The sequence below is a fragment of the Protopterus annectens genome, chromosome 8.part0 (genome assembly GCF_019279795.1).
Source record: "Protopterus annectens isolate FY-2018-M chromosome 8.part0, PAN1.0, whole genome shotgun sequence".
NCBI classification, from domain to species: domain Eukaryota; kingdom Metazoa; phylum Chordata; order Ceratodontiformes; family Protopteridae; genus Protopterus; species Protopterus annectens.
Window position 1 is genome coordinate 632,210,815 of NC_056741.1, and position 72,089 is coordinate 632,282,903.

Below are 72,089 nucleotides of genomic sequence, written 5' to 3' on the forward strand. Positions count from 1 at the left end.
GCTTCTCTATTATCACAGTTCAGTCTGCCAAATTTGCATTAGAGCAATAGTCATTATTTAATGTTGTTTGTCTTTTCAGCTTTTCCCGGTTAGGGGTCGCCACAGTGGAACTCCTGTCCGCTAATGATTGGCAGTAGATTTTTATGGTGCTGAGTTGCCAGCCCAACGTCCAACCTTCAGCGAAGGCATGCCCATTCACGCATGTCTTTCAGAGGCCACTCGACCATGGGGAGGACATGCAGACTCCACACAGAAGGCACTCCAGCCGAGAAATCGAACAGGAGAACCTCTTGCTGTGAGGCAAAAATAGTCATTATTTAATAATACCCATTTATTAACCAGGTAGACCAACAGGACACATTCTCTTTTAATGAGTGACCTGATCTCAATGTCTGGTTAAGTGACTTGCTCAGTGTCACACAGTAGGTACATGAGGGCTGAGGAAATCAAACCCTGTACTACAGGAACTACAGCAAACAACCTTAACCCTCTGTGCTAACTACCAAACTAAATTTAAAAATTAGTAGAAATACTGATCAAATATAGTCGCTTCAATTTTTCTTAATATACAAGTCTGAAATTTCTGGCTAAACCTCTGGATTAGATAAAAAGTTCTAACACAACAGCTTAAAGTCCCTGCAACAAAATATGAAGCAATATAACTGAAAAAAAAAAACAGGACAGGAGTGAACAAACTGAAAAGAAAAAGCAGTTAAAACAAACCAAGAAAGCGATCTATGCAAGTTGTGCCAAATACATTAAAGAATAAAATCCATCCCTGAGAAGAAGAGTGAGGAAATATGATGAATTACTGGGATGCACAAGAAAATACAGTTGCAATACAGAGCAATAAGTTATAATCCTTCTGCAGAGATAGATGAAAAAATCTCATCTGGACTAATGCACATAGTGCTGAAAACCTAATCTTTGAAGAGACATGGAACAGAAGTGTTCCAGTGGATGTCAAAAAATGAACCAAATACCGTGTAAAATGCTCATACAGAAAAATTACAGATGTAAAGATAGTGAAAGATAGAGAGAGACTAAGAGATCTTAATAGATCAATAGAGTATTAAAGAAATGGAACAGCAAGAGAATAACAAAAAAACTTTTATGTACTTCACATTCCCAGCACAATGCAGAGTCTAAGTGGTACCATTTTTCACAAAAGAGATACCCGAGAGCAACACTGTCTGAAGGCACAAGGAGAATGGCTCCGTTGTTATAGAAGGAACTGTTATTTCACAGAAAGTGTGGCAAATTATTAGAACAGCCTTTCTGAAGAGATAATAATGTAACAGACTGTGAATGAATTCAAGAAGGCATACATCAAGCAGTTGCTATGAAGAGTGGGAAACTAATGCATTTCTTTAGTAGGGCCTATTACTTACCCAGAATGTAGACAGATATGTAGGCTAAAGCAGCCTTGGTACACCAGTACTATCTGTGTATTTGTTGCCTATTTGCTGCTTTCTGGCATACCTTTAACAAAATGAGTTACTTATCGTGCCAGGCCCCACATAGCTGCACTTTGTCTTCTCCTAATTGGTTTACAGTCATATCCTCATGCCCTTTGACAGCTTTCTTCAGTCAGTGACTGTTCCCTGAAACTTAATCTTTATTTACTCATTAGACTTTAGTAGGTACAACTACACAGTCATTCTTCAAACCCCATCTCACTTTATTGCACTATTCAGTTTAGTTGTGTCATTACTTTCTCATTGTTCATCTCAGTGCACTCACTCATTGTACTACTTTCGAAAAGTCTTTGCAATTACATCGCTAGCTAGGATACCACATTCACCCTCATATTACCATTGCTAAATTACTTTTTTATTTTGCCAGGGTTCTTTGGTGGCATATCTCTCAACCTCTTAGAGAAAGAAATCTGGGCAAAGCCATAAATAAAAGCGTGACAACGGCCCAAAAATAGGGACAATTTTTAATTATTGGTCTTACAAACTTAGAAAGTTGATAGAATAACAGGTTTTGCATTAGCATAAATTTTCTGAAGGATATGAAGTCTGAAACTCAAATGTCTGTCATTATTTTCTAACTTCAATCTTTAACAACTTGCTACTAATTTGCCAGAAAACCACAAGTTTATGAAAAACAGACCAAAAATATGATGCACAAATCTGGACGTTCTGTGAAAATCTTTACAGTTGAGAGGTATGATTGGTAGTTGTCCATTTATTCAATCTGAAATGTTACTGGGTCATTTCATCCCCGCTGTGCTCTTAGATGCTTTTTATCTCTATTACTTCCTGATTGTTCTATTGCTCCCTACCCATCAATCCAACTATCCATGTAGCCATCCATCTTCCTATCCGTAGATTGTATAACACACTGTAGCATCTTCATTTTCTTGATGGAGCAAACATCATTACAAATGCTTATTTCCCCTTTCAAAACCATTCCATTGACATGTATTTTATATATTACACACAAACACATACACACATATATAATATAGATATATTATATTTATATATTACATATTACATTTATATATATATTGGATTTACTTTGCAATCTCAAAAGACTGAAATTGCAAATTTTAGTATCCAGAGATAAAAGTGTCAAAAGTACAATAGATCGAAACCTCAAAAAACTGAACATCACAATACTGAAACTTCATAATATCGAATTTTCAGTATGTAACACTCTGTGTTTAAACGGGTCTACTTTAATTTACCAAAAACGCAGTTGACCGACACGTGGAAGAGGGAGATGAAATGACCGACAGGTACGTTTACCGACAAGGTGATGTGCCAAAATCGCAGTTGACCGACACGCGGAAGGGGGAGACGAAATGACCGACAGGTAAGTTTACCGGAAAGGTGATGTGCCAACAGCGGATAGAGTGACTAGGGTAACGTGTGAGCGCGTCTCGGTAAGTGTGCGATTGTGACGGAGTTAGGAGCGGTAAGGTAAGTGTGCGTTGTTGTGGGATTTTGGGTTAGGGTGTGGGATAGGTGAGTGTGTTTTAGTGTCGGAGGTAGGGAGGTAGGGTTCAGGTAAGGTAAGTGTGTGATAGTGACAGAGTTTAGTTTAGGGTGGGTTAAGTGAGTTAGGGTTAGGGTGCAGGTAGGGTGAGTTTGCGATAGTGTCTGGGTTAAGTGAGTTAGGGTTAGGGTGCAGGTAGGGTAAGTGTGCGGTAGTGTCGGACCTTAGGGTTAGGGGTGGGTAAGTGAGTTAGGGTTAGGGTGCAGGTAGGGTAAGTGTGCGGTAGTGTCGGACCTTAGGGTTAGGGGTGGGTAAGTGAGTTAGGGTTAGGGTGCAGGTAGGGTGAGTGTGCGGTAGTGTCGGACCTTAGGGTTAGGGTTTGGGTTAGGGCTAGTGGCTATGTGATGTAGTGTAATGTGTTGTTTACGTTTTGTGTGTCGGTGTAATGGTGTTCGGTGTTTTGTGTTGTCGGTTTTGTGTGTTGTCGGTTATCTGGTGTCGGTGGTTTGTGTGTCGGTGAACTGGCGTGTCGGTGTTCTAAAGTAGACCCGTTTAAACACACCCTCCACCATACAAACAAATACACATACAACACCTTCCTCCCCACACTACAACAAACCAACACAACACACACACACACACACACACACACACACACACACACACACACAAACCAAATCCACCTAATCTATGTATAAGAAGGGGGGGCAAGCCCCACTGCACCCCCACTACTTATATATATACAAAATCTGAGCTTATACTAAAAGGAATAAGACATCAAAGCCACTGCTACGCACTCTACACTTCCATTGCACAAACACACATTATATATGTACAAACATCACCACTTTCAACACTTACATACTCACACTCTTACCTACCTACCCAAAACTACACCTAAAACTTCCCAACACACTCATATAATACCAAATCCCTACCCAAAACCCTTAAACAAAAAACAATTACCTGAATCTCCAAGTATACCACACATCAGCAGCCATCTCTATATCCTATATCACACTGCACCTTAAAGATGCAGTAAACCACAACTAAAATAATGCACCACCACAACCATGGATTCGACAATTTCATATTCGATCAAAGAGAGTTTCGAATAACTGTACTTTTGACACTTTCATCTCGAGATACTGAAATTTGCGATTTCAGTATTTCGAGATTGTAAAGTGAACTTAAATACATATATATATATATATATATATATATATATATATATATATATATATATATATATATCATGTATTTATATAGTCTGTATTATATATTTGTGTGTGCATGTTTATCAGAAATGCATCCATAGGAAGCTGATGCAATACCTAATCTCAAATAATATAACATGGATTTAGGCCCCAGCACAGCACCACTATTGCTCTAGTACATTTTACCAATACAATAAAGTAACATAGAAACAATGGTCTGCTTGAGTCCATCATGTTTTTGGACTTGTCAAAGGCATTTGATACTGTCTCACACCAGCAACTGCTCATTCAACTCTCCTCAAAAGGGCAGTCACAAACCTCCTTGTCATGGTTACTTAGTTACCTATCTGGAAGGCAGGAAGCTGCTAAATGGCAACACATCTTTCCTCAGGGCCCTATCCTGTGTCCTTGCCTATTTAATATATTTATTAATGACCTCCACACCTCCACTCACCATGCTAGTTAGTTCAGTATGCAGATGATTCAATATTAATATGTGCGGCCTCAACAATAAATAAGATCAAATACATTACTCAAAAATCTTTCTCCTCTGTAGAAACCTCACTCAAAGAAACAAACCTCCTACTCATCTCCAAGAAAACTAAGTTAATGCTTTGTACATCAAAACATTGTCAAAATCAAAAGCAATCTTAAGCAATCTTAAGTCAGCAAATAATACTGCCATTGAAACTATAACTCACAGTAAACTTTTAGATGTTTTAATAGATGATAATCTCAAATATTACTGGCATATACTACACACCATTAAATCTACACACCAGAAACTAGGATCCCTTTATAGGATCAATGGATTCCTTACAGATACTTCAAGAAAAACTGTAGCCACCACCTTTTTATTGCCCGACTCTCTTATATGCTGCTGCTATCCTAACAAGCTTAAATAATATTAAAAGAAACAAATCTGATCCAATAAGATAGCTAAATTCGCTAACATTCTCCCTCATACTTCCAACTTTTGTCATATCTTAAAGCAATTAAACTGGCTTACACTACATAATCACCTAACATATTCACAACTAACTACAGCACTCAAACTTATTTATCATCCAGAAAAATGCCTGCACTGCAACACTTATTACTGCCCTACTGTCTAGCAAGTGACCTTCGCTCTAGTTACACATTCTTATTACTGACAAATAAGAAAAATAATGTTGCAGGAGACTTGCTCTACTCCCAATACATTGCTAAATTCTGGAATAGTGTCATAACACAAATAAAACTCTCAGACAAACTAACATCTTAAGTAATCCTGGTCCTGCACATGCTCATCACAAGGTTAAGACTTTTGTGTTCACTGTATGATACTCTCCAAATACTCTCCTTAAACAGAATACTCTCAACCACTCACTGAAATGACAAAAGCGTTTTTATATATAACTGCTGCCTGTACAATCCACTGAGTTGTACATGGGCTTTCTCTTTAGTAACACCTCTGTAAAATCTTAGAATGTATAAATGTAGCTACTATACTGTTTGTGTATATATGTAAATAGAAATGTAACTATTCGGTGTTTAACTGGAACTTAGTACAATGCAATGTAAGCAAATGGAGCTTTTCTCCACGGTGTTCCACTAAAAATGAGTATTACCCAGTTGGACTTTCCCGGTAAACAAAGACAAATTAAATAAATAAATAAAAATAATGTTTTAGTCTTCTCTAACAGAGCTGTAGCCATATATTCCCCAGATTTAGGATGTCACTCCATTTTAAGAGCTTTAATATTAAAGCATTTTCTGGTGAGTATTGTTCATTTAAACATTGACTATGAACATGCATGGGTGGTGATGGAAGATGAACTATGACCTGTAAAGTCCAGCCAAATTTTCTGGTTATTTACGTGCAACTTGCCCTTCACTTCTCCATTGTTTCTGCCATTTGTTTCAGGCATTTTAGATTTCACTGCCAATTAGTCCTCTCCTGTACCACGTGTAATGCATTCCAGTGTCCTAGTACCTTTTAGTGAAATAATAGTTATAATACTGCTCTCACATCCCCTGCACTTATCATATATTACCCTGCTTCTGTCTTAATTTCTATTTACTTCTATGCCACCTTTTAACCACCGTTAACATGACAGTTACATAACATAACTTCATTTTCCTTCTTTTCAAATATTTGCTGTAACCTTTGTCTCATATTCCAATCCGCTCAGTGTCCTTCCCATTTGAAATTTCTCCATTTCACATCATTTTACCATGAGACTCACATTGCTGTACCCACTTTCCCTCTGCATGCATTCTCATCATTACACATATATCAGCAGTATTTATTTTTTACTGATACCAGTAATACAAAGCAGGTTTATGACAAATTAATAAGACCTAATTAAATAAGATGAAAAAAATGTTTCAGAATTATTTTCTACATACAACAGTGGCTTCAGATCTTCAGGTCATATAAATGAATCCTACATAAGAGTGAAACATTGTACAGTTTCAAAAATTATAACTGTTAACATATCTTAACTTTCTGGATTTGTAACAACAAATGATAACACTGCTGTAAACCTGAACACTGTTTACTGTCCTGATCTAAAAGGTATTTCAGTGCTTAAATAAAAAGAAGCAGATTTTCTTTATCTGCACTTTAATGCTAGTTTTGGAAATACCACAAGGTAAACAATTCTGTTTTAACGGTTCCATGTCTTTAAGCACAGGGGCCTGAAAGTGATTTATTGCACGAATATGCATACTAAAAAGTAAAAGATGATCTCTTAACCCTGCTCACAGAGTAAGTCTGTGCCCTCACATACAGTCCAACAGCTAAACTTACCTGTTGTTTTCTAGAAATGAAACATACATTTGATAACAAAGCCTCTACAGCTGTACCTCCAAATAGTCCAAATAAATCCTTTTTCCAGAGAAACAATACCTTAAGCTTGCAAGTGTTCAGTCAGAATCCTTCCAAATACCTGTGTGGTATTTATTTTGGTTTACTGTCTCCCCACTGCATGCCTTTAATTGTACAAAAGAAGAATTCTGAGTCTCTGAGACCCATGCTTCAATTTAGTCTGATAGCTTTGATTACTGTATGGATCTAAGTATGGGTTACACACATGTAATCATAGATCCAAGACTGACAGGTAGTTAATAGCCACTCTCCAGCAGTCCTGTTGGAAAAGCTCAGTATATCAGGCATTTCTAAAGAATAGTTCTAAACTGCAACATACAGAGCTCACTGTTTAGCAGAGAAAACACTTTTCTACATTTTATGATGATCACAAGACAACATATTTTTCTTCACTTTTATGTTCTCTATTAAGCTTTACAGGACGTGTTGACTTGCCGACTGTATATATTCAGAAGTATGCCTCTTAGCTGCAGCCTTGCAGTTCGCATCTGATTACATCATTAGGCTCACCATAGCACTTGATTGTATAATGATACTAAGAGCAGACACATGATTGTAGTGTGTGTGTGTGTGTGTGTGTGTGTGTGTGTGTGTGTGTGTGTGTGTGTGTGTGTGTGTGTGTGTGTGTGTGTGTATAAGGGAGGGTTGCACACACATTGAGTGATTCAGTGAAAATCGTTGCATTACTTACAGTACTCTGCAAACAGCAGCAGGGAAACATCATATTGAAATAGGCATGACCTATTTTACATTTAGAATGGCTAATGACCATGTGGCTAACCCACTTTAACTATGGTAAATAAAATATTCAAACTGACAGTGGAGCATATCACAAATAGGAATCCTTGAGAAACAATGCACATCACACAATAAGCAAAGCTTTCTTTTGGCCACAAAATTAAAATTATCTTGAATATCTACAAATACGTGAAATAGATTCTGTTCCTGTGTCTGCCCCTTTCTTACTGTAGATACAGATTAGAAATGTTTAACATTGTTTTTCATAATGAAACCCAGCTACCCTTCTATACCTAATCCAGCAAGCTATGCTGTCAGAAATTGTCTCTTCCATCCATGACCACTGTCCTGATGTACTGAACACAGGTAGTTTAGTACTTGCCCTCCTTAACCGGTAGCTAAAACGTCTCTGTACTATTACATGATGAATCTCTTCATCCTGGCCTCTCTGCTCTTCATGTTGTCATTTTTGATTGGTTGAAGTTTGTAAATTTTAATTTCTTATACTCTATCATAGCTTTCTAGTGGTAAGCATTCCACAAACTGAATGTTAGGTGAAAAGACAGAAAAAAAGAAAGGCTGGCATATTTAACATTATGATTGACTCACACATGACACTTGGAGCATGGCCAGAGAATAAGGACAGCTTTTACTGATGACATTACATCAGGACAGTGGTCATGGATGGAAGAGACAATTTCTGACAGCATAGCTTGTTGGATTAGGTATAGAAGGGTAGCTGGGTTTCATCATGAAAAACAGCAGGTTTCTGAGGGCTTGATTTATACATTATAAGGAGTATTACTAGACAGACAGAGGTAAAAAAAAAGATTTCACCAATTATGATTGCCCTCAAATTTTCTGCCATGTTACATATGCATTTGTACAGTCCACATATTACTGCAAGAAGGCAAAGTATTTCCTCATGAATTATTCCACATCACATGGGATAAATTCACAAGCTGTCAACACAACTGAGTATTTGAAACAGGACTGCAGCTGAAAGAGCAGTGTAAAGGTAGCCAGTAATAGCAAGAAAAAACATATGTATAAAAGGGTTAAAACTGAGCTGGCAAAATATATAACCAGACCATATCCTTTTTAGCAGTGTCTATAACTGCAAGAGCCTGAGAAATGAATTCCTCATCCATGTTTTCTAAAGGAAGATGACACAGTGACAGTTTCAATATGCTACTTAACAGGTTTGCAGATTAACAAGCCTGCTGAAGATAACCAGGATCAGTCAACTAAACTCAAGCTAAAGCAGTCAACTAGGTTGGAAAACTTGTTCAGTTTTGTTAAGGTCAATCAATCTTTTGTAAACTAGTGAACTAATTTGACATGGACACTTTTCAACCAGGACAGTAGCCACAATACAAGGTTAAATGTAATAAATATGAATGATTTCAAATAACATATAAACTAATTGTTTTGGGGAGGTGGAAGGAAGCTGCAGTACCCAAAAAAGACAAGATGGCCACAGGGAAAACATTCAAACTCCTCAAATATTGAAACAACAGATTAGATTTGAATGTGGGGGAAACCCTAACTACTGAGTTATCGGGGCATTATAATGTGTCATCACTTCCACTTGTTCCCATGTTATGACCAGTATCAGGTGTGTATGTGTGTGTGTTTCTATGTCTGGTAACCAGGAAGCTGCAGACACTAATAATATCTATTGCATTCAGAAGAGAGATTGAGAAAATATTTTTTTAGCTAAGTGTGAATTCTTTGAAAATATTAAGATAGTGTTGACTATTATATCAGAAAACTAACAATCTGTCACAGACAAGGATATTGTTGGATATTAGAATGTTGGTGTTCTGTTAATGAACAGAAAGAAAAGTAGAAACAGCAGCCCTGATCCTTGTAGGACAAGAATAGGTCGAGTAATGCTGATGATACGGTAGGTTTGTGGAATACATAAATAGTCCTGCTGTACATGTATTGTTGGAACTACTGCACTGTTCAGTCTGAAGCACGGAAGAATTTGGATGGGATTGTTGTGTGATATGGTATCAAATGCTTAAATCTATATTATTGTACAACCAATGGGTGAATATGAGAATGCCAGAGGTGGTGCTATGGCCTTTCTAGTTTTTTTACTGGTGCAAAGTGAGTTTCTTATTAATTGTGAGGTCATTACTATTTCATGTATTTCTATCAGAGTGGATATAGTATAGAAATAGGCCTGTAATCATCAGTGGAAGAAGGGTTAGGATTTTTGCTGAAGGTGTAGTGGTAGCAGATTTGCAAAGGCCAAAGAAGGTGTCTTTGTGAAAAAGAGTTGTTAAAACTGTGGTTTCTTTGGCAAAGTTATAAAAGTATTGCAGGTATTTTTTTTTTGGTAAATAAGTCATCCAAATGAGTTCTGCCTTCTGAGGAAATTGTTTTCACTCATTTTTTTTTAATAAGAGAAAGTTGAATTAGACAGCTGTAAGAGGGAATTATAGTTTCAACATTTTAGAAGTGCTGCAGTTTAAGCTGCTGACTTTAGGGTGTCTGTAATTTTATTTCAGTGGACGCAAAGTGTGCTGCTGTGTTGAGGACAGAGTTATGTTTTTGCGCTATGATTGGCTTATGCCACCTTCCACACAAAGTGAACAATGGTGGATCCAAGTCCTGTAATGTGCGCCACTGCAAGACTGTGGATCAAGACATTTGTAGTCGCTGGGTCACTGTGAATTGCCACCCCTCCCTCAGCTCATGGGAATGACTACCAACTGCACCAGCTGAACAAAAGGAAAAAAAGTCCTGTATACTACATGCCACTGTACGAACACACCTATGCAACTGTTGAAACTGGGTCACAGTCATCTCTTTTCTGTCTTACTCATAGGAAAGACCATCTTCTACATATTTTTAACACATAAAAAATAAAATCCTGCATTGCAAACCATGGAATAATGCACCTCAGTACAAATCTTGTTGTTGTATCACTGGCCACTGTCAACCTCCGTGCCAGGATCTTAGGAATGATCACCCTCTGCATGAGCTGAACAAAGGAAAAAAAACAAGTTCTGCATTGTACAGCACAGCAATAACACATCTTCATACAACTGAAGGTGTGGGATCACTGTCAAAACCTCCTCTGCATGATTTACATAAACAAGTTCTGCATTGTACAGCACAGCAATAACACATCTTCATACAACTGAAGGTGTGGGATCACTGTCAAAACCTGCTCTGCATGATGTAAATAAACAAGTTCTGCATTGTACAGCACAGCAATAACACATCTTCATACAACTGAAGGTGTGGGATCACTGTCAAAACCTCCTCTGCATGATGTACATAAACAAGCTCTGCATTGTACAGCACAGCAATAACACATCTTCATACAACTGAAGGTGTGGGATCACTGTCAAAACCTCCTCTGCATGATGTACATAAACAAGTTCTGCATTGTACAGCGCAGCAATAACACATCTTCATACAACTGAAGGTGTGGGATCACTGTCAAAACCTGCTCTGCATGATGTACATAAACAAGTTCTGCATTGTACAGCACAGCAATAACACATCTTCATACAACTGAAGGTGTGGGATCACTGTCAAAACCTGCTCTGCATGATGTAATAAACAAGTTCTGCATTGTACAGCACAGCAATAACACATCTTCATACAACTGAAGGTGTGGGATCACTGTCAAAACCTCCTCTGCATGATTTACATAAACAAGTTCTGCATTGTACAGCACAGCAATAACACATCTTCATACAACTGAAGGTGTGGGATCACTGTCAAAACCTGCTCTGCATGATGTACATAAAAAAGTTCTGCATTGTACAGCACAGCAATAACACATCTTCATACAACTGAAGGTGTGGGATCACTGTCAAAACCTCCTCTGCATGATGTACATAAACAAGGTCTGCATTGTACAGCACAGCAATAACACATCTTCATACAACTGAAGGTGTGGGATCACTGTCAAAACCTCCTCTGCATGATGTACATAAACAAGTTCTGCATTGTACGGTACAGCAATAACACATCTTCATACAACTGAAGGTGTGGGATCACTGTCAAAACCTGCTCTGCATGATGTACATAAACAAGTTCTGCATTGTACAGCACAACAATAACACATCTTCATACAACTGAAGGTGTGGGATCACTGTCAAAACCTGCTCTGCATGATGTACATAAACAAGTTCTGCATTGTACAGCACAGCAATAACAGATCTTCATACAACTGAAGGTGTGGGATCACTGTCAATACCTGCTCTGCATGATGTACATAAACAAGGTCTGCATTGTACAGCACAGCAATAACACATCTTCATACAACTGAAGGTGTGGGATCACTGTCAAAACCTGCTCTGCATGATGTACATAAACAAGTTCTGCATTGTACAGCACAGCAATAACACATCTTCATACAACTGAAGGTGTGGGATCACTGTCAAAACCTCCTCTGCATGATGTACATAAACAAGTTCTGCATTGTACAGCACAGCAATAACACATCTTCATACAACTGAAGGTGTGGGATCACTGTCAAAACTGCTCTGCATGATGTACATAAACAAGTTCTGCATTGTACAGCACAGCAATAACACATCTTCATACAACTGAAGGTGTGGGATCACTGTCAAAACCTGCTCTGCATGATGTACATAAACAAGGTCTGCATTGTACGGTACAGCAATAACACATCTTCATACAACTGAAGGTGTGGGATCACTGTCAAAACTGCTCTGCATGATGTACATAAACAAGATCTGCATTGTACAGCACAGCAATAACACATCTTCATACAACTGAAGGTGTGGGATCACTGTCAAAACTGCTCTGCATGATGTACATAAACAAGTTCTGCATTGTACAGCACAGCAATAACACATCTTCATACAACTGAAGGTGTGGGATCACTGTCAAAACCTGCTCTGCATGATGTACATAAACAAGTTCTGCATTGTACAGCACAGCAATAACACATCTTCATACAACTGAAGGTGTGGGATCACTGTCAAAACCTGCTCTGCATGATGTACATAAACAAGTTCTGCATTGTACAGCACAACAATAACACATCTTCATACAACTGAAGGTGTGGGATCACTGTCAAAACCTGCTCTGCATGATGTACATAAACAAGTTCTGCATTGTACAGCACAGCAATAACACATCTTCATACAACTGAAGGTGTGGGATCACTGTCAAAACCTGCTCTGCATGATGTACATAAACAAGTTCTGCATTGTACAGCACAGCAATAACACATCTTCATACAACTGAAGGTGTGGGATCACTGTCAAAACCTCCTCTGCATGATGTACATAAACAAGCTCTGCATTGTACAGCACAGCAATAACACATCTTCATACAACTGAAGGTGTGAGATCACTGTCAAAACCTCCTCTGCATGATGTACATAAACAAGCTCTGCATTGTACAGCACAGCAATAACACATCTTCATACAACTGAAGGTGTGGGATCACTGTCAAAACCTCCTCTGCATGATGTACATAAACAAGTTCTGCATTGTACAGCACAGCAATAACACATCTTCATACAACTGAAGGTGTGGGATCACTGTCAAAACTGCTCTGCATGATGTACATAAACAAGTTCTGCATTGTACAGCACAGCAATAACACATCTTCATACAACTGAAGGTGTGGGATCACTCTCAAAACCTCCTCTGCATGATGTACATAAACAAGTTCTGCATTGTACAGCGCAGCAATAACACATCTTCATACAACTGAAGGTGTGGGATCACTGTCAAAACCTGCTCTACATGATGTACATAAACAAGTTCTGCATTGTACAGCACAGCAATAACACATCTTCATACAACTGAAGGTGTGGGATCACTGTCAAAACCTCCTCTGCATGATTTACATAAACAAGTTCTGCATTGTACAGCACAGCAATAACACATCTTCATACAACTGAAGGTGTGGGATCACTGTCAAAACCTCCTCTGCATGATGTACATAAACAAGTTCTGCATTGTACAGCACAGCAATAACACATCTTCATACAACTGAAGGTGTGGGATCACTGTCAAAACCTGCTCTGCATGATGTACATAAACAAGTTCTGCATTGTACAGCACAGCAATAACACATCTTCATACAACTGAAGGTGTGGGATCACTGTCAAAACCTCCTCTGCATGATGTACATAAACAAGTTCTGCATTGTACGGTACAGCAATAACACATCTTCATACAACTGAAGGTGTGGGATCACTGTCAAAACCTGCTCTGCATGATGTACATAAACAAGTTCTGCATTGTACAGCACAGCAATAACACATCTTCATACAACTGAAGGTGTGGGATCACTCTCAAAACCTCCTCTGCATGATGTACATAAACAAGTTCTGCATTGTACAGCACAGCAATAACACATCTTCATACAACTGAAGGTGTGGGATCACTGTCAAAACCTGCTCTGCATGATGTACATAAACAAGTTCTGCATTGTACAGCACAGCAATAACACATCTTCATACAACTGAAGGTGTGGGATCACTGTCAAAACCTCCTCTGCATGATGTACATAAACAAGTTCTGCATTGTACAGCACAGCAATAACACATCTTCATACAACTGAAGGTGTGGGATCACTGTCAATACCTGCTCTGCATGATGTACATAAACAAGTTCTGCATTGTACGGTACAGCAATAACACATCTTCATACAACTGAAGGTGTGGGATCACTGTCAAAACCTCCTCTGCATGATGTACATAAACAAGTTCTGCATTGTACAGCACAGCAATAACACATCTTCATACAACTGAAGGTGTGGGATCACTGTCAAAACTGCTCTGCATGATGTACATAAACAAGTTCTGCATTGTACAGCACAGCAATAACACATCTTCATACAACTGAAGGTGTGGGATCACTGTCAAAACCTCCTCTGCATGATGTACATAAACAAGTTCTGCATTGTACAGCACAGCAATAACACATCTTCATACAACTGAAGGTGTGGGATCACTGTCAAAACCTGCTCTGCATGATGTACATAAACAAGTTCTGCATTGTACAGCACAGCAATAACACATCTTCATACAACTGAAGGTGTGGGATCACTGTCAATACCTGCTCTGCATGATGTACATAAACAAGTTCTGCATTGTACAGCACAGCAATAACACATCTTCATACAACTGAAGGTGTGGGATCACTGTCAAAACCTGCTCTGCATGATGTACATAAACAAGTTCTGCATTGTACAGCACAGCAATAACACATCTTCATACAACTGAAGGTGTGGGATCTCTGTCAATACCTGCTCTGCATGATGTACATAAACAAGTTCTGCATTGTACAGCACAGCAATAACACATCTTCATACAACTGAAGGTGTGGGATCACTGTCAAAACCTGCTCTGCATGATGTACATAAACAAGTTCTGCATTGTACAGCACAGCAATAACACATCTTCATACAACTGAAGGTGTGGGATCAGTGTCAAAACCTCCTCTGCATGATGTACATAAACAAGCTCTGCATTGTACAGCACAGCAATAACACATCTTCATACAACTGAAGGTGTGGGATCACTGTCAATACCTGCTCTGCATGATGTACATAAACAAGTTCTGCATTGTACAGCACAGCAATAACACATCTTCATACAACTGAAGGTGTGGGATCACTGTCAAAACCTGCTCTGCATGATGTACATAAACAAGTTCTGCATTGTACAGCACAGCAATAACACATCTTCATACAACTGAAGGTGTGGGATCACTGTCAAAACCTCCTCTGCATGATGTACATAAACAAGCTCTGCATTGTACAGCACAGCAATAACACATCTTCATACAACTGAAGGTGTGGGATCACTGTCAAAACCTCCTCTGCATGATGTACATAAACAAGTTCTGCATTGTACAGCGCAGCAATAACACATCTTCATACAACTGAAGGTGTGGGATCACTGTCAAAACCTGCTCTGCATGATGTACATAAACAAGTTCTGCATTGTACAGCACAGCAATAACACATCTTCATACAACTGAAGGTGTGGGATCACTGTCAAAACCTGCTCTGCATGATGTACATAAACAAGTTCTGCATTGTACAGCACAGCAATAACACATCTTCATACAACTGAAGGTGTGGGATCACTCTCAAAACCTCCTCTGCATGATTTACATAAACAAGTTCTGCATTGTACAGCACAGCAATAACACATCTTCATACAACTGAAGGTGTGGGATCACTGTCAAAACTGCTCTGCATGATGTACATAAACAAGTTCTGCATTGTACAGCACAGCAATAACACATCTTCATACAACTGAAGGTGTGGGATCACTGTCAAAACCTGCTCTGCATGATGTACATAAACAAGTTCTGCATTGTACAGCACAGCAATAACACATCTTCATACAACTGAAGGTGTGGGATCACTGTCAATACCTGCTCTGCATGATGTACATAAACAAGTTCTGCATTGTACGGTACAGCAATAACACATCTTCATACAACTGAAGGTGTGGGATCACTGTCAAAACCTCCTCTGCATGATGTACATAAGTTCTGCATTGTACAGCACAGCAATAACACATCTTCATACAACTGAAGGTGTGGGATCACTGTCAAAACCTGCTCTGCATGATGTACATAAACAAGTTCTGCATTGTACAGCACAGCAATAACACATCTTCATACAACTGAAGGTGTGGGATCACTGTCAAAACCTCCTCTGCATGATGTACATAAACAAGTTCTGCATTGTACAGCACAGCAATAACACATCTTCATACAACTGAAGGTGTGGGATCACTGTCAAAACCTGCTCTGCATGATGTACATAAACAAGTTCTGCATTGTACAGCACAGCAATAACACATCTTCATACAACTGAAGGTGTGGGATCACTGTCAAAACCTGCTCTGCATGATGTACATAAACAAGCTCTGCATTGTACAGCACAGCAATAACACATCTTCATACAACTGAAGGTGTGGGATCACTGTCAATACCTGCTCTGCATGATGTACATAAACAAGTTCTGCATTGTACAGCACAGCAATAACACATCTTCATACAACTGAAGGTGTGGGATCACTGTCAAAACCTCCTCTGCATGATGTACATAAACAAGTTCTGCATTGTACAGCACAGCAATAACACATCTTCATACAACTGAAGGTGTGGGATCACTGTCAAAACCTGCTCTGCATGATGTACATAATCACATTCTTTAAGAGTCAAACAAAGAAAATGAAAATGGTATTCCCTGCACACTGCTGCAGTAACACACCTTAATATAATCGTAATTGTTTGGGGACTGTCACACCGTGCTTTCAAGACTGCAAGAAGAACTATCCTTTCCTAAGCTGAGCAAAGAAAAAATGCAGATCTGTCACTGCATGCTGCTGCAGTAGCATGCCTCAGTGTAAGACACCCTGTCATGCTAAAACAGACTAGAGCTTCATAAAGTGTGCTGTCTGAATGCACACAGAAGACTGTTTGCCTTCATTTTTGTTTCGCACCTTCGTGTGTTACATTAGTATCTCCCCAAGTTTGACTGAGGGGTATCAGAATCGTGGACTGCTACTCACTACACTGTATTCACCTGTCTCATTTAGCAATATAGAACAAAACTACAGCAAAGCAAAGGCTACAGTACAAACCCGCATTTTTCTTATTTTGGGCACGGAATTCTGCTGAAAGCAATGGATTGCTTTTGATTATCCTTAACTGCATTGCTGTTATAGAGGCTCATGTTTAGTTTGTTGGTCCCTTTGGATGTGACTCATAGTACCTGCTGGGTTATTGTTAAATCTAAATCCTCATCAAGGACCTTACTTTTCCACTGCGTCCCTTTCACGATGTAGATGAGTTTTTACTGGGTAGGAATTACTTTTTAACCCTCGTGGAGTTTTTTCCTCTATTGTTTTTCGTTATATTCTATGCTAAGCACCTTGACTATATGCAGGAACGAATCTTCTGCCACGATTACTTCTGGTACATCCATGTAAATTTCACTTTTTTTCCCAATGTTAAATGCTGCTGAATGTTTTAGTTAGACCATATACCATAGAAATTGTTAGCATCCACAGCATTTCAACATCATACTTCTAAGTTGCCAGTGCAGACTGTGTATTTTATTTAGGTGGTGTAACTGCTGTTTCAAGACAAGCACACTTGCTTGTCATCCCGGGAATGCCATACTACATGCTTTACCAAATGCTGTTTTGTTTACTTTACGAATCTATTTTAGGCATTCACATCTATTGCAGTGGTTTGGTTAAGCTGTTACTCTTTTGTCCAGGCCTGAAAGCACTGTATTACAATTAATGTTCATAGAATCCCTCTCTATTATTTGTATATGGAATTTTTAGATTGCAAAATCAACCATCAAAATAAAATACACATCCCAGTTACAGCAATATAGCTGAGTGAAGCTCTTCTTTAACCCAGGAAGAGATTGTCTTGAATGCTGTTGCCTTCTTCACACTATTACACATTGTCTTTACAGTAGCACCATCTCAGTCTCTTCTACTTAATCTGTTCAAAACATTGTGTTTTTCCCAAATCAGTTGGCAAATGTGCCTACTTCATAAATAAACAGCCCATCCTCTGCATATGCCTTGCTCTGTGTTCTGGATCACCCATAGTCACCTCTTTCTCCTGTTCATATTTGGTTTTACTTTAACCGATCTGGCTTGTCATATTTACTATGCCAAAAACACCCTGCAGCCTGGTAACATCCATTGTCTGCATCCAGACCAATGACTCTTCTGCCACTTTTATTTTTTCCACTTTGTGTACTCTTTTACTTGCCGACCATGGCTGACCTGTGAGAGTTCTAGCAAGTGGACCTACCATTAACTAAACCATCTTCACCTATATGGCTTGGCTATATAATACAAAGCTACAGTAAAGTGATAACAGCAGTGCAAGTCGCCATTGCTGTTGTCTGACACATAGGTTTCAGCGAGAAAGCATCTGGTTGTTTTTGATTGAACCTGACTATGTTGTTGCTGTAATGGTCCCATTCTGTGATGATACATTTTGCTCTTCATATCTGTCTTCTCAACATAGATTCCAGAATTCAAGTCTCGAGCTTTGCTCACCAGGTGAATATTTTGGCATCCATGTCTCAAACACATACTAATATGATTACAATCAGAGACCTGATCATAATCCTCTATAGGATCATAGAAATTACTAGGCTAATGGCCCGAGGGCCCTTACAATCCTAGCCAAGTTCTACCCTTATTTCCATGATCAGCACCAAATACTCGTGTCCAAGAGAGACACAGGTGGAACTCCCAGGATGAATTTACAGTTACCCACCCAATCATCCAGATTGTTTTTAAAGATTGCCAATGAGGTGCTTTGTTTGACATGAAGTGGGAGTCTGTTCCAAAGGTGTGGCAACCTCTGGGAGACAAATCTGTCCCTCCATCAGGTTCTATTAATGTCACATACCAGGCTAAGGTCTTTAGAACAAGCAGCCCATGTACCATTTGAATCGCAGATATGTATCATTTCCAGTAAAACAGGTTCAGAGATTGCCTTATATGCAAGGAGAGATTGATCGCCTCTGAATAGTCTGTATGAAATATTATAAAGTGACAGTGATTTCAGATGATCCACATAGGACAGATGCTGAAGACCTTGACTTTTCCTTGTGAGGAACCTTTGTGGTTTCTCAAATTACTGTACATACTTGGAAAGGTACATACCATAAGGGGCATTGTGCTCAATTATTGGCCTGATGAGGGAACAGGGAGGTTATAACTTCTTTTTTTCTGGAGGCAATGCCCTTAATTATGAGATAAGCAATATAGAATTCCCTTCTTACCACTGTGGAGACATGGTAATCTAAGGTAAGATTGCTGTCAACCTGTGTGCCCATGTATCCCACCACTGAGTGCATACATAGGCTATTGCTATTGATGTGGTAGTTAGCAGCAACATCGCTCTTACTGAAAGGGGTGATAATACTTTTTTTTGCATTGAGTTTAAGGCCATGACTTTGGCACCAGTCATTTGTTTGTGTAAGACCCTCTTGTAGAATGTTGACATAATTTGGAGATTCTATGACTGCTCCCACTTTGCAGTCATCAGCAAACTTTTTCAGCCACAGACCTTTATTTTTTGCTTGTACTTCCTAGAAATATATTCCAAACAGTAGGGGTCACAGGGCTGATCCCTGTGGACCTCCACAGGTTACAGGTCTGATGTTGGAGGTGGATTCCCCTATTTTGACTATATGTGTTCTATCAGTGAGCCAGTTAGCAACCCATCCATTGATATAAGGGTTGATACCTAGCTGGCTGAGTTTGTCAATGATGCCTGAGTGGAGGATAGTGTCAAAAGCCTTGGCTAAGTCTAGATAGGCTGTGTGCATAGATTTCCCCTTGTCCAGGACCTTTGTGACTGTCTCAAAAAAGTCCACCAAATTTAACAGGCATGATCTCCCTTTGACAAATCCAAACTGATTAGGGTCAAGTGTTTGGAGATTACCTACATCTTTGTTGATAAGGTCCATGATTTTTCGACCCATGACCTTGCAGATAAGGCTAGTCATTCTAAAAGGTCTATAGTTCCTGGGGTCAGTGGAAGCACCACCTTTGTGCAAGGGAATAATGGTGGCCATTTTCCACTCAGCTGGGATGAAGCCAGTGCTTAGACTATTTCTGAAAATAGTACCCAATAGTGTTGCTAATTCTTGTTGGAGCCCATGTAGGATGCAGCCTGGAATGTTATCAGGTCCCATAGATGCTTTGCTTTTGGCCTTAGAGAGGACGTTTACAACCTACTCTTTAGAGATACAAGGTAGGGTACAGGTGGTAGGGATGTTATGGGGTACGTGTGGGAGGGACAGGGGTGTGAAGTTTTCACAGAACCTATTGGCCAACCGGTTAGCTATGTCCACAGGCTCAGTATATGTGGTATCATTAACTGCCAGTTTCGCACAAATCTGGGCCTTTCCTTTTAGGTTACGGATGTAACTAAAGAACAACTTATGGGTGTCCTTAGTTGAGGAAGCTAATTTGGATTTGTAGTTTGCTTTGGAGGACTTCACAAGAAGTCTTATTTTTTTGTTTAAACTGAGGAGGGAGTGTTTCCAGTTTAGGACTCGCTCTCTCTTACTCTTAGACAGCAATTTCTTCCTCTTATTGTAAAGGCTGTTAATGGCAGTTGTCCACCAGGCAGGTTTGCTCTTCCTTGGGGGGGCTTGTTTTGGTCCTATCAGGTACATCCACATTAATGAAGTTATACAGGTGTTTGTATAAAGCACTGGTGTAGAATTCGGCATATTCCATATTGGGGGGGGTGCAGTGAAGCTACTTATACCATCCCATAACAGGTTATAATCTGCTTTGGAGAAGTTTTTTAGTTTAGTAGCTGTTGGGGGGGGGGGGTCAGGGGTGATAGTTACTTCGAATGAGACTGATTTGTTGTCAGATCTGATCAGGGAAGACCTCAAAGTGGGGGTGCTACAGTGGTCCTCCATATTGATAAGCACAAAATCCAGGATGTTGGCATCCCTTGTGGGGGTGTCAACCAGCTGGTCCAGTGCATTGGAGTTAACAAAATCAAGGAACCTTTGGGCAAGTGAGTTTGAGAACAAGTAATTTACCCAGTCATGGATGGGTAACTAAAGTCACCCAAACCCATGGGGATTGGATGTATCTTGACAGACTCAAGTGAGTTTGAGAACAAGTAATTTACCCAGTCATGGATGGGTAACTAAAGTCACCCAAACCCATGGTGATTGGATGTATCTTGACAGACTCAAGTGAGTTTGAGAACAAGTAATTTACCCAGTCATGGATGGGTAACTAAAGTCACCCAAACCCATGGGGATTGGATGTATCTTGACAGACTCAAGTGAGTTTGAGAACAAGTAATTTACCCAGTCATGGATGGGTAACTAAAGTCACCCAAACCCATGGGGATTGGATGTATCTTGACAGACTCAGGTTGATCGAAATAGGCAGGCTGGGTGTCCTGATTCATGCAGAGGGACCTGCAGCTGGCAATGACTTGAATAGGTGTCCTACCAACAGTTAATTGCACCTGAAGTATCTCCAGGGAATCATACTGTTTAACCAATTTGGAGGTGTATTTATCTTTAATGAATATTTATACACTGCCTCTTTTAGTTTTCAAGGAATCAGTGGTTTTGTTTTGTGTATGAGGAGCGTTGTATAGTACACCTAAGTGTGACTGCCTAAGTGGCATGTACAAATAGCTAAAATGGGGTCTCTGGCTATAAGGTTTGGTGATGATTCAAATAAAATAAAGGAAATGGTGTTTTCCATGAGTAATAATATTCATTACCAATATTTCTCTGGGGTGGTATGTGATGGGATGAGTTTGAAACATGCTTTAGAATTACCTACTATATTTTATTTTTATTTAATTTTATTTTATATTATTTTACCAGGATAGTGCATTGATCACAACTGACCATTTGCAGGTACTGCCCAGGTGAAATAACTCACAAAGTGAAAAAGTAGAACAGAAAGAGAGCAAGCTAAACAGAACAGAAAATATCTATTTATCTATGTATATATCTATCTACCTATCTGGCCACCTATCTATCTATCTATATATATATATATATATATATATATATATATATATATATATATATATATATATATATATTTGGGTGATTCTCGGCTGGGGTGCCTTCTGTGTGGAGTTTGCATGTTCTCCCTGTGTTTGCGTGGGTTTCCTCCAGGTACTCCGGTTTCCTCCCACATTCCAAAGACATGCATCTGGACCATTTCTCCCCGGGCCTCCGCTGAAAACAGGCTCTGTGGAACCTAGTTGGACTTTCCCGGTCAACAAATAATAAATAAGTAAATAAAATGTATATATATATATATATATATATATATATATATATATATATAAACAAAAAAACAGTACAGTAACAATTAATAGATGAAGCAGCAATTATGTGAGAATTGCATATTTTTGTGATTAAGTATATTTCAGGAGTACATCATGGCGGACATGCTGTGGGGTATACCTCTCAACTGTCCAGATTTTTGCCTCATATTTATGCTATGTTCCTCATACAATTTGTCATTTTCTGGTAAATTAGTGAGGACTAAAGTTACTAAATAATTGCATACATCTGAATTTCCTTCAGAAATGCATGTTAATGTATATCCTGTTATTCTATCACTGTTCTAAGTTTATAACAGTAATATTTAAAATGTGTCCATATTTTTAGGTCACTGTCCCTGCATTAGTTTAGGCTTTGTCCAGATTTCTTATGCAAGTGGTTGAGAGGTATGTTGTATGGTAATGAGAGTCAGAGCAGAGGAATGTGTGGGAGGTGAAATTTAGAGATGTTAATAGTTGACAGAGAGTAGGGCTATAGAGGATGAGTGGCTAGGTGATGTAGCCTGCTGTGTGACCAGTACAGTTTGATTTGGTGTAGAAGAATTTTTTAAGTTCAGCTCTGGAGGTGGGAAAGGAGTATTGTAGATTATTTTTGGGTTGGGGGATTCACACAAATTAGGTGCAAGAATGGACAAAAAGTAATTGGTTCAGAGTAGTCTGGTTTGTGGAAGATGTAGTGTAGAAGTGTTTGGGAGAGATGTTTGGGGTTGTATTGCATTTGGTTGGTATAAAGTTTAGCAGCTATTATTAGGAATGAGTTACCTTACAGAAGTCTACAGAAGAGAGAGTCTAGTAGCAGGTCTTATCTGTGCTGCAGTGGAAGCCGTTTGGCTTTTTTGAATTTGAGGCAGTGGTGCTCATTAGAAGAAGTTAGTGATTCATAGGTTCATATGTTCACAGGTATATACTAAGCTAACAACCACTAGGGCCTTATAAGCCTAGCCATGCAACTCAAATGTGACCCACAAATTTGAATATATAGTGGGATGATTTACTGACTGTATTAAACTAAATATGTCTCAATATTTAAGTCTGTGGTGACAATGGAATTCTGAGTCCCAAATAAAATAAATGGGTGCTGAAGCAATGAATTTTGTTTTGAATAGTCTGCAGTGAGAAAAGTTTTTTTTCTTAGAAGCTGTGGCTATTATGGGTAGCCTATATTCGAGTTAGGCCAGAAGAACTCCTTTGCCTATAGCTGAACTGGCTACATAGGATAGGTAGAGTGAGATGTTCCTAGCACAAAAGTAAGGTGGGTGAACCGTTGCCCTTGATTTTTCAATATAGGTATAGAATTTTAGGTACTGATGTAGCCAGAAACTAAGGTATTTGGAGGAAGTGATTGTTTGTATTAGTGAGCCACAAAGGTTAGTAATATCGAGTGACTTTATTGATTTTTTTAAGTTTTTTTTGGGGGGGGGGCACTCAAAAGCATGCTTTTTGTTTTTGTGGGGTTAAGCATTAGCTAGTTGTTAATGAGCCTGGAACTGAGGGAGTTATGGTCTTTTTGCAGTTTTTTTTTCATTGTAGAATGGTTGTGGCTGGGCCTAAGGAGTACCATGTCATCAGTGTACAGGATAAGTTGTGATTAGGCTGATGTAATGTTATCCAGGTTCTAAGAGGTGACATTTATTAAGTAAGATCTCACTATTTCCATAGAGAATAAGAAATTCACCTATGGGTCAAGGGACAGTAGCCACATAATTACGATCAAGCATAATTTGTGAATTGTCCCTGACTAAAACATTAACCTTGCTGACTAGTCACAAACGTCAACATTTTGTCATGGTGAGCATAAACTGTCAGTCTTCCCTCACTCTATAAATGCATATCAGTGTTTGGTCATTGGATCACATGCTTAAGAAAAATTCTGGTCAGTAAGCTAAGCTGTTATCTGACCTTTCTATACCATTTCCTTACTTTTAAAAAAAAAATTGTGGTGAAGGCTAATTGGGAGAGGCAAACCATTAGACACTTCAGAAATTACACTTTTCCACCCTTTTCTTTTATGAGGAACTTATAATTCCATTCTCACCACAGACTTCTACTGAGACACATTCAGTTTAACATTAGGACACCTACAACAAGCACATTTTAACTTTTAAACTAATGGCATTTGCATAGTGGCCAAATTAACTAAATGGTATAAATAGACTCTTCTAAACAGATGATATTTTGATGAAATTCTAAAAGAAGCTTCTGAGTCAAATGCTCATGAATGAATTAAATGCCTAGATTGGGAAAGGTGGCTGATTCCAAAACTAGACGGTGCATGGATCACTGTCCCCAGGGACAGCAATGGAATAAGATTGTCAGTCCCAGCAGTATTTTTCAGATGGAAATCTTCTTCTTCTTCTTTTGGCTGCTCCCGTTAGGGGTCGCCACAGCAGATCAACTGTTTCCATTTCTTCCTGTCCTTTGCATCTTGCTCTGGCACACCAACCACCTGCATGTCCTCTCTCACCACATCCATAAACCTTATCTTAGGCTGTCCTCTTTTCCTGTTACCTGGCAGCTTCATCCTTAGCATCTTTTTCCCAATATACTCTGCACCCCTCCTCAGCACATGTCAAAATCAACATAATCCTGTCTCTCTGGCTTTGTCTCCAAACCTTCCAACCTGGGCTGACCCTCTAATATACATATTCCTAATTCTGTCCATCCTTGTCACACCCAGTGCAAACCTTAACATCTTCAACTCTGCCACATCAAGCTCTGACTCCTGCCTTTTTGTCAATGCCACTGTCTCCAACCTGTATAACATAGCTGGTCTCACTACCCTCTTGTAGACCTTCCCTTTCACTCTTACTGGTACTCGTCTGTCACAAATAACTCCTGACACTCTTCTCCACCCAGTCCATCCTGCCTGTACTCTTTTCTTCACCTCTCTTCCACACTCACCACTACTCTGAACTGTTGATCCCAAGTACTTAAACTCATTCACCACCTCTACTCCCTGCATCCTCACCATTCCTCTGTCCTCCCTCTTATTCACACACATATATTCTGTCTTAGTCCTGCTGACCTTCATTCCTCTTCTCTCTAGAGCATATCTCCACCTCCCCAGGGTCTCCTCCACCTGTTGGCTACTCTCTCTACAGATCACAATGTCATCTGCAAACATCATAGTCCACGGGGACTCCTGTCTGATCTCGTCTGTGAACCTGTCCATCACCATTGCAAATAAGAAAGGGCTCAGAGCTGATCCTTGATGTAATCCCTCCTCCACCTTAAATGCATCCGTCACTCCCACCGCAGACCTCACCGCTGTCACACTACCCTCGTACATATCCTGTAGCACTCTTACATACTTCTATGACACTCCTAACTTCCTCATACAATACCACAACTCCTCTCTAGGCACACTGTCATATGCTTTCTCTAAATCCACAAAGACACAATGCAACTCCTTCTGACCTTCTCTGTACTTCTCCATCAACACTCTCAGAGCAAACATTGCATCTGATGGAAATATGATGTCTTAATGATAATTAGCATCTAGTCTCTAAGTGTCAAACTGTCATCAAGTATCACACTAGGCTATAAACATTTAAAACAAATGCCAATCTATTCCTCTTTGTATAAAGTAAAAGCAAAAGGTAAAGAAGGTCTGGCAGAGGCACAGTGGCACGACCAGGATTTCTTCAGTCTTAGCCAGCTTAAGCCTCAGTTAACTATTCATTATCTACTGAAGGATAAACTTCAAGCAGTGTTCAAGATTGTTAACATCAGACACATACTCCTTAGGAAAGATAGGTAAAACTGTATGTCATCTATATATGATAGATTTATCAATGATCCACAACTGGGTTTATGTAATGCTGGATTTTTTCATGGTTGAAGAAGGTGCAACAATTCCTAACAAAGGGAATTAAAAGTCTTCAAGACTTTTTTACAGTAAAAAACTACAACAGTTTCTCTTCTTTGTATATTGTTTATTGGTTCCAAGAGGTCTCTGAGGCATTCAGTAGTCGTGATGGTGTCTTGAATGTTTAAACTACTGTTAACAGTTTATTCAATGAAGCCCCAGTGGTGTGGTGTGGTGAGTGTGGGGTACACCAAGGGCAGACAAAGCAAAGTGGCACCAGTATACATTTGGAGATGGGTTTGGACTGCAAAGGAAGAGCAGATGGGGGGTAAAAAAGGAAGAGCCATACATAACAGAGGTGGATATTGGTATGGGAATTTTGGGGCCACATTGGATGCTCACAATATCCAAACTACTGGATGCTACAGAAGATGGTGAACAATGACTAGGGAGCATGACTGCAAAGTGGGAAAGGGAAAGAAAACAGGGTTAAAGGTTAAAGTAGAACCAAAATATGATAGGTGTAGATCCTCAGCTTCATGTTGAGGAGACAGGGTGTCACTGAAAACACTGAAGGACACTTGGTTAGAACAAAAAACTAAGAGATGCGCCAAGAAATGCAGCATATTGTATGTGGTTCTGGCAAATTCTGACAGAGTGGTCTGAGATCTGCTATGAGCAATAACCATGTTGCAGAATGGTTCTACATCTGGGGTGATACAAATATGCAGACGGTCACAAACTACCTGGTTTGAGGCAGTGGTACCAAATGGGGCAAACAGTTTGCAGCATGATGTGAAAGGGCTATCAATCTGGTCACAAAGGTACCATCTGAGCTGCAATGTAAAAAGTGGACATAATGCTTTTGTGGAGCAGAAGCAGTGTCAGTACCACCTGAGGCAGGGGAGAGGCCACTACAGTACATCAAAGGAGGAAGGAGACCCAGGAGTCACTAATCAAGCCAAGACTTAATCAAGTTAAGCAGATTGTAGAAACAGTACTGTTCATACACATAATGTTGTTTAAATCACCAAGAGAATAAAGGAAGGGAAGAAAATTTCATCAATCCTTTGTACAGAGCTGTGGCTGACTAGGCCACATTTGCACTACTGTGTTACTTCCTGGACAATTTAAATGGACAGAGAGCTTGGGAAGGTGGAAAGGTTTAATGAATTGCTGGAATGATCAAGGAGACAGAGTACTGTGATGAGGGAAGGTTCAAGGAACTTCATTTGCATTCAATAGAATAAAGGAAGCAAAAAGGAGCTAAAATATAAGCACACAGGAGAGAAAAGGGGTAACTGAAGGGTAAGGGTACTAGTGAGGAATAAAAATGGAAGGGAATTGAAGAAATACAGGTGTCACACAGGGTTAGCTGGTTACAACTGGACATGAAGAAGTTCTGCTTCTGGTCAGGAGCAGTGGGAGCATGTAGTCTGAGCTGGAAGAAACCATGGAATGGAAGGATACAAATTACTTAAGGGCATCACGTGATGGGAAGCATGCTGGGAGGAGACAGCTGAGAAGAAGCAATTGTCTACAACAGGCCATCTGTACAATCAGACAGAACTAGCAAGGCACAAGTGTTCCTCTGGACATAGAACAGCATTTCCATACATACATGAAAAGCTCCAGAGAGTTAGGCAATCACCCTATGCTCCTCCGATCATACCAAACCATCCGAGAGAACTACAAACACTAAGTTTCAATTTTACTACTGCATTTGTCACACTAGGCTGTATTTCACACCAACTCCTGCTTTTACTTATTTATGAAAATCTCTGTTATGCTGTTTTATTCTGTTTCTATATTTAATTTAACAAAACACTTTGCTGCTTTAAACTCTGTTGCCTATTTAATTTAAGAAAAACAAGTATTCCACTTTAATTCTGTTGTTACGTTGCACTTCTGTTGTCCATAGTATAGACTGGATTCAGACAGGGTGAATCCAGTTCTGTTTGAGGATTGAGCACTAAAAATTAGGACATTTTCTTTTGGAGAACCCCCCCCCCCCCCCGTACCCTCATGGCAGGAGTTTACAGTTGGATTGTCTAACTGATGGTTACTGGTTCAGGGCTCAGTTTGAGCTATATCATTGGTTCATGGCTCAGTTTGAGCATTTTCATTGGTTTCTTTGTATTAGCTGCTTTGCCCATATAATTTACTTAAAGGTCAGATTTGCGCAGGTTGGTGCTTGTCTTAGAAAGACTCCAGAGAGTTAGGCAATCAGCCACTGCTCCTCTGATCATACCAAACCATCCAAGGGAACTATGAACACTAAGTTTCAATTTTTACTATTGCATTTGTTGCACTTGACTGTATTTCTCACCAACTGCTGCTTTTACTTATTTAAGAAAAGATCTTTTCTGCTGTTTTACTCTGTTGCTTATTTAATTTAAGAAAAACAAATATTCTGCTTTAATTCTGTTGTTCCATTGCACTTCTGTTAGTTGTAGTACAGATTGAATTCAGATCAGCTGAATCCGGTTCTGTTTGAGGATTGAGCACTAATCAGGACATTTTCTTTTGGAGAACCCCTGCCCCCCCCCCACCCTGTAACCTCGTGGCAGGAGTGTACAGTAGGGATATCTAATTGAAAGTTACTGGTTCAGGGCTCAGTTTGAGCTATTTCATTGGTTCAGGGCTTAGTTTAAGTCATTCCATTGGTTCAGGGCTCAGTTTGAGCTTTTTCATTGGTTTCTTTGTATTAGCTGCTTTGTTCTTGTTTGCAAGTTGTGCACCATCATGTACCACAGCTCAGAGGGGACAACTCTTGGCTGTTATAGACACAAAAGCACCAGTACACATATTTTCCCTTAGAAGCATCTGTTATTTAGCAGAGCAGTTCTTAAACAGCTACCAACTGTTCAGTAAACCACCAAGCAGTGATTTTTAACTCTTACCTATCAATATCAGACCCTATAGATCCCCTTTCCTACTGTACACATCATAGGTTAGTCCCCCTAAAATAGCCTCCTACCAGATACCCCATGTTTTTCTCCTTATCAGTGGAGATACCAGTTTCAAGCCTTGCACTATAGATTGTCAGTGTCCCTCTGTTTCTCCTGCTAGCTTGGTTGACATGGGTTTTTTGAGGCAGTGCAGCAACTGCCTAATGTACACTGACCCCACCTTACTCCTAAATCATTCAAGTACAATTTGTGAGAAATGTTCCTACGCTAAGAATCGGGAATCTCCGCTCTCTCATGCCCAGAACAGCAACACTAAACAGGTTGTCAGTACACACACCATGACACCTATTCATAATATACACCCAGCACATAAACCTTCATATGCAGAGGTGCTCTCCAGAAACCTATTTAAACACCAGAGACCTCCAAAACACAAACATGGTGCACCTAATGCTACACCCAAAGCACCCAATACACATACAAACACTAGCACCAGTGTCCCACCAAATAAGCCCTTATGGCAATGGACATCTGTTCCAAATGTTTCAATTATAAGTGACTCTATAGTGAGATATACAGATGCCCCACTCACCAAGTTAAACAAGGAGAAGGTTACGGTTGACTCTCTGTCGCGTGCAAGGATTCATCAGCTCACACATTCACTCAAGTCTGTCAACAACAAGCACTGTTATGACTCCATCAATAATTAATTTCGGTGTGAATGACTAGAGATGTACCTCTCTGGACTATACAAAGTGAGAAAAAAGATTGGATTCTCTGAATATGTGTCCCAGGCAGGTATGTCCCTAGCTTTGAGCAGCATTTTACCCTCACCTAGGATGATACCACAATATAAACAAAAAATGATTGCCTTCAATATTTGGCTTAGTTTCTACTGTCATTCTAAGGGGATCCAGTTCCTGTCAGGCTTGGATAACATGGTGGATAGACCACTCTGCTTTACCAGAGATGGACTTCACCTGGCACCTCTAGGCTTTTGGTTGCTGGCTAAGACACTTTGCCTCCCCATAGTGTCTTTTTCAGGCAAGGTCACAAAAACAAAATTTCCGATGTGAAAATATCTAACACAAAGAAACTAAGGTTCATGCTGCTAAACCCTAGGAGTTTAAATCAGAAATTGCATTCTCTGGAAGCACTCCTCTCCCTGGAAGATGTTGACACCTGTGCATTCACAGAAACCTGGCTCAAGGCCACCGAAAGTACCCCGGCTTTTCAAGGGTACAATGCCTTCCACACTTTCAGACCACAAATTGAAGGTGTGAGAACCAAAAAAGTTGAAGTATCTATCTTCATTAAAGATAATTATGAGTCTAGACTGGTTAGACAAGATAACTCTGTGGAGTTACTCCAAGTCCAAATTACCATGGGTAAGATCCCCCCAAGCCAGCGTCAGTTACAGGTCCTCTTCCATGAACCAATACACCCACACAGCTTATGTAGACCTACTTGGACATTCAAATTACAACCTAACACCCTAGTCACTGGTGATTTCAACCATCCTTCCATTAATTATGAATCCTATGCAAGCACAAACTCACTTGCTCAAAAGTTCCTGGACTTTGTTAACTCAAATGCCGTGAAACAAGTAATGCATCACCCCACAAGTGGCTCTAATAGTCTAGACCTGGTCCTCACCAAATATGAGTGACTGATGCAACGCCTCAAGTGTAGGGCCCACAATGGTTAAATCCAACCATAAATCAGTGATATTTGAAAAAGCAATAGCAGCAGAGCTCCCAAAGGAGAAGTCAGGCTAAAAACTTCACCAGAGCTAACTATACCCTACTAAGGATGGTATAATAGACTTCTAAGCTCCAGTTTCTACAGATGGTATTGACAGCTATACCAAGGTATACACCGATGCCCTGTATCAGCATCAACACAAATGTATAGATACAGCCATACCTGATAGGATTAAAACAAGATCCTCAAGAAAAAACAAACCATCCTGGTGGACATCTAGTATTAATAGATTATACAATAAGGGAAAGAAGCTGCTGTCTAAAAATACAAAAGTGAGAACCTAGAATTGGAAGATCACCCTCCTAAGTCTAAACAAGCAAATAAGACAACTCGCAAAATCCTCAAAGAGCAGCTATGAGAGGAATTTAGCAATGATAGCCAAGGATAATCATAAGGCCTTCTTCAGCTATGTCCACAGCCTAAAAGGTAGTATGCATGCTGAATTAAGTGTGGGATAGTATCACACACACTAACCCTGCAGAAATTGCAAACTTGTTAGCAGACAGGTTTGGCAAAAATTTCACCCCCCCCCCCCCCATCCCAGCAAGCATACCACAAACCATATCTTCAAAATCAGCTCTTCTCTGCACCTCCAAAGAGCAAGTCATCAATGCTGTCTACAAGACTAAGAACACAGCCTCCATGGGATCAGATGGCATCCCAGCCTGTCTTCTTAATGTTCTTAAACAAGAGTTAGTTACTCCACTAGGAACCCTGTTCAACCACAGCCTGAGTACTGGCCTTGTCTCCAGTGAATGGAAAACAATGACTGTTATCCTTCTCCACAAGAGTGGCTCAGCAACAAACCCAGGTAACTATAGACCCATAAGTTTAACCAGCTTCATCTGTAAGGCAATGGAACACATCATCAAGGATCTCATAATAAGGGTATAGTTGACCTCCAAACCCTAGATCCATCCCAATTCAGTTTTGTCAAGGGTAGGTCATGCCTTCTAGACCTGGTGGATTCTTCTATAATGTGACAAGAGAATTAGACATAGGAAAAGCTATGCACACAGCCTATCTTGACTTGGCCAAGGCCTTTGACACAATCCCACATTTAGGAATCGTTTACAAACTAACCCAGTTGAATATCAACTGCTATGTTGTCAGGAGGGGTTGCAAACTGGCTCACAGATTGACATCACTCAGTCAAAGTGGGAGACTTCACCTCTACCAGCAGACCTGTCACCAGTGGGGTCCCACACGGGTCAGTGCTTTTCCCATACCTCTCAACTGTACAGAATTTTGCAGAATGTCCAGATTTTTGCCTCATATTTTGGTGTGTTCTTCCTAAAATCTGTACTTTTCTGGCAAATAGCTGAGGACTGAAGTCATTAAATAATGACAAACATTTGAGTTTAAGACTCCACATCCTTCAGAAAATTCATGCTAATGCAAAACCTATTATCTATCAACTTTCTAAGTTTGTAAGAGCAATGTTTAAAATCTGTCCCTATTTGTCCCCCCACCATTTTAGGCTTTGCCCAGATTTTTTGCTCTAAGACATTGAAAGGTATGGCTGGATTCCTCTTGTTTGGCATATACTTCTCAGAAGTCCAGGCCAAAATGGAGAGGCTGTGGCTAACCAAGTTTGCAGATGACTGCAAATTAGCTGTTATCATTGACTCCACCAGCGATGTCAGCATTCTTCAAAACGGGCATACACAGATCAATAACTGGTGCCAAAGTTATGGTCTTAAACTAAATGCTAAAAAATGCATCATCATTCCCTTTGGTAAAAACAATGTTCCTGCTGATTATAAACTAAACAATAATACCATAAGTACCAATTCTGTAGTGAGAGACCTGGGTACACAAGTTGACTGTGACCTCAATTTTGACCACTTTGTGTCCACTGTGGTGAGAAAGGCATTCTATGTCACTCACCTGATTAGCAAAGCCATTGACTCAAGAGCAAAAGAGGTTTTAACCCCCCTGTACTCGTCCCTCATCAGACTTATTATTGACAGACTTGAAGTTGCTGTCACTGTACTCAGTACCATACAGACTACTTAGAGGCAACTTGTGTCTGGCTTACAGGGCTTTCTCTGACCCAAAGCTAATGAAAATGCTCCACATCTGTAAGTCAAATGGGACTAGATTCACCCATTCCAGGGACCTCAAGCTAGCCTGTAACATAAATAGGATGTGCTGGAGAGGCAGATACATCTTTCAGAGGCTGCCACTCCTCTGGAATAGGTTTCCAATCTATGTCAAACAGAGCACCTTCATGACCCTGTTTAAGAGCAACCTGGATGACTGGATGGAAAACCATATATTTCTGCTGGGGATTGCCCCTGCTTCTCTCCTGTACATGGATAATCCTTGCTAAAAAAATCTTGGACGTAGACGATATCTCCCATCTAGTATTATATTGGGGTTTTACAGCTAGGCTTATAAAGACCCTCTGGTCAGTAGCCTAGTAACATCCTATGAACCTTTTAACCTGTGATCATAAGCCAGCATTTTGTGCAATGTTTATGTTGAAGCCCTTGGCCTCCGTTCTTGATCAGCATGCCAATATGTTTAGCCCCTTTCAGTCAAGTACACAATGGAACCATGTGCTTTAGCGTGATGCTTCTACACATGGTATAGTTATTGGCCTAGACACAAAGCAAAGAGGTCAGGATTTCATTAATGTTGAAGCAGTGTGGCAGTAACCAAAATGAAGAACCATGTCAAGCTAAGTGGAGGGCCCATTTAGTAAGATAGTTATCTTTATTAACAAAACCACACAGAAAGTAAAACACATGGTGATACCACTCTTGAAAGATTTATGCCAAAGATTCCATAATTGGGAATGTGCTCCATCCCCATCCCAAATATATTAAAAAAATGTCTAAAACTTTCAGATCTACCCAGTTTCACTAGTGAGCATGATTTCTGTCACTTATTTCTCCAGTTACTCATAATATCTTCAATCTATTCTATTGTCATGGAGTCCTTAAATCATCATCATCATCAGCCCCTCTTTCCCATTTTTCTACATGGGGTCGGGGTATCGTGTTAACTATCACCAGTTCTCTCGATTCAGTGCCACACTCCTGCCTTCTTCAACACTCATGCCTGATTGTCACAGATCTTCTTTCACACAATCCATCCACCTCTTTGCTGGACGTCCTCGCTTTCTCTTACCTTCTTCCTGTCTGTCCCAAATCTTCCTCGCCAAATTGTCTTCTGCTTTTCTACACATGTACCCAAACCACCGTAATCTGTTCTCTTTGATCTTTTCTGCAATTGGAGCTACTTTGGCTTCTGCTCTTATGTCCTCATTTCTTCGTCTTTCCCACAGTGTGCATCCTATCACCTTTCTCAGGCACTTCATTTCCATCACCTCTAGCTTCTTCAACTGTTCTGCCTTTACTGCCCAGGTTTCTGTACCATACAGTAGTACTGGTCTCACCACTGTCTTGTACACCTTACTTTTCAGCTTCTTTGGCATTCTTCTATCATAGACTACACTTGATAATCTATGCCACTTGGCTGAAGCCCCTCTAATTCTAGCTTTGACTGCTTCATTTAGACTACCCTTCTCCTCAGCTACTCCTCCCAGATACTTGAAACTGTTTACCTGTTCCACTGTCTTCCCTTCTATCTCTATTCTCAGCTTTTTCTGATTTCCCCAATTTGCTGCCATTAATGCTGTCTTATCTGTGCTTAGTTTCATCCCATATGCCTTCAGATTTGCATTCCATTCTCCTATCCTTTGCTGACGTTCTAGCTCAGAGTCTGCCTGTACTATCATATCATCTGCATACAGCAGCTTTGTTGATCTGTCCCCTCCAACCTGTTTGTTAATGTAGTCCATCACCAGTATGAACAGCAGTGGGCTCAGAGCTGACCCCTGATGTACACCCACACCCACTGGGAACCCTCTGTGAGGCTGAACACTGTTCGTACTTGAGTCATTGGGCCCTTGTACATAGCCTGCACTAATTCTACCAATGTTTCTGGGACTTCAGACTACCGCAGTACTGCCCAGATTAGCTTTCTTGGGATCTTGTCCTATGCTTTCCTCCAAGTCTAGGAATGCCCAGTTGGACTCTCTCCTCATCTCTAGCTTCTTCTCCAGTATCTGTCTCAGTGCAAATATCGGGTCTGTTGTGCTGCATCCTAATCTGAATCCAAACTGCTCATCTCCCATCTTACATTCTACCACTCTGGGCATCCGTTTATCAAGCACCCTCTCCAGAACTTTCATGCAGTGTGAAAGGAGTTTGATGCCTCTGTACTGCCCACAGTTGTGGATGTCCCCTTTGTTCTTGTACACTGGCATGAGCATGCTTATTCTCCAGTCATCTGGGAGATGCCTTTCTCCACACTGCTATTAGTACCCCCAGGAGCATTTCTCCCCTGTCTCATCCAGCATCGTTATTATATCTGCTGTGATCTCATTGGAGCCTGCTGCTTTCCCTGACTTCATCTTCCTTAGTACTGTTCTTACTTCTTCTAGGGTGGGCGCCTCTTCTTCTCTCATCACAGGCTGTTTCTGGAGCAATACAGCTTCTGTGGGGTTTTCTTCATTCAGAACCGGCTGGAAATACTCCTTCCATCTGCCTTTGATGTCCTCTGGGCTGGTGAGCAGGTTGTTGCTGGCATCACTTATGAAGGGTGTCTATCTTCTTTATCTTTCTGTCTTTGTCTTGCAACCTGATATAGTTTCTTTGTGCCCCTTACTGAGTCACTTTCCAGAAGTTGGTACAGTGCCTCAGATGGCCTATTCTTTGCTATTGCAACTTCTTTCTTAACTTCTTTGTTAGCCAACCAGTAGTCCTTCCTAGCCTGGTCAGACTTTGCTGTCTCCCACTTCTTCCTGCACTCCTTTTTTCTTTTGATGACTTCCTGGACTTCTGCATTCCACCACCAGCTTTCCTTATGTACCTTATTTCCATACCTGGCTCGGCCACATATCTTTTCTGTAGTCCTAACACATGCTGTTTTTAGACACTCCCATTCTTCTTCAACTCCACCTATTTTCTCCTCTTCTTGGGGTGCTAGAGTCCTGCGTAATTTCTTGAACTGCTGTACTTTCTCTCCAGTCAACTTCCAGGTCTTCAGCCTGGTCTCTGTTGACCTTAGAGCCTTCTCTGACCACTGCTTGCAGTTGATTGTGGCAACTAGTAGTTTATGCTGTGGGCTGACTGTTTCACTGGGGATGACTTTGCAATCATGGATTCTACCCCAGTGCCTTTTCCTTACTAGGAGGAAGTCTACCTGAGTTGCATGTTGGCTACTCTTGTATGTGATCTTGTGACTGTCTCTCTTTCTGAACCATGTGTTGGCTACTATCAAGCCATTTGCCAGACAGAAGTCTAGAATGGCTTCTCCTTCTTTATTCCTTTTGCCTCACCCATGTGAACCCAGGCAGTCCTCATATCCTGTTCTGTCTGTCCCAGGTCTATATCAGCATTTCGAAAATTTAATAGTTCGAATCAGAAAATATCGAACTGAAATGGTCGAGCTATTAAATTTTTGAATGCCGATATAAAAAAACAAAAAACAAAAAAAAAACCCTAAAGGGTGTAGGCAGGGGGGCAAGCCCCCCTGCACCCACCACACCCCCCGCTACTTAAATATACCAATTCCGAGACCGCACTACATTGTAGTAAATGGAAATCTCCCCTTATGGAGATTTCCGTTTACCCGTTCAATGTTCTGCACTTTCGGCATTCTCGCATCTACAATATCGCATTCGATATTGTCAACATTTGAAATGCTGATAGGAACCCATCTGTCCCGATATGTACATTCAAGTCATCCATTATCAACACCAATTCATGTTGTCCTGCTTTATCTAGTAGGTCCTGCAGCTGCTGTCTGAATGCACTCTTTTCCTCACTATCACAACCCTGCTGTGAGGCATAGGCTGAGATTATGAATACTGCCCTGTCATTACACTGGAGTCTGACTGCCATGAGTGTGTCATTAATTCTGATGATATCACTTACTGTCTTCTGAAGCCTCTCTCTCACCACAATTCCTACAACTTTTCTAGCCAGCCATCCACCTGAGTAGTAAAGTCTGGAGTCCAAGCCAAGTGGCTTTGCTGCACTGCCATCTCATCCCCTGGATACATGGGATGTCCAGCCTCCTCCATATCATCATGTCATTCACTTCCAAGCTGCGTCCTGTCAGTGAACCTACATTAAGTGTAGAAATTCTCAGTTAATGTTTGGCAGGTTGGTTGGTTTTATGTCCAGCTTTTGCTGAGCAGAGCTATCCCAGATAACCCAGGCTGGGCAACTAGACACCAGCCAGCCAGTAGCTTATTGACCCAGGGCTGCTAGGCTTTATGGAGGGCACACACTGCCCAATAATGGCACATATACCCCTCCCGCCATTAGCATGGGTCTCTGGCATGGGTCAGAGTAGTGCGAAACACCACACCCCGCACGTACGACTTGCACGGCCAAACCAAATTCAAGAACACACCAAAGGCCAGCAATTCCAATTCCAATTGTTTATTGATGAAGAAAACATGCATAAAAATGCACCAATATATGTCCTGTTAAACTCAGACTAGTTTTGGCATACGCCTTCTTCAGTGAGGATAAAATAAATAAGACATTTCACCAGTCAGCCATAGATCCATGTATATGGACCCCTGACCAATAGAAACAAAGGTATGTTCCATACCTATACATAATACATGAGAATGTTAACAGGCTGTATATGCTAAGGACTAAGAACAACTATATATGCCTATTCTCTGTAAAATAAACATAACAATGGGAAATTCATAATGTAAAATTAATAGTCATATTGGTGTCCACATCTAAGGGTGTAACCCACAAGAAAAATTGGATAAAAATCAGTAGCATAACAACTAATAAATACAAATAGTGAACAGTATATTTTAAAGGACTATAGAGATAACAGCCATGAATACCAAATCTACTATCTCCTGATAAGGTCGATAGAGCTGGTATAACATCCAGAGTGAAGAATAGCTAACTATCAGAATGATAAACATGGGAAATGCAAAGAATATAAAGAGGCATAATTGGAGTACAGTCATACACATGTCAAAAATTCACTCTCTATATATAGAGAGATGCCAAGAGATATGAAACATGATACAATATAATATCCAAATGCACATAGGATAGGCAAAAAATTTGATAAGCATCCACATATCAACCAATATTGTCTTCAGCATAAAAATGTCTGAAGAAAAATAATAATATAGAGTGTATCCATCATGCTAAATGTGACAATACCCAAGTCAAATGTTGAATGTGCTGATGCAATGATATATAAACATTCATAATTAGTAATCAATACAAAGTGTAAGATATATTGAGTAAATAGAGAATCAATCCCCAAATTATTGGGTAGACATGTGTATCATAAATGATCATTTAGACCTGGTGGAAATAATGCTCCAAGATGGATAATCCAGTATTTCTCCTTATGACTAAGTATGCTTTGCCAACCTAGTTTGTTGTGTCTGTTGCCCATGATTTTATCAATGATAGTAAACATGAATTTTGCAGTTGGATGTTTGACAGAATGTTGGTATAGGGCATTGGTCAGTTTCTTATTGCGGATATCACTCCGATGTTCCGTATCCTTATTCTTAAAGAACGGGAAGTTTTGCCCACATAAAAGGCACTACATTGGCACGTGGCCAAATAAATGACCCAACTAGATGAGCAATTGCCAAATGTTCTTACATCATACACCTTGCTGGTATTAGAGCTAGTGAATTGTTTAAGCTTATTCACTTGACTGCATGAGGTGCACTGGTCACATGGGAAAGTTCCCAAAAGTTCATCCCCTGTGATCGTGAGCTGTTTGTATTTAGCTCCACCACTCTCCTGATGTTTGTAGTGTGAAAACAGTGTACCCAAAGTTTTACCTCTCCTATAAGAGACTGAGCATTGGTTTCCCAGGATTTCCCGGAGATAATCATTGGTTAGCAAAATGTTCCAATTGTTATTGAGGACATCCCTAATTAGCTGATGGTTCCTGCCATAAGTGGTAATAAATCTAATGTTGCCATCCTTCGGACGATTATCCCTATCTTTATATTGTAACAATGAGTTTCTATCCTGTTTATCGGTCCAGACTCTGGCTGATTCAATATCAAAGCAAGAATATCCCCTGTCCAAAAATCTATTCCTCAAGTCTTCCTTAGCAATCTCATAGTCAGCAGTTGAGGAATTGATACGTTTCATTCTCAAATATTGAGATTTGGGGATGTTGCGGATGGTGTGGCGCGGGTGCATACTAGAAGCATGAAATAATGAGTTGAACTGTGGATATTTTCTATGGATTTTAGCACTAAGGGTGTGATCACTGTTCCGATATACTGTAACATCCAAAAAATCAATTTGGTACATATGGGATGTAATAGAAAATTCAATACCCCATATGTTGTTGTTTAAATATTCCACAAATTCCATAAGATAAGTAGCATCCGCACGCCACACCATCCAGCAATCATCTAAGTATCTCCGCCAGATGTCCATTTCTATTAGATAGATGTTATGTAAGGGATTGTAAATCAGGCATTCCTCCAGATACGCCATAAAAAGATTGGCATATATTGGGGCGAAAGAAGCACCCATGGCTGTTCCTTGGAGTTGCCAATAACAATCCCCTTGGAAATAGAATACATTTTTGTTGAGGACATGTTCGGACATACATATAAGCAATGTATTAAATCCTGGTGGATATAGTTCAGCTTTATTCAACCAATATTCTAAAGCCTGAGGCCCTGCCCAGTGTGGTATGCTTGTGTAAAGGGATTTCACATCCAATGTGCACATTAGCCATTCTGGCTCCAATTGGGTGTCCTCAATGATTTTCAAAAATTGGGTCGTGTTTTGTATTCTGGCTCTAACCTGTGTCAAAAGTGATTTTAAATATTGTGTTAAGAATACAGATAATGGTTCAGTAAGTGAACCATGGCCAGATACAATGGGCCTACCGGGAGGATGTGTAATGGATTTGTGTATCTTCGGAAGCAAATATAAAATTTGCTTCGATGGATCCCTAACCTGAAGATGTTGAACAGTTTTCTTAGTAATAATGCCCTCATCCAATGCATCCTTAAGAAAAGTATCAATTTCCTGTTTAAATTTGTTAGTTGGATCCACACCCATATGCATATAACATTTGGAATCAGATAATTGTCTAAGACCCTCCTGAACATAGTAATTCATATTTTGAATTACCACAGCTCCTCCTTTATCAGCTTGGAGTATCACAATATTGTGGTTGGATCTAAGTTCGGAGAGTGCCTGTTTCTCTTCGGGGGTAATATTATCTGGTGCAATATTGCATTCCAGATGAGGAAAGTGAAGATCTTTGAGGACAGCTTGTTGAAAAATGCCCACATTCTTATTCATGGGTGGTTGGAAAGTAGATTTCTGAAAAATGAACTCAGAAGATCTTTGAGAAGTTGAGTTATCCTGTTCTGAAAAAAATATCTTGAGGTTAAGTCTACGACAATAGTCCATCACATCCATAGAGATTTGATATTGATCAGAGAAGAAACTGGGAACAAAACCCAATCCTTTATTTAGAATGTTGTGCTGTTGTTCAGTAAGTACAAAATCAGACAAATTAAGAACATTTTCAAATGGTGTTCTCATTGTTTCAGTAATGATTGTATCAGTCCTGACATTGAGTCTGTTCCTATTTCTATTGACATGTTTCCTCCCCCCTCTGGATTTCCTACCACTTCTAAAGGGAAATGATAATTGGTTTTCTTCTTAAGTGGTGAGTTAGTGGTTATTCCACCCTCACTGTCAGTATATGATGACTCCTCCCCTGATGTACTTGTGTGGAATTGGTCTCTGTGTTTCAGTATGGACCTCGGTCTCTTCCTGGACCTGCCTCTGGTTCCACCCAATACAGTGTCTTGAAATCTCACAGTTCTCTGTGTTTGAAAGGGATGTCCCTTATCGTAATCCATAACATCTCTATTAAATTTCTTAACTTTCCCGTCCTTAACCAATTTATCATAAGTAGTCAATTCCTTGGACAGCCTATCTAATAGCTGATGATAGTTGTTACTAGATTGGAATTTCTTACATTCCATACTTAGTTCCTTGACTTCCGATACACATACATCAATGGTCCTCTCATAATAAGAGGCTAAAATTTTAACAAACACCATAGAGCCATTCCTTAATGCCTCGTCCCATTCATCCGTCAGAGATACAATCATTACTGAAACAATGAGAACACCATTTGAAAATGTTCTTAATTTGTCTGATTTTGTACTTACTGAACAACAGCACAACATTCTAAATAAAGGATTGGGTTTTGTTCCCAGTTTCTTCTCTGATCAATATCAAATCTCTATGGATGTGATGGACTATTGTCGTAGACTTAACCTCAAGATATTTTTTTCAGAACAGGATAACTCAACTTCTCAAAGATCTTCTGAGTTCATTTTTCAGAAATCTACTTTCCAACCACCCATGAATAAGAATGTGGGCATTTTTCAACAAGCTGTCCTCAAAGATCTTCACTTTCCTCATTTGGAATGCAATATTGCACCAGATAATATTACCCCTGAAGAGAAACAGGCACTCTCCGAACTTAGATCCAACCACAATATTGTGATACTCCAAGCTGATAAAGGAGGAGCTGTGGTAATTCAAAATATGAATTACTATGTTCAGGAGGGTCTTAGACAATTATCTGATTCCAAATGTTATATGCATATGGGTGTGGATCCAACTAACAAATTTAAACAGGAAATTGATACTTTTCTTAAGGATGCATTGGATGAGGGCATTATTACTAAGAAAACTGTTCAACATCTTCAGGTTAGGGATCCATCGAAGCAAATTTTATATTTGCTTCCGAAGATACACAAATCCATTACACATCCTCCCGGTAGGCCCATTGTATCTGGCCATGGTTCACTTACTGAACCATTATCTGTATTCTTAACGCAATATTTAAAATCACTTTTGACACAGGTTAGAGCCAGAATACAAGACACGACCCAATTTTTGAAAATCATTGAGGTCACCCAATTGGAGCCAGAATGGCTAATGTGCACATTGGATGTGAAATCCCTTTACACAAGCATACCACACTGGGCAGGGCCTCAGGCTTTGGAATATTGGTTGAATAAAGTTGAACTATATCCACCAGGATTTAATACATTGCTTATATGTATGTCCGAACATGTCCTCAACAAAAATGTATTCTATTTCCAAGGGGATTGTTATTGGCAACTCCAAGGAACAGCCATGGGTGCTTCTTTCGCCCCAATATATGCCGATCTTTTTATGGTGTATCTGGAGGAATGCCTGATTTACAATCCCTTACATAACATCTATCTAATAGAAATGGACATCTGGCGGAGATACTTAGATGATTGCTGGATGGTGTGGCTTGCGGATGCTACTTATCTTATGGAATTTGTGGAATATTTAAACAACAACATATGGGGTATTGAATTTTCTATTACATCCCATATGTACCAAATCGATTTTTTGGATGTTACAGTATATCGGAACAGTGATCACACCCTTAGTACTAAAATCCATAGAAAATATCCACAGTTCAACTCATTACTTCACGCTTCTAGTATGCACCCGCGCCACACAATCCGCAACATCCCCAAATCTCAATATTTGAGAATGAAACGTATCAATTCCTCAACTGCTGACTATGAGATTGCTAAGGAAGACTTGAGGAATAGATTTTTGGACAGGGGATATTCTTGCTTTGATATTGAATCAGCCAGAGTCTGGACCGATAAACAGGATAGAAACTCATTGTTACAATATAAAGATAGGGGTAATCGTCCGAAGGATGGCAACATTAGATTTATTACCACTTATGGCAGGAACCATCAGCTAATTAGGGATGTCCTCAATAACAATTGGAACATTTTGCTAGCCAATGATTATCTCCGGGAAATCTTGGGAAACCAATGCTCAGTCCCTTATAGGAGAGGTAAAACTTTTGGTACACTGTTTTCACACTACAAACATCAGGAGAGTGGTGGAGCTAAATACAAACAGCTCACGATCACAGGGGATGAACTTTTGGGAACTTTCCCATGTGGCCATTGCACCTCATGCAGTCAAGTGAATAAGCTTAAACAATTCACTAGCTCTAATACCAGCAAGGTGTATGATGTAAGAACATTTGGCAAATGCTCATCTAGTTGGGTCATTTATTTGGCCACGTGCCAATGTAGTGCCTTTTATGTGAGCAAAACTTCCCGTTCTTTAAGAATAAGGATAGGGGAACATCGGAGTGATATCCGCAATAAGAAACTGACCAATGCCCTATACCAACATTCTGTCAAACATCCAACTGCAAAATTCATGTTTACTATCATTGATAAAATCATGGGCAACAGACACAACCAACTAGGTTGGCAAAGCATACTTAGTCATAAGGAGAAATACTGGATTATCCATCTTGGAGCATTATTTCCACCAGGTCTAAATGATCATTTATGATACACATGTCTACCCAATAATTTAGAGATTGATTCTCTATTTACTCAATATATCTTACACTTTGTATTGATTACTAATTGTGAATGTTTATATATCATTGCATCAGCACATTCAACATTTGACTTGGGTATTGTCACATTTAGCATGATGGATACACTCTATATTATTATTTTTCTTCAGACATTTTTATGCTGAAGACAATATTGGTTGATATGTGGATGCTTATCAAATTTTTTGCCTATCCTATGTGCATTTGGATATTATATTGTATCATGTTTCATATCTCTTGGCATCTCTATATATAGAGAGTGAATTTTTGACATGTGTATGACTGTATTCCAATTATGCCTCTTTATATTCTTTGCATTTCCCATGTTTATCATTCTGATAGTTAGCTATTCTTCACTCTGGATGTTATACCAGCTCTATCGACCTTATCAGGAGATAGTAGATTTGGTATTCATGGCTGTTACCTCTATAGTCCTTTAAAATATACTGTTCACTATTTGTATTTATTAGTTGTTATGTTACTGATTTTTATCCAATTTTTCTTGTGGGTTACACCCTTAGATGTGGACACCAATATGACTATTAATTTTACATTATGAATTTCCCATTGTTATGTTTATTTTACAGAGAATAGGCATATATAGTTGTTCTTAGTCCTTAGCATATACAGCCTGTTAACATTCTCATGTATTATGTATAGGTATGGAACATACCTTTGTTTCTATTGGTCAGGGGTCCATATATATGGATCTATGGCTGACTGGTGAAATGTCTTATTTATTTTATCCTCACTGAAGAAGGCGTATGCCGAAACTAGTCTGAGTTTAACAGAATATATATTGGTGCATTTTTATGCATGTTTTCTTCATCAATAAACAACTGGAATTGGAATTGCTGGCCTTTGATGGGTCAGAGTAGGCCAGGTTCTCAACCCACTTATCACCGGTAACAACCCATGCCATTTTTGGTGACATTAGTCAACATGACTGAATCACCTAGAGCCATATTTTACAGTGTTGAGTGGCTAGCCCTGCCATGGTGCACAGTCTGTGATTTGTGTTCTCTTGAGGATACTGCACACCACAGTAGATGCCCAAAATGGTTGGTCTGTACAACTCTTCCCCCTAAAGGGCATCATGTAGAGTCTGTGCAACTGCCCACAGCTCCATTCATTGGTCAGTTTGAGATGGAAACACTCAGCGTGTTTTTCAGACATGGGAGAAATTCCACGGAGACACAGGGAGGACATGCAAACTCCAAACAGGCATTGGTCGGAGGTCAGGATTGAACCTTGTACCTTGTGTATGGGAGGCGAAGACCTTAACCACTAAGTCATCTGGTCTCATGGCTCAAGGAGTCCTTAAATAAGTTCTCAAAACTATAAATGTGAAATAACCAAGCTTCTGCGCTATCAAATGAAAGTTATCACCTAGCGTCAAGCCATCATTCAGGGGCACTTAAGCCAGTCACTGACCATAACAGGACTAACTGTTTAAAGTGCAGTACTAGGCAGATACCAGCAGATGTATAATATCAGGAAACAAGAGACGCCAGAGTACACAAAGTGCAATATACTAAACCTTCAAAACTAATGTATTCCCTACTGTCAAATGGCTCTGCATCTATTGACCATTCTGAAAACTGGTACAATGCTATTTTAGTGCATTGCAGACATGGCTGGAGCAAGCCACAGTAGAAAGTTGTATTCCTGATAACTTTTCCTCTTATTTCCTGCACATTTTGAAATGTACAAAGCTTGGGAAGCACTTTCTAATCATATTTCTGGCACCAATTGAATACTTTTATACCAGAATTCTGACATTTTTTAGGCTTCAGTACCTTCATTGTATTTAGAGCTGACATGCAGTATTAATGCAGATGCTATCCACAAGCTGGAATTAGCTATCAACACCAAGGGATAATATCAGCAAGGGCACTGATTTATGGATTAAAAATATGAAAATATACTCAATGTTCATAATCTTAACATTCCAAGAATAATAACTGGGATTGCGCAGTGTAATTTCCGGAAACTGCATTTTTGTGCTTCTGTTTCCAAGCTAAAATGAAACACATTTTGACTGTGTAACACCAAACAGAACAGAATGGTCAATTTATGAGTAGTAAATTTAAGAAGAAATGCAACATATGGAAAATTAGTGCTCTGGTTTAAAATGCCAAATTCTATGGAATTTCAATTTAAAATGTTAGTATTTTATTGTATTTTTCTCAGTAGTTAATAAGTCATTGGATCAGAATTAATAGAGCTACAGTGGATGCAGTCATAGTTCTGTCTTTTTTTCCTACCATGTAATTGTTTATGCTACTTTTAAATACTTCCATTGTATTTCCATATTGTTTTGCTAGACTGCTCCTTATGTGTTATACGTTTTGTAAATTGTATATGTAAACATTACTGCACTATCTATATTTATGTTATTTTCTTAAATACAGTCTGTCTGTATTCCATATACAGCATAATTCCTGCTACCACTGCATACAAATTAAATTATGTTAGCGCCTTTCATATGTGCACAGTGGCATTAATGTTCTACCTGAACTCAATGTTCTTTGCCAACTGGGTGAGCTAAGTTATATCGTGAGTCAGATATTTATGATTAACATGCCTACCCATTAAGCAAACGAATAAATCAATGCTATATCCATCTGTGTGAACCAAAACCCTTTCCACCTGATCTTGTAAAACTCCCCAGTGAGGCTGTCTTTGTTTGTCTTGGTAACTGCTGCTACAGAGTTTATCCGTAATCCTAGGTTTTCTCATAGGTAAAAACTGAACAGCTCTTTTAAAGCAAGATTAAATCTCTTACCACCCTACTGTAATTCATTGAAAATAGATGTACGCTGTCTGTTTTATCCTCATAATCTGTGTGCCTTTATCGCTTACTAATTTTGTTACTTGACTTTAAATATCATGTAACTTGAATGTTTTTCTTTTAATAAAAGGGAATCATAACTCTGAATAGCACATAATAAGATATATAATGCAAAGCTGTACATTTTTTATAATGAGATTTATTAAGCTGTGCCATACATCTGAAAGTGAATTTTGCCTTAATTATGTATTCCTGAAAGCGTTGAGTGAAGCTAAAAACATTATTAAATCACTCTAGGCTACAGCTTTGATAAGTGTCAAACTAGCAAGTCTGCCTATTACATTTTCATAATATGCATCAGTGTACATTTATTTGCTTTCAGTATAATATTGTTGCTTTTAACAGTCAGTTCCCAAATGGTTAAAGTTTAGAAGCTGTTATGGAAAATAATACCAGGATTTAGGGGTACATTGATGATAGGACCAGATGTTACAGTGCACTTGTTGAATTGACCTTGCTGGTTCTCCTTAATCATGTAGAACTTTGTCAGAGTGAGGAAATATATCAGTCCTGGTACAAGTCATCATTTCTAAAACACATAGCTTTTCTGCACTTTCATCTCATAGAAATATTCTGTTTAAACAGGAATTATCAGTCCAAATATCATTTTGTCTACACTTCGGTAATTCCCTTCATTCATTGAAAACAAGTAATAAGTCATATACTTTATTAAATTTGTATTAAATATGCATAGCCAGGAATGAAGCAGAGTAAAAGTGTATTGTGGGAGGATTTTATTTCACAACATTAAACCTGCCTAAGTACACAAGATGAATGCCTTTCTAAGTATCCTAGTCTTCTGAAAAGATGAGCAAAGAAATCACTGCTTCTAGGAAGCTTTGATTTGGATAGACTCTGTCTAGACATTTGTTTAGTGTTATCACCCAGCACTATACCTAGCACATTCCAAATTAGGTTTACCTGTATCACTTGTCATCTAGTAGTAGGGCAGTTTTTGATCAGCTACTATGACCAATGAGAAGGAGTATTTACCTAGGGTATCTACTTAAAATAAATCTGTCATCCAATAACCAGAAGCAGCAACTATGGCATACAGAATATCCAGGTGTCGAATTATAAGGTGCTATAGATTCATTAATGCTGTACTTCAAAACATCTCCCAAAAAACTGCGCAATGAAAAATATAATGTTATTTGAGTTTCACCTGAGCTAGTTTTGAACCTGCCAACTCAAGTATTTCTCTGCTCTCAACATGGTCACGGGAGTGGCCTAAATGTACAAGTGCTGTGGATTTAAAACAGACAATACCCTCTCTTATAAATGACATTGATTCCAAATTAACAAAGAAAGTGTCACCTTGTAAGAGTTTCTCACATAATATTTATCAAAGTCCATATACATTTAGGTAAAGTTTCTTTTCCCCAGATTATTGTGTTCTGCTAGTACCTATAGCCACTTCCACCAAGACAGAGAATTTGTAGCTCCTTCAGAACAGAGTTCTAACATTTATTCAATTATCGTCTGTAATGAATATCGTAAGTCACCTATCTTTGCTATTGTTGGGTCCTTATCATTCATGCTCATCTTGTACCAGGATTTCTATCTTCTTGTACCATACACACTGACTTTGCCTCAATACATCAGGCTCTGTCTTATTTTGATAACTCAAAACCCTACTGATCTATCCTTACATACGAGAAAGTGTTTTCTCTCGTATTGGTCACAGGCTTTGGAATTCTGGTTGTAGATCCCGCGATAGCATTTGACTTCATTAACTTTGTTTCAAAGCTGTATCTTTACTTCTTTTCATTCTCAACTTGATATAACATAAAAAAAAACGCTTCTGCACTAGGTAAGCAGGAAATGAATTCAATCATATATCTCAATGGGTTGATGCCCATCTAATAAGGCTGACATTGTTCTTCCTGTAACTACTTTAATTTCATATGACTATCTCATTATATCACCAAGTTACCTCACCTCAGTTGCTTTCCTGCTAGTGCTGCAGATAGACGATATAATTACAGATTCCAAGAAGAGCTATGTATAGTGTAAAAAAGTAGGAATTTACATACAGCATATGATAATGCATAATGGCAACATGGTGGTGCAGTGGTTAGCATTGCCGGCTCACAGCAAGAGGTTCTCCGGTTCGATTCCCGGCTGGGGTGCCTTCTGTGCGGAGTCTGCATGTCCTCCCTGTGGTTGCGTGGGTTTCCTCCGGGTGCTCCAGTTTTGTCCCACATCTCAAAGACATACAGTAGGTGGATTGGACACTGTAAAATGGCCCTAGGTGTGTGTGTGTGTGTGTGTGTGTGTGTGTGTGTGTGTGTGTGTGTGTGTGTGTGTGTGCCTTCTGTGGAAGGTTGGGTGCCAGGCTGGCAACTCGACACTGTAAAACTCCACTGCCAATCATGAGCGGACAGGTGATCCACTGTGGTGACCTCTAACCAGGAAAAGCTGAAAGAAGAAGAAGATATGATAATGCATAACAATGGAATACTAAGTCATAACTGATCAAAAGAAAGAGGCAGGGGGTGGATAAAAATACCTGTTGGCTAATACCATAAAGATCCAGCTTCGTGGACAATATCAAATGGAAGTGTTAATGGCTGAATTATGAGCAGGCAGCAGGCTAGTGAAAATTCCTCTTTTTTGGACTATTCTTTGTTATGTATTTAACCTTAGTGCTAATAAATACAAGTGAGGATACAATCATCCGAAAAAAAACAAATATCAAAATTGTGTCACCATCTGCTACCCCCAAACCTTCCAATAATATAAAATAATCAAATTCAGATCCAAGTTCTCCCCCCCAACACTTTTTAAGTCTATCCACATTTATTATACACAGTTACTTTACCACATTTTATCACTTTCTGTATTTTTTTTTTTTTTTTGCATCTTTCCATTTATTTTTACATTTTCCCCTTAAAGCACAATGAAAGTCTTCTGCAGTTATAACTTTTACATTTACCACCACATAGTCTAATGTTTGATGAAGCGACTGCGGTGGTGGTGCTGCGATAGCGTTGTCGTCTCACAGTTAGACGTTGCCCGTTCGATTCTCAGTTAGAGCGTCTTCTGTGTGGCGACATGCGTGAACGGGCATTCTTTCGTTGAAGGTTGTGCATTAGGCCCGGCAAGCCAGCACGTAAAACTCTACTGCCAATCATTAGCAGACCGGAGTTCCACTGTGGCGACCCCTAACCGGGAAAAGCCGAAAGAAACAAACAAACAGTCTAATGTTTGATGAAACAGATTCTCTCCTTCTTGCTATGTACATATGCATATAATGCTGTAATTCTAAAACCATGTTCTCTCCACATCACAACCACTATAGTTAACCTTCCCATCCTTACTAATGATACATCTAGTATTTTCACGTTTTTTTTTACCCAACACAGCCACTCCCGAAAAATGATCACTATCTAAGTTCCATATTGTATGTCCACAAACAACTTTTCTTTTTGCAGTTTTTTTCACTTGTCAGGAATTTTGCATCCTCTAACAGAATGATATCCACGTCACATTTAGCACACCATACCCATATCCCTATCCTTCTTACAGTATTAATAATGCTGTTCACATTTACTGAACATACTCTGAAATTGTTCCTGTGCATTTTTTTAAGTTTAGGGGAAATATTTTAAAATTTTTGTTTTCTTATTTTCACCTTTTCCCCAACTGAATATGCTTCTGAATTCATGCACAAATAATCCTTGATCCTCAAAGTCACATTTTTCACTGGCTAAAACTTCAAAAAAATTATTAATATCAATTGCTTCTCCTGACCTCTCTTCCAACGTGTACTCTCTCTTTCTCCCTCTCATTTTCTTCTTCTTCTACAGTTTCTTCTTCAGCTATTTCTCCCTCTCCCCAGCCTCTTAATGCCCTTCCTCTTGTACATTCTCTCTTTCCCTGTCTTTTTCATTATTTACTGTCGGCACTTGACAGTCCATCCAAAGTGTCCCTTTTTTTACACAACCTGCATTCAGACACAGACCTTCTTGCTGTATGTCCTTTCTCCACACATTGATTACATTGTATCTTGTCACGCTTGTTAATTCAATGAAAACATCCCAAAAAAGAAACATGATTTAGACCGGCCAGCACATATTTACGTCCCTCTATAACCAGCCTAAAAAATAACACAATGTTTTTTTTTTATATTTCAAAACAGCTTCCAGCCTCCACCATCCATTCCATAAGTTTCTCACATCTCTAACTTTCATACTATTATCAACAGTTTCACAGAGATAGTGCATGCATTTTTTAACATCATCTTCTAACAGTTCATCAGTTCTAAACTGCAGAGCAACACTTTTTTAGCATTTGTTACTACCAAAAAATAAATAAATCATTGTTCCATAGATAAATGTCTTTCTTTTTGTTACACAGTTACAGAAATGTCATCATCAGTCCATCAGTTTCAAATGTTAAGTCACAAAAGTCTCTGCTCCAGTATGTATAAAAGACCAAATTTCTTGAGCTTTGAAGGCCAGAACAGTTACCAAATTATCCCATACTTAATACCTGTCTATTACAGTATCATGTTTTGTTCTTATTCTCATAGTTGGTCTTCTCTTCTTTTTAAAAAGAATTTTACTCACACATTGTTGCTACTCTCCTTTTTTACCACTGTCACTGCTGCATGAGTTTTATTTACTGCATTATCTGCTGCCACAAAACCAGACACCTTCTCAGTTTGTTGCTGCTTTCCTCTTTTACTTTCTGTCACTGCTGCATACGTTTTAACTGCTGCATTCTCTGCTGTCACATCAGCTGGTCTGTTTTCCATATTGCCATCCTCTGCACTTCCTAAAATATTATCTGCCAAATCTCGCCATGAAACAGCAGAACTGTCACCTGGATCGTCCTGCTTGATTATTTTTCACAAAACATCATCTGCAAGCCCTCCTAATGCCAGTTCTATTATCTGCACCACTTCAAGAGACGTGCTTACTTCCTTCCCCATGGAGACAGCTAAACCCTGCTCATTTGTAACATCCATCACATGGGAATCTTTATTTATATTCTATAGCTCCATATTGAATGATTTTTTTCTCCAAATTCTCACTTTCCACCTCCAAACTCTCCATAGCCGTTTTCTCCTCTTCCATGTTGCTGCTTCCATTATGCCTCTTTCTTGCTGCTGTATGAGCCCTGTGGTGCCCTGTAGATGAAATTCCCTGATGCCCTGACCAAATTTCCCCTAATAGTGTAAGTACTACCTTGGGTCTTCCCTGAAGAGAGGTGATTAGCCTAGTGGGACTAACCTGGCCAACAAAGGATAAATATGATTAACTATTCTCTGATTCTTTTTCTTGCTCTTCTGAAAATTTGCTATGAATTTCTTACCTAAGTAGATGTTTAAACCATGGAAACAAAAAACTATACCAAAGGCAAAAAAGAGAGAAGAAACGAAGTACTGAAGCAAAGGCTAGGCAGGTACCAGTCAAATAACCCTTTATTTGTAAGCGCTTTCGGTAGAGAGATTCTCCCCACCTTCCTCAGACAAAATATTACAAACATAAGAAAGCCTTCAACATACTAAATACTATAATTAATTATGACATCACAATCATTCCCAGGCAATTAAGTAAATATATTAAGCTTGACACTTGACATTCATTTAAAAACTTTGATGTGAATAAAATATTGATTAGTTATATAAAACCAATTGTATAAAAAGGTTATGTAAAAAGAGCAGATTGTATAAAAAATACAAATTTATATACAAGTGCAAGCCACTGATCGACAAGACGCAAGCAAGCAAAATAAAATGAGAGAAAAAATAAATGTTTAACACAGTGTATATATATATAGTGTATTAATATATCATAAGCTCCCCAATGAAAAAGATTTGCATATATTATGTAGATGTTTGCCGTCATAATTTCAACTTCAACTTGACCTAGCAGTTCAATACTTTAATGGCCAATTCCTCTCTTGCTTAAACTCACTAGCCCCACTAAGAAAAATATGGACAGAAGTACTGGCTGTCATCACAGTCTAGAAAGCTACTCAAAGACAGGGACAGGGAATGGCATAAATTCCAGCTGTCCAAAATTTCTGATTCCCTTCTAAAGTACAAATAACTTCACAACTCAGAAAAAAAACAAATCAAGCATGATAAAAAAACAGTACTATACCTCAATCCAAAGTAAGTTCCTCAAAAACCCCAAAAAATTCTAGAGCTCAGTCAACTGACTTCTAAAACCTGGCCAAATCCCCATACCCTCTCCAAGCCCAGCTACCTCTGCTGATAATATAGCCACTCAATTCAAGAACCACTTTGTAAACTCTATACTTTCACTAGTCAAGGACAATAATAACAGCAATGAATTATCACTACCCCTCAGTTTTAAAAATAACCCAGACTCCTTCAAACTCCAGCCCATACCAACCCACTACATCATACAACTCCTAGCCAAACTTAAAATCTCTAGTCCTGGTACTGACCTACTGCCCAGTGAATACCTCATACTCACTGCTGATCCCATTGCTCACCCCATCTGCATACTGCTAAATTAATCTATCACCAAGAAATATGTACCATCATTGTGGAAAGTACCCCATGTCATCCCTCTCCATAAAGAAGGTGCCTCAAAACACTTTACAAACTATAAGCCCATCGCCTAATTTACCCCATTAGCTAAAATACTTGAAAAATGCATCCATTCCCAGCTACTTAAATATATCCTAAAAGATAACCACTCACCCCCACCCAACATGGATTCTGCCTTAAACATAGTACAACAACCATCCTGATTAGCTTCATAGACACAGTGAACCAACATAGGAACTCTGGGTCACTCACATCCTCTATATTCCTCGACTTATCCAAGAACTTCGATATAGTTTCCCATAAAAAGCTCATCCACGAACTAACCTCCTATAACCTCTTTCATACTACCATCTCCTGGTTCATCAGCTATCTATCTAACAAGCAACAAGCTGTTAGATGGCAAGATGAACTCTCTCCTTTACTGCTAACTACTTTAGGGGTACCTCGAGGTTTTATATTAGGCCCCCTCCTGTTTACAATTTTCACAAATAAGTTACACACAGCCAGACAACATGCTAACATTATCCAATGTGCAGCTGATTCCTCCCTAATACGCTCAGTTCCTACACTACCTTCTCTACTAAAAAAAAAACTCAGCAATCCTTCCTGGATATTGTTTCCTCAACCGATCTCAGCTCATACTTAATCCATCCAAAAACAAAATGATAATTTTCTCCAATGGCATAAAATTTCCTGACCTCAGATCCTTCACCATTTTTTTCATCTAACAACACCTGTATTGAGCCCATAGAATCAACTAAACTACTAGGCATCACCATAGACAAGGAAGTTAAATTCGATAAAAACCTTGACTTTGTAATCAAGAAGATGAACTTTAAACTAGGCTCCCAATATAGGATAAAGCCCTTCCTTACAGAATCCACCTGTCATGCAATCAGCAGAACCCACCTCCTATCTAGTCTCCTATATGCCTTGTCCATGTTTACCAATCTAAGAAAATCCAACTTAGCCAAATTTGAACCCTGCTATCACAAAATAGCCAGATTCGCAGCTAACCATCCAGCTAGGACCCATCACTGCACCTCTCTTCACCAACTTAATTGGCTAGAACTACCTAACAAACTAACCTACAACCTAGTAATAATTCACTCCACCCCCCCTCTACCCAGAAAACTGTTCATCTATTAGCAATATCATCCAACCCTACTCAACTAGCAGGTCGCTAAAATCAACCAGTAAAACACTCCTGAAGGTCAGTAGGTCTAACAACACATATGGTGACTCCCTATTCTCTCATATTATTGCTAAGATTTGGAACAGCATACCACAATACAGTCTCAATACTGAAAGCCCATCCAAATTCAAACAACTGCTAAAGGAACACTTCAAACAAAATGGCTATGCTCCTGTAGTAGACCCGATTAATCTTTGCATATACATCTAAATAAGTCCGCCATCCAACAGACCCTGTTACCTCATCCACTTTTCTTCCCTCCCCCATCCCCTACCAATCACTATATTTAAAAAAACTCCCCCTCCTATCTATTACCCTCCCACTCCTACACTCTCCAGCTCTCATATCCTTATCTAAAATCTAACCTCATGCTCTCACCTGCTTCCATATCTTAACCTTAACCCATCATGATATTCTCAAGCTGCAGATTTAATTTCCTAAGAAATCATACTGGACATATTAAATTTATACCATTCTTTAAGGTCAAAACTATTGTATGCAAGTCTAACCTGTAATATTCTAAATACCAACTGTCATTATATGTCTGTGAATAATTACCTAGATATACTAGCACAATGTATATGACTGTAAATTGTGTGCAAGTCTAGCTACCAATTGTCATTATATGTCTGTGAACAATTACCTAGATATATTAGTACCATGTATATGTTTGTGAACATTTGTGAAGCTTTGCTCATATTAGTAATAGTTTGTATATGATTGTGAACATTTGTAAATCTTTGTAAATATTAGTAAAAGTTTATAACTATGGAGCTTTTATCCCCGAGCCTCCACTGAAAACGGGTCTGCTTAGACCCAGTCAGACTTTCCTGGTAAACAAATGGAAACAAAGAAATAAATAAATAACTGAGTCATATAATCTCTTCCAGCTCACCTTTCTCAATTAACATTTCAGAAAAAATGTGTTTTGATTTCAAAATCTATAAAATGACAATTCCTACCTAAAGATTTGGACTGTGATTCATAGACTAACACCATGTGCCTTCACAGCACTAATTTCTGAGGGGGGTCATTGTGCAATGACCTACATAGGTGATTAGACATTTTATAGGTTCATAGGTTCATAGATGTATACTAGGCTAATGACCACAAGGGCCTTTTTAAGCCTAACCATGCATCCCAAATCTCTGACGAGTTCTGATACCTTTGATAAGTGTAAGCATGGGCCTGGGAGATGAACCATTTACAGGTTGCCTGTGTCCATTAGAGACATAGGTGCCACACCAGGGATGAATTTCCAGTTTCCCATCCAATTGTCCAAGTGTAACAGTGCCAGCAGAGTGAATGAAGGACAACATAAATTATTCGAAGCAGCACTAGGCTGCCAGACAGCAGGAGTGGTAGTATAGCAGTGTGAAAGACTGACATGATGGAGGTCACAATGAAGGCATGCTAACAATGCATGGACAATTTATGCTCATACAAGCAATGTAATGTTATATAGTTGCATTTCAAAAATCATCTGGTGTAAGAAGGGCAGCATAGACACCATTAGATAGTCCACTGTGGGGGTGCACATCCAAGTGCCACTGTAAAAGATAGTGAAGGAATGCTGTGGGCAGGATAGAGGGTGGATACACTGTGATGGTAAAGGTTGAACAATGAACAGGCTATGGGAATGACAAAGACAGGAATAAACAAGCACCACAGTGGGAATAGAAGAGGGATCTGGCATGGTTGGATGCCAGACTGACCCAGAGGACAACAAACCTAGGTGTCACTTACTTTTATGGCCAATATCATGGGTCAGTTACTCTTATGATAGTACTATGAGTGAGGCCTGCTGGGCATGTGATGCCATGAGCCATGGCAGGAGGTGCTCTCAATTGCTACAGCAGACATTCTGTTGCCACTATAAGCTCAACCATCTTAAGACTCTGCAACTGATCCAGAGACTAGGGAAGACCTTTCTGGATCAGTCTTACAGGAAGAATCTTCATCCCCTCCTGAGAAACAGCAGTGGAAGATGCCACTGAAACCTTCAGGTTATGTACAGCAAGGGAACCAAAGTCCCCTCATTCATAAGCAGCCCTGTCAGCCACTGGTGACCCAGAACCTCAGATTTCAGTCAGTTTGGGCTGAGAAAAGCATGGTTTCACTTCTCCTCCATAACTAGACCTGTAGAAAGGCAACACAATGTGAAAACCCACTGGGACCTCTCCTGTCTGGCATCTACTTTCCTGAAGTAAAAGCCAACACCAAAGGCCTCTGGCTGGTTAAGTTTGCAGATGACTGCAAGCTAGGAGCAGTCATTGAATCCCCAAATGACTTATCCATCTTGCAGATAGGTTTGTCTCAAACAAATAACAATGATCAAAATACTGGTCTGAAACTAAATGCCAAAAAATGCACTATTGTATCCAGTGATTTTTTTGTAAACAAACAGGAGGTGGTACGCATATGTTGCATTTGGGTCAACCCCCCTCACCACCACCACCACCACCCCCCCCCCACGCAGCCATTCCAGTGTCCCATTATTTGGCTATTTCTCCTCACTTGCCATAAACACTGTTCAAAACTCTCAGTGTGCATACTTCTACAATGATTACAGATATCTGGATTTAATTTAAAACTTTTATTTCAAATTTTCCAGCACAAACACTGATAGATGTTTGCTAAACAAAGCAATACAGTCTCACAATGAAAACAGACTTAGCATTAAAACTTCTGTGACTTTGAAACACATTCATTGAAACAGCATTGCAACCCACATTCAAAGGAAATGCATCTGGCCAGTGGCAGATTAAGTTTACTTTTGGGCTGTTTTCAAATCATACACCCCTTGCACACATTCTTAGGACCATGCAAAATTTATTTGATTCACCTTCCTGATTGTATTAAATTATAATATATAACAATTAAATTATACCCTTGTATAATATAACACCACTTCTTAGAGTGTGTTTTAAATTTATAGCCAGTAAACAAAGAAACAAAACATATGAACCAATAATGCCAAAACTGCCCAGTTCAGAACATTTCAACCATAAAAGCTCACCAATATCAGTAAATATGCACAGTCTACGCAAAGGTAAATGTCATCTGAATAATTCCACATTAAAGAGATCTGACTGTAACTAATGAAAAGGTTGCTGCTAGCAAAAAACTTTATATTTAAGTATCTCATCTACAAATTCACTGCCTGCTACCCTTGAAGAATGAATTGCCTATGTTACATTAAAAATGATAAGTTGGTAATAGTGCAATAGGGAATGGATGGCAAACTAAAACAGGTTCATGGTTACTAGGCATCTCATCCAAAGGAGTTCATACTCAGGACTGCAGCACCCCACCCTCTTAAAATCCAACACAGTATCAGCAATCCATCTACATGCTGTGGGAATAGAACCCACAGCTTTCTGCATCAAAACAAAAGTATGCTACCTGCTGTGCTACTAACACCGCTTTAAAACTCAAAACACACAACAGTGATACCATTTGCTAAGCAAAACAATTGCATATTTTGGTTAGAGGATTCAGGGTCTTGTTTCCTGTAGCTAAGGTACAGGGCTTGAGCCTAAGCAAATTACTAACCACCTGCTAAACCCTAACTAGGGCATTTCACTGTCTCACACACACACATCTCAACCTTTTAATGCAAGAAATCTGGACAAAGTCTAAAATAAATAGGAACAGATTATAAAGATTTTTCTTATGAACTTAGAAAATTGCTAGAATAACAGGATTTGTGTTAGTATGCATTTTTCTAAAGGATATGAAGTCTAAACCTCAAATATCTGTCATTGTTTAGCAACTTCAATCTTTTTATGAGGAAAAAAACTGAAATATGGGGCAAAAGTCTGGACATTCTGCAAAAACCTGGGCAGTTGAGGGGTATGTACCTATCTCTTACACACACACAGACCATACCTCTCAACTTCTTAGCACAAGAAGTCCGGGCAAAGTCTGTCATAATGGGGGGACAAAGGCCCAAAACAAGGGACACATTTTAAATATTGCTTTTATAAATTCAGAAAGTTGCTGTAATAACAGGATTTGTGTTAGAATGCATTTTCTAAAAGATATGAAGTCTGAAACTACTCAAATGCATGCCATTAGTTAGTAGCTTTAATCCTTAAATCACACCGGTGATTTCTCAAAAAAAAAAAAAAAAACAAACAATTTTTATGAGGAACAGACCAAAAATATAAGGCAAAAATCTGAACATTCTGTGAAAATCTGTACAGTTGAGAGGTATTACACACACATACACCCCTACCTCCCTCTTAGACCCTCCTCCATACCTCTCAAATTTTAGAGCAAGAAATCTGGACAAAGACACACATAATGTGGGTGACAAATGTCCAAAAATAGGGACACCTTTTAAATATTGATCTTACAAACTTAGAAAGTTGATAGAACAACACATTTTGCATTAGTATGAACTTTCCAAAGGATATGAAATCTAAAGCTCAAATGTCTGCCATTATTTGCTGTCTTAATCCTCAATGATTTGCCAGGGATTGCCAGAAAAACATAGTTTTATGAGAAACAGACCATGGATGTGAGACTAAAATCTTGACATTTCCTCACACACACACACAAACACACACACAGCCCTACCTGCTTCTTATACACACACACACACACACACACACACACACACACACACACACACACACACACACACAGATGTGAGTGTTAACTGTTTTAGACATGCTTAACTATGGAATATTAATTTGAGCGTTCTGGCTAACAAGTTGAATTCTGGATTTGCATACCTAATCGTTTCAAAGTGAAACTTTACGGCACATTAGTTAATTAAAGGCTGCATTTTTTTAAATAATTATGACTTGTAAGAGCAGGTGGCCCTTGCCTAACACATATTCTGATGCCTGTCATTAGAGACTTTTTCATTGTACTGGAGACGGGTCAGGACTAGTATCCCATATACTCATATCTATCCCCACTAGCCAGTTTGCATTAATAGAACAGGAAATTTTTGGTATTAAAAGAATCAAAGAAAATGCTGTTGATGGGTACCAAAGATTCGGAATGTCATTTTGGAACTGAAGGTAGGGAGCAAATACCAAACAAACCACTGAACTATATTCTTTAGCAGGTTCATAATGTGTTCAATGGGGCTCAGTAAACACACTGGGTGAAAAGTAACTAGAAAGCTCTTGAAAACGTGCTTTTAGGAAGCATGGGCCAATCACAACAATGGGCATTTCAAAGGAAAGATCAATGTGGCAAGTTAGTTCATCATCCTGTCCTGACCCTCTGCTGATTTTGTTCTTCAATAACAACCAGACTGCAGAGGGTAAAAACCAAGGCTGCAGTACTTGCATGCCAGATTACTCTTTGTGGTGCGTGCATTTACCTCGTGAATGAAGAAAGGCTCATGGGTGGGTTCGTCTCTGCCTGCATCATGCACGTTTGCATTAATATAATTGTGATACCTGGATCTCAGTGCGTGGTGCTGACCAGTTTCTTGCAGGATAGCATTGCATAGGACCGCACTCTGCATATGAAATGTCTAGTCGTCAGCTGCTTTCACCTGGCTAATTCACGGTCATAGAAGTAGAACTACTATAAGACAGTGCCTTTACTGCAACAGCTAAATTAAAACAAACAAAAAAAAACATAGTAAGCAAACCAGCTACAGTGTACAAGCAAGCATGTACAGTGCTTGTGTGCTGTATATGCATGTGTCTCTAGCACATATACATCAGCGTGTATCCCCGTGCATCTATATACAGAACAGTCGCTACGACTGATGGAAATTTGCTTATAAAAGTATTAGTGTTATACTGTCTGTTTTTGGTTATGACTGATATGTTTTATTATTTTTAAGCATGCTGTAATATATCCACAATGCCTGATGAAGCTGCTCGACTCAACTCCATGACTGTCTGATGTTTTTCACCCACATTCATATTAGTTTCTATTCTAAACTATACTGCAAGTCTGGCTGTTACGTGGAATATGTAAACCCAATACTTATCTTCATAACTAAGGAATCTTATTTCCTGACATGTTTTCAAATTTTGCTCACCATCCAATGATAGGCAAAGACAGACATTATATACCCTTAGAATAGATAAAGGGAGTTGGAACATCTTTGTCTGTTTTAGCAGTTTACTGCTTCACCTGTATGAGAAAATCATTTGGGATACAAACTCTTGATATCTACAGGGAACAGGCTTTCTAGGGAAAACACAGTAACTTTCAAACCAACAATCAGACAATCAGTTACATCAAAAGCTTTAGCACAGACCTATCTACTTCTTATACATACACAAACACACACACGCACACACACATACACACACACACACACACACACACACACACCCGCCTACCTATTTCTTTCACACACGCACACGCACACACCCCTCCTAAAAACTTAAACACACACGCACACCTACCACTCACTTGTCCAGTCGCTGCCCACAGTCCAAATGTCTTCAGGAATTCAAATTCCACGCGTGCGGTCCAGGAAGATGTAATGATCAGTCGCACATCGCACAGACACAAAAGGTCTTCTGCATCTGTGTGACCCATCGTAAAGGGCGCTCTTAACTCATTACATTCGAGTGACACCTCCAGGTGCATTTGCAGTTAACTCCTACTGATGCCTCTAGGTGTCAAATATTGCTTGTTCATATTTGCATCAATAATTCCAAAACCATGTTATGTACAAAGTTTTAAAAGATTTCATCTTAAAGCTTACACAGTAGCAAACTCAACTGCATTAATATTTGACCTCTGTCTAGTGCAGATAAATAGATATTAACTGTTGTTTTTATGATATTACTTTATATAGATATAATTTTCACATTTTTCTAAATATCTCAACAACCAACTAACAAAGAACTCCTTAACCTCATATGAAAGCTCTCAACTAGAGGAATACAATTTTGCTAACAGTACGAGTGCAACTTGAGTGGTTGCTGAAATATTGTAAATTGTTTACAAAATATTACAAATGTAATAATTACTGTGCTTACTGTGACTTAAAAAATTCGGTTAAAGACTTAGAACCTAAAGAATACTCCAACTGTAAAAATAGCTTGTGCTGAAGAGTTTACCATTTATACTTCTTTAGTAACCTCTATGGTTTCAGAGGTATGAACATTTGTCTGAACTGTGAGGACATAATTTGATTCTGTCAAAAGGCTTAGGCTCTGCCCAATGGAAGTTACAGTGCAAACTTCCTGAGCTCCATTGGAGTGAATGAGTTAAAGAAGAACGCCCTTAAAAAAGAAAGTTTTATTTTTTTTAAAGAAACAGGGCAGCAGAAGTGCTGGTATGCCGTACTGGTGCATACTGGCCCAAAAATATCCCTGATTGTATCCTTTGGGAAGTCATCTACCCCAGGGAAATACTACATTGACAATATGCCCCTAAGAGTTGATCCATGTGTTCAGGATTTGGGAACTTCTGTGAACAGTGACCTAACTTTTGACTAACCTGTCTATTATTGTAAGAAAGTCCTTCTATATTGCACAGCTTATAAACAAAGGAATGGTGTCTAGATCTGGGGATGTCATTATCCCCCTTTACTCCACCCTCATTAGGCCCATCATTGAATATAATGCTCCCTTTGGCAAGTATCTGTCCAGGCATACGCAACAACTGGAATGCCCACAGAGATACCTTACGTAAAGGATACAAGGCCTAAACAACATGTCCTACATGGACTGGCTCAAAACCCTGTCACTATACTCAGTATCCTACAGACTGCTAAGAGGTAACATGTGTTTGGCACACAAGGCATCCTCCCACCCCATTACTGATGGATTTATTGCACATTAGCAAGTCAAATGGTATCAGAAATACTCAGTCTAGGGATCTAATTTCTGCAATAACAACAGAACAATTTGGAAGGACAGGTATATCTCGCAAAGGATATCACTGGTATGAAATAGACTCCCCATACACATTAAACTAAGTTCAACCCTGTTCATTTTCAAGCACAACTTAGATGATCTATGAATGGGAAACAGAAAATGTACCCCAGGACTGCTCCCTGAACTACTAATGGACAGATGCAGCTCCTGTAGATCAATATGTATGCACACCTTTAAGAAGCTTTCTAGGGGCTTCCACAAGTGTATAAATACTGAGCACATGCAAGCCTGACTGCCATTTTGAAATAAGCTGTTGAGATGTAAGCATGCATGTCTGTGTAGCCTGTCAGTTAACCAGTTTGTTTATATTTTGTACTGCTGCTATCCATCCTGATGTGTTTCTATCTAATAAAGCATATAAGTGAACTATCCAGCCTATTCGTCTTCACTTGCAAAACAAGACAAGTGACATGGTGTCAGAAGTGAGATCCAGAAATCCAGATTCAGGAGCAAGAGGCACTCAGTTAATGGTGGAGGAATATAGAGGAATATGGATCATCCCTACTGCATGTATAACTCGCAAAAACAGATCAGAAACATATTTCAGGTATCAAAGCTTACTTAAATGATTTCTTATTCACAAAATATAAAATGAAGCACTCAGAACACATTAAACAATTTTCTAGTTAAATGAAATATCTGAAACTGTGACATATTGATAAAAATATTCAAATATCTACAGAAAATGTTTGAAATAACATATGAATCACATAAAAATGAATAAAATAAGGAAAACAACCACATGTTTTTGCTATGAACTACTTTTTCCCATTAACTAAAGCTGTTTAAGATATCCAAACTGTATGAAGTATTCGCTTGTTTGTGTAGTATTACAGTACAGTTATGTCACAAAATGCAGCTATTTCAAAGCATATTTCTCAAAGTACAGTATTTTGAAGATTGTTTTGTGCATTTGAATGTTGTTACAAGTACTGGCTGTGTTCATATTCAAATATAATTACAAGGGCCATATTTGCAGTGTGTTTAAGCATACTTTGTTTACATGGCAGAAGGCTTTCACAGACCAGCTCCACTTGTATTTGATAACAACATTGCAGAGAATTGGAGAGTGTTTGAGCAGGAGTACGATATTTTCATACAAGTTGCATTTTCTGATAAAGATGACCGCACAAAGGCATTTATTCTGCTTAATGTAGCTGGTTCAGAAACTATAGAAAGAGCATGTTCATTTGTGTATCCACCTGCTGTGTTTGCAGGGAAGGGGGAAACTGCCATATAGTCGTACCGGCTGAGACAAGGGAAGACCCTGAGTGCTTAAAACGTAAATTTAGAGAGATGTGTAACCCCTGAATGAATATTACAATGGAAAGGCACTTATTTTACACAAAAGATCAAAAGCTTGGGGACACTTTTGAAGCATATATAACTGATTTGAGAAATAAAGCATAAAAGTGCAGATTTATTGATTTAAGGGATGAGATGATAAAAGACAGACGTGTGTGGTTTTAAAGATGATGCTGTGAGAAAGATTTTGCTTCATGACAGTGATTTAACTTTGAATAAGGCCTTTGAGATTTGTCAGATATATGAGCTTACAGAAAAGCACACAAATATGCTTAAAAGTGAGAAATGCATGATTCCAGTATATCTAAAGCTAACGTTGATAGTATGCCGCATGTGGTTAAAAGAAACAGGCCCAAGCATATGGTAGCAACTGACAGCCCTGCAACAGTCACTGGGAAACCCCATACATTTCTAGCAAATTCCAGAGTGTGCACAGTCTCAGTGAAGCACAAGGATGAGTCAGTAAACTCAAAGCATATGCCCTCACCTAGCCTCATAGTCTACTGTCAAAATTGTGGTGGCAATCATGATTCTAAAAGAGAAAAGTGCTTAGCTTTTGGTCAGCAGTGCCACAGACATAAAAAGTGGAATAATTTTCAAAGATTTTGTAAATCAAAAGGGGTTCATTTTTTTATTAAAAGGGAACATTCCAAGAGACAAGTTGATGAGTTAGAAAGCTGTGATCCTACTTCTTATGTTGATGGTTTGTCTGTGCTTCATGAAACAGTCCATGCAGTAGATTTGTGGGAAAAGAATATTTTGTACTGTTCAGATAAATGGGAAACCCATAGAGCTCAAAGCTGACACAGATTCAAAGTTCAATGTTATGTCTGCAGAACCATTTCCTAGACTATGTGCTGGTGCTAAGCTTGATTTGGCAAAGTATGTGAAACGTATTGCTTATGGTGGTGAAGAATCTCAGACTGATGGTTCAGTAGTGCTTTCATGTTACTCTGCTGGGAACAGCTATGACTTGCAATTGTATGTGGTCAAAAGGCATGCACAGTCATTATTAGGCCTTAGAGACAGTTTGAAAATGAAACTACTTTCATTTAATATGGAAGTCCATCATGTTAGCTTGAAAGACCACTGTTCTAATTTTGCCCACTCTGTTTTTTCTGCCTATGCTGACCTTTTTGAAGACAAACTAGGAAAACTCCCAGGTATGTACTCCATGATGTTAGACCCTGAAGTAAGTCCAGTTATCAGACCAGCCCGGAAAGTTCCAGTACCTATGCAGAACAGAGTCAAGGCTGAGGTAGATAAAATGGTGCAGCAAAGTGTGATTTGCCCAGCTGATGAACCTACTAAATGGGTATCCTCCATTGTCGTAGCTCATAAGAAAAGCTCAGATGATATCAGAATATATATTGATCCACAAGATTTGAACAAAGTACTGAAAAGACCTCATCATCCAATGCATACAGTCAAAGAAGTTGCAGTTCTTATGCCAAATGCCAATATTTTTCTGTCTAAGTTACAAAGAGTTCATTTTGGCAAATTTTGTTAGACCGAAAATCTTCATTGCTTATCATTTTCAGTACTCCTTTTGGCAGGTACCAACTTTTTGAGAATAACACACTAGGTAATAAACTGCAAAAACTAAATAAACAAAAAGTCCCAACAAGTCTTGAAGAGTCCGAAAAACTGTTTAATTAAGCGCTTTTCGTTGCCGCTAATACGGCAACTTCTTCAGATTACATAAGACAAAAGAATTTGAACCAGTTTAAGTAAAGAATAAAAACATGTGATCCGTAATCAGCTGAGCTGTTACGTAATTGCAACTCATTAATATTAAATAATTAAAACATTCAAAATAAACTTCGTTCGCTACACAAGTTGCAGCGATCTATATGCACACTTTCTCTCAATCCTCCACTTGGGAATAACTACTACTCATCCCCCCAGATAACGTGAAGACATACCAGTTTAAAAGTTCATATAAAACTATGAAAAGATGTTTGTATCGTGTAGTAGTGTTATATTCCACTATTCAATTCAGTCCCCTCCTATGGACTGTATAACGGAAAAGTAAATCATTCACTATCAAGATCTCCCTTATATTTAATATTTTATATTTTAAAACAGTCCAGTAACAAAACTAAAAACAACAAGACTTCAATTACTAAACATATAACATAGTAGCTGTTAACCTTATCATTGTAATATGCCATACTAAACTTACCCTAATTATCTTAGTACTGGCTACGTGGGCTAAAAGTTTCGAACATACCAACCATTTTGTTAGTTTAAACATGTAATGCACATAATAATAATTTATCTTATGAAGTATTCAACCCCTCAAACTCAATAATTGTACTCAAAGTTCTATCTAACTAGACTTTTGAGTTTTAAAAGACAAGCAATGTTACATGACTCATTCAAGCCTGGTGATGAAAAGGCATTAAGCCTAATCTGCCAAGCTAACTCACACTCTTCCAGTAACCAATTCACTGGTCCTCCCCTATTGTTGGTCACAACTCGATCTATTGCTTTAAAGCCAAAAGAATGATTCTCATGAGCTATGATATGCCTTGCTAAAGGACTTTCTAACTTCTGTCTCTCTATGGCATAAGTGTGTTTGTAGACTCTGCTACGTAGTTTACGTTCAATTTTTCCAACATAAAATGCTGGACATAGTTTACACTTAGCCAAGTAGACTACAAATTTAGAATTGCAGTGGAATCTTTCCCTCAGTCTGTAATTCCTCTTATTTATGTAAAAGGTTTCTCCTATCTCCATGTGCTTACACATTTTACAGCACCCACAAGTAGACAAACCTACAGTTTTACAAAAAGCCAAACTCTTATTAATTTCTACTAAACTTTTTAGGTTGGCTCCCTTCCTAAACATTTAATTTTTTGAGAATGCCATTTGGGATAATTTCTGCCAGTGAAATCTTTCAGCGTCCAATGAGCAAATTTTTTCTGGGTATCCGTATGCTATTATTGTAGATGATATTCTAGAAATTTATTTAGTGTGTTCTGAGTGCTTCATTTTATATTTTTGTAACAGAAACCTCAAGAAAGTTCTGAAAGAGCACGTGAAGTGAATCTTAAGCTGAATTCTCAGAAGTGCAAATTCAGGCTACAGGAAGTTACTTATGTCGGTCATTTGTTTACCAGTTCAGGCTTACAACCAGATCCTTCCAAGCAAACAGCAATTCTCAAGACGCCAGACAATGTTTAAGACCTACAATTTTTTTTGGCATGGTTAACTATCTAGGCAAGTTCATTCCAGACGTGATTCAACTATCAGCACTGCTCAGAGATTTGACATGCAAAGATGTATCCTGGTCATGGTTAGAGCAACACCAGAGAGCATTTGATGTCCTGAAACAGAGAATTGCCAGTCCACCAACTCTCAGATACTATGATGCTCTCAAACCAATTATTCTTTCTTGTGATGCTTTGAAATTTGGTCTTGGTGGAGTCATTCTTCAAGAGGATAGACCAGTAGCCTATGTGTCCAGAACTCTGACCCAAACTGAAATGCAGAATGCTTAGATAGAAAAAGAACTCTTGGCAATTGTGTTTGCATGTTCAAAGTTCCATGATTATACTTATGGTAGACCTATCCAGACTGCAACAGATCACCAACCTCTAGTCACTATTTTGAGAAAGTCTTTGCATACAGCTACTGCCAGATTGCAACGCATGATGTTGAAATTGCAGAAGTATATTTTCAATCTTGTCTACACACAAGGCAAACTTCTTTATCTTGCTGATACCTTATCCAGATCACCCAGAAATACACGACATGAAAATGAGAAACTTGATTTTGAAGTCATGGAAGTGAGAATTTTTTCTTCCACATATCTTGATGAGTTTAGAAGTCATACAGCCACGGATCCAGTTCTTCAGAAGCTCAATTACTTTGTCAGTCAAAGATGGCCTTCAGAGCAATCTTGCTTACCTGTAGAAGTGCAACCTTATTTTCCTTAGAGAGATGAGATTTTGTTTGATAATGGTATCATCATGAAAGATCCAAAAGTGATTGTTCCAAAGTCCTTGCAACAAGAGTATATTACTGTATTGCATCGTGGCCACCCTGGAACTGATTCTACCAAAAGAAGGGAGAGAGGACTAGTATTTTGGCCTTCTATGTCACAAGACATTGAGAGTGTACTTTCATCTTGTTCTGTAGGCAATAGTATAAAGCCGCATCAACAGAAAGAATCACGTCAGGTAAACCACATTCCTGAAATACACTGGTTGACAGTAGCTACAGTCATTTTTGAGTGGAATGGTCAACATTACTTGGTGTTTGTGTCTTTCGGCTTTTCCCGGTTAGGGGTCACCACTACGGAACTTTGGTCTGCTAATGATTGGCAGTTGATTTTTTACATAGCAGCTTGCCAGGCCTGACGCACAACCTTCAACGAAGGTACGCCCATTCACACATGTCTCCACGCAGAAGGCACTCTAGCTGAGAATAGAACCGGACAGCGTCTTACTGTGAGGTGACAACGCTACCGCAGCACCACCACCGTGGGTGTGGACTCTTATTCAAATTGGTTTGAGATGACCTTCTTCCTAATCTTGCTTCCAGTACTGTCATTACTAAGATGAAGCATCATTTTGCAGTCCACGGTAGTCTGCACAAAGTTATTTCTGACAGTGGTACACAGTTTACAAGCCAGCAGTTCAAAAGATTTACTAATCAGTGGGACTTTACTCATGTTAAAAGTAGCCCTGAGTACCCACAGTCAAATGGTTAGGCAGAACATGTAGTTCAAAGTGTGAAACAATTACTAAAGAAGTCAAAATGAGACAATAGCAATGTTTTCTCGAATCTGTTGATTCTCAGAAATGTTCCTCGTGATAAATATCTTGGTTCACCTGCACAGAGACTTCTGTTGAGACAAACTACACCCACATCACCAATCAGTAGTAAATTATTGGTTCCATGTGTTAAGAACAATAGATCAGTGAAAGGCCATCTGTTAAAGAAGTGCTTATCCCAGAAGTCCTATTATGATAAATCCAGTAAACCGCTCAATCCACTACAAGAAAGGGAGATAATGAGGATGCCGATGACAAAAGGTTTTGATCAGATTGGAGTCATGAAGAGTGTATGTCCAGAGATGAGGTCATACATTGTGGAATTCAGAAGGAGTAGAATTTAGGTGGAATCAGAAACATTTGGTCCAGGTTTCTCTACCTGCAAGACAGACTCTATATCTCAGAGTGAATTATCCAGCGTTCCAGTTTCAGAGGACAATCCAGTAAATATCCCTGTTCCTGAGAAGAATCCCAAAACTTCTGAAGCAAATTGTTCACCAATGACTGTCCCTGTTGCTAACCCAGTTCTGATTGCTATACCACTAGATCAGGTCGCATTTCCAGACCATGTTCCAGATACACGGCAACTTGGACATGAACATTGTGTTTATTTCTTATTGTCTATACAATTGCATGTCTTTTCCAAATGTCATTATATTGTGGGCAATTCATTAAAGAGGGAGGATGCAGATCAATATGTATGTATACCTTTAAGAATCTTTCTAGGGGCTTGCACAAGTATATAAATACTGAGCATGTGTGAGCTTGACTGCCATTTTGTAGTAAGTTGTTGAGATATAAGCATACTCCTGACAGTGACTGATATTCTGACTCCAACTGTCTACTCAATGAAAAAGGGTCTGTTGCCATGGATATGAACTTTTCTACTGTTTTCATTAATGGCTTGGTGGATATGGGCATCCTGATGCAATGTAGAAATTGCCTCAAGTTTACTGACAACCAGTTAATTCTCAAAAAATTGATATGGTATGTGAGAGATGTATTTACACAATGTCACTGGAAGCAAAGCTCTCATGTAAAAGTACTCCTAATGTCAATAAGGTTGTCAGTAGTACACATGCTGCACCCATCATACACAATTCAAAGCAGACATATCGACCCACATATGCTGAGGCACTTAATTGTAACCTTCCTAAACCACTAAGATCTCCTAGACGAAGTATACAAAAGAAATATCCTCAGCAGCCCCAAATGCACTCTTTCAAAGCCACACCAACATTAACCCATAAAGTAACATCTCATGGAGCCTCTACCTCTCAGCCCATAAGGCAAGCCACCACACAATCCAACATTGTAGTCTTTGAAGACTCCATCGTGAGGCACACTGATGTCCCTCTCACCAGGCTGAGTAAGGAGAAAGTCATGGTCAGTTGCTTATCAGGGGCTATGATCCACCACATTACACAGGCACTCAGGTCACTGGACCAAAATTACCAATATGACTCAGTCATAGTCCACGTGGGAGTAAATGACATGAGCATACTTCCCTAGACTATATGAAGATAGACATTGTGGAGTGCTCGGAATATGTGTCTCAAGCTGGTATGAGCCTAGCACTGAGCAGCATTTTACCTTCTAAAAGGATGATACCACAATATGAACAAAAGATGACTGACTTTAATAACTGACTTAGTTTCTGGTATCATTCTAAGGGGGTGCAATATCTGTCAGCATGGAAGGAGATGGTCAACAGACCATGCTGGTTTGCCAGGGATGGTCTGCACCTCTACCCTCTAGGCTTTTGAATATTAGCTAAAACATTTTTCCCCCATACTGCCTTTTTTAGGCAATGCCATACTGAAAGTACTTTTGACATTGTAAATCAAAGCCAAAAAAAATCTAAAGGTATTATCAATGCTAGGAATCTAAACAAAAAACTCCACTCCCTAGAAGCTCTCTTTACCCTAGAGAATGCTGATGTCTGTGCGGTCAATGAGACATGATTTAAAGCCACCGACAGCACACCAACAGTGCCAAGTTATAATGCCTTCCACACATTTTAGGCCAGCTACTTCACATGCAGGAACTAAATGTGGAAGGGTGTCTATTTACATCAAAGATAAATATACTTCAAGGCTGGTCAAACAGGATAATGCACTTGAACTGCTCTGTGTTCAAATAATTACAGACAAAATCCAATACCACTTCCTTGGAAGCTATAGGACCCCCTCAATGACCCAGGAAACCCATACCTTGTATTTAAACTTATTAGAAACACAAACCATCCAACCCAATACCATATTCACAGGTGACTTTAATTACCCCACTATTAACTAGGAATCCTATATGACATCAAACGTACATGCACAGAGATTCATGGATTTTGTAAACACAAACTCCCTGGACCAGATAGTCAATACACCAACCAGGGGTGCAACCATACTGGATCTGGTCCTCACTAATATAAGAAAGTGCTGCACACCCCCTACAGTAATGCCTTCCCTTGTAATGTCAGACCACAAAATTGTCTCCTTTGAAGTAAAAATAAAGCCTGGACCTCCTGCTAAACCTGGAATATTCAGGAACTATTCTAAGGCTAACCCCTTGCTATTAAGTGAGAATCTGGCAAAATTTCAAGCCCCCATAAACCCTGAGTACACTGCTGTCTCTGCAGTACTGTTCAAAGAAACCCTGTACAAGCATGTTAATAGCTGCATAGAGGGGAGCTGTACCCACCAGGAAGAAGTACAGAACTAACTCAAAAAACAAGCCACCATGGTGGAATCACAAAATCAATAGGCTGTATAACAGGAGGAAGAAAATCATGGCAAAAATTAGGAGGTGCAGCACCCAGCACTCTCATCAAACTAAACAAATAACTCAGATGCCATATAAAGTCAACCAAAGTCAAATTTGATGCAAGTTTGACCTCCCAAGTCAAGGACAGCCACAAAGTATTATTTAGCTATGTCTGCAATCTCAAAGGCAATACACAATTATATGCAGAGCTCATTGTAAATGGAGCAACCTATACTGAGCCAGAAGACATAGCAAACCTCCTGGCTGATAAATTCAGCTCCAACTTTAACCATTTCTCTCTCCCCCTCAATCTTCCCTCAGGAAATATCATCAAATATAACACCCCCTACTATCACTAGGGAACAGGTCCTTAATGCTCTCTCTAAGACCAAAAGCACTGCATTAATGGGCCCAGACAATATCCCAGGATGCCTTCTAAATAGCATGAAACATGACCTATCAGGGCCGCTGGAATTACTATTTAACTGTTACCTCCAAACAGATTTCGTGCCTCATGACTGGAGAAAGGCAACAGTCATCCCTCTGCACAAAGGTGGGCCATCTACAGACCCTGGAAACTACAGACCCATAAGTCTCACAAGTCTTATATATAAAGCCATGGAAACAGTTATCATGGAGATGATCATTAGAGATATAGTAAGCCTCCAGACACTGGACCCAACCCAGTTTGGTTTTGTCAAGGGCAGATCATGCCTAGTCAACCTGGTGGACTTCTTTGAGAAGGTCACTAAAGCAATGGATCAGGGCAAAATTGTTCACACTGCCTACCTTGACCTGGCCAAGGCATTTGACACAATACCCTACTCAGGCATTGTTGACAAACTCAAGAGGTTAGGTACAAACCCATATCTCACCCAGTGGATAGCCAACTGGCTCACAGACAGGACCCAGGAAGTTTGAATTGGGGAGTCCACCTCTACAAAGAGGCCAGTAAGTGGAGTTCTTCAGGGATCAGTCTTTGCGTTGCTCCTTTCTGGCATTAACTTAGAAGTCAAGACCGATGTCAGTGGTCTCTAGCTGACTAAATTTGCAGATGACTGCAAATTAGGAGCTGTTATTGAATCTCACATTGACACAAATGTTCTCTAGGAGGGGATGACACAGACAAACAACTGGTGTCAGAGCCATGGACT